The sequence below is a fragment of the Miscanthus floridulus genome, chromosome 12 (genome assembly GCF_019320115.1).
Source record: "Miscanthus floridulus cultivar M001 chromosome 12, ASM1932011v1, whole genome shotgun sequence".
NCBI classification, from domain to species: Eukaryota; Viridiplantae; Streptophyta; class Magnoliopsida; order Poales; family Poaceae; genus Miscanthus; species Miscanthus floridulus.
In genome coordinates this window covers 36735676-36807764 of record NC_089591.1, presented here as the reverse complement: position 1 = coordinate 36807764, position 72089 = coordinate 36735676, and the positions used below count along the sequence as shown (strand labels likewise).

The following is a 72089-nucleotide window of genomic DNA, read 5'->3' as shown; positions in this document are numbered from 1 at the left end:
CGAGAGAAACGGCGCCCGTTGATATGACATCGCGCATCTCGGAGGTTGTTGATGTGCGCTCGGACATCTTGTTCGACCTCTTGGTCGTGTTGGCGAGGGTAGTCAATGTGGTTCCCCTAGCTCCCCCCTAGAGGAGTTGTCCATCATCTAGCTATTGATCGGCGAAATGGCTTCTGCTGGGGCAGTGATTGGATCTTGGCATGGCGGATTGGTAAATCAAGCTTGTTGAGTAGGAAGGTCTCTAATCCTAGCGGATCTCGTTGACCTAGCAGTGTGCCGCTTAGCATTGCGGCGACCTTGGTGACTTCTGGCATTTGCTCGAGTCAAGCGAGCTCATTAGCGACCACGGCCAAGTTGGAGCTTGAGGTCTTGTATACGTCATGGCCATCGACACGGACTAATTTGTCATCGAGGTTGTGCTGGAGTGGGCGTGACCTCCCTTGTGAGTCGAGCTGTTTGTTGCGAGCAACCTTGGCTAGCACAATGGTAGCCTCATTTGCTCGGCTCTGCGCACGGTTGGCATTTATATTGACGTGAGCTGCATGGTCCTCGTTGGTTTCTCCATCCCGTGGAGGGCTATCGACGCTGGCATTAAATATCCTGCCCCCTCGGAAGGGTGGGAAAGGAGATTGAACGGCGGTGGTTTCGACGATAGTCTCCAAAGAGCCCCGGGACTCGGAGTCTGGATTTTCCTCTAGGACGGTGTGGATGGATGCTTCAGGGCGTCGGCCGATTTGTAGCATGTTGACAATCAGCGAGAGCTGGTCAGCGATCGGATCGGCGAGGGGATAGATGTCTCCCACCTGGTCGGCGAATTCACCCCTTAGGGCATCTTGATGGATGGCAGTCGTAACCACTGGAGTTTCCTGATCAGGCTCCAATAGATCTAAATTGGAGGGTGGTCGGTGTTGAACCAGAGTGGTCAGAGTCGATTCTGCGATGGAGAGGCAGTCGGCGAGCTTCTGGCCAACCTGATCGATGGATGTGATCAGATCGTCGTTGTCGATTTGCTTCCTTGGGTAGCGGGGAAGCGGGCGGCGAGCTGTTGGTGGAGACGACCTCGGAGGTGGTTCCGAGATTAGATTTGCTGTCGTAGGTGCTGGCGTGGTCGGCGCAGAATCAATCTGCACCGGCTCGATGATCTCTCTGTCTCCGTCAGCGTTGATGACCCAGGAGATCGATCCGACTGTAAAGATCTGGCCGGGCTGTGGGAAGGACGAAGAGCATGCAAAACATACCATCTTGTTCGTCATGGAAACAACACGCACACCCCTACCTGGCGCGTCAACTGTCGACAGAATATCGTCGGCATTCCTCCGAGGGGTATCCCACGAAGGTAGATTGATCGGCAAAGATGCGTGCAATCGAGAACAAGAAGGCAACAGAGATACAAGAGTTAGAGAGGTTCGGGCCGTCAGCGCGACGTAATACCCTACTCCTGTGGTCCGTTGGTTTGTATTGGCTTCGTATGATATTGCCTATGTTTTGAGGGGGTCCCTGCCCGCCTTATATAGTCTGGGGGGTAGGTTTCAAGTCGGTTAGATCTAGGAGATAACCGGAAAGTAATAACAGATTACAGGAATCATGGGATCGAACGTATCCTAACAGATCTCGTAGTATCTTTAGGATACCGCTCTTGATGTCTTGCGGTACACGCCGAGCAGTGCCGTGCACCGTAGGTCTTCATCTTATGGGCTGGACCGCCCCTGGGAGCGCAGCCCATATAGTCTGACGTGGGTATCCGGGGTCGTACCACCCACATTAACAATTTTGTTAGCGATTTTGAGTCATGACTAGCATCCATATCAAGGTGCTAACATCATGTGTCTAGTGTGAAGCTATTTAGACGTAAATAGGTGATTCACTTCCCTCAGGAATAATCTACTCCAACTCGTTGGGCTATCATGACATTTGAATTTGCATTAAGTGCTATAACATCGGGGCGATATATTTTCGATTTTCTATGGCAATAGAATTGTTATTCAAAGTGTTGTGCCAATAATCCATTTCTTTCTTTTTCATCTCTCTTTGCCTGTGCTTGTTCAGGTCTCGTATTTTGCACCTTTCAACGTTCATTTGTAGCTTTAGTGTGCTCTTGAGTCTGAGTGTTGCATCACCAAGCATTTTGCATATTTTGACGTGCACATCTCGCTTAGGTGTTATACTTGGATGGCGCTCTTATATGAGGGTATTGCGACATTCATCTATAATCAGCCCGAAATAGCTTTATATGGGAAATGCAGACTGTCAAATCACTTGGTATTGTCCATTACATGTCATTTACTTACCTTATTCAGAAATATTACAACATACATCCTCGTGATATAATATTGATGGCCTATCTTTGTGGCCTACAAATGTTCATTTTTCGATGGGAAATCATCTCATTGTTGGAGATAAAAAAAACACCTTGATGTATAATTATTTATAAAAATAATTCAATGCACAAGGTTCATCAGATCGAACTAAAGCTCTAAAAGAGCTACAAAGGTAAAAAAAAGAAAAACATAATGTTGCAGGCCCACAAGATTATGTAACTAATATATAGACTTCTAAATTGTAAACTTATTATAGTTAATTATTTTGAATTCCTTTATAATTAAATTAACACATGAAGCATTGGAGAGCCATCTCAAGAAAATTTTCAGGCTCCTCAAACCTCTCAATCAAATAGTAATTGGTCAAGCAATGAGCTTAAGAGCAAAGAAAATTGCCAAGCTCCTTTCACCTCGCAATTGGGCAATATCCGAAACAACAAGTTCAACAGTAATTTGCCCGTACACGGTAGGTAAAATGTTTCACATCCTTGTTGACATTGTTTAGGTTCATCATGATTCCATCCACTACTGTTACATATGGAGTGTATGAACTTACTTGATTTTTGTATGTGTGTTCACTTTTTTCGACAAATTTCATTGACTCATAAGTATTTTGGACATAAGACTAGTGTCGTTGGAAAGCTTGTCTCCTTAACATTCCATGAATACGTAGACGTCGTAAATGTAGTCCGTATGCCACTACACGTTGATTTTAATGCGGACTACTCTTAGAGCATCTCTACCGGATTGAGTACTCCTTTTCCCTAAAAATCTCCTATAGGGGATTGAAAAAACTGAACTGTAAGTTAAAGGGGAGGATTGTTGTAGTAGGTTGAGAATGCTTTGCCCCTTTATTACGTGGGACCCACATGTCAATGACAACAATATTTAGATATTGGAATCATATATATATACGATGTCGATATCATTCGTATTCTATCCGGCACATGTGACACCATCTATATTCGAATTCGAATCCAACAAACACTATAGCTATATGTTTTCTATCTGTAGATATCCATCCATTTGCATTTTCTACTATGAACCAAAGACACGCTAATGTTGTATTTGATTTCAGGGATTGAAGGATTCCAGGTGGGATGAGAATATTCCTTCAATATCCTGGGCAACGGCATCACCCAATTTGAGTGGATCTGTTCGTCCCACTTGAGACATGACGCCGTGAACACGAAGCAACGCGACACGAGGGAGGAGAAGAGGAGAGAGGGTGGCCCAGAAGGTTCGAGCCACGGGCAATCACGAAGGCAAGGTGGGCCCTAGAGCCTGCACTCGCCAAGGGAGGACGGCTATGAGCGCTGTCATGGTTGTGGAGGAGTGGGTCTGCAGTGCTAGGACGCTGACCGCGGGTGCTCGCAAAGGGAAGACAGCCATGAAGCTCATGATTATAGGGAGGACGGGCACAGGCGCTCGTTGAGGAAGTTCGCCCAACCACGAGGAGAGATGAGAAAAGAAGAAGGGAAAAAGAAAAAAAGAGACATTGGTTCCATATGTCATATAACTAATCCCATTTATGATGTATTTAAACAAAAGAGAAACAAAAATAGTTCCGTTTACACAACTAAATAATAAAAAGAATTATCTCGTATCTAGTTCTCTTCTACAAACCTATCCCATGATGAATCTTAACCTAACGCAATCTAAAGGAAATGAGCTTGGAATTTCGGACGATATAGAATTAACTACAAATATACCTGTTTTTAAACAATAAAAAGAATTGTCTCGTCTATGGCCTTGTTCGGCTGGCTTATAAGCCGCTTGTGCTGATTTATTGGGAGAGAAAAATATTATACCATGATTAATAAGCCGACAGCCAAACAAGGCCTATAGTTCTCTACAACCCTATCCCACAGTGGCTCCTAACCTAACGCAATCTAATGGAAATGAGTTCGGAATTTCGGATGACATAAAATTCTCTACAAATTAAAATAGAACTGATAAGGGCAGGTACATTGCTACACGTCAGCTATCTCGTAGGCCGTCTCATGCAGGGCCACGTAGAATTTTTGCTGATGTGGAGGAAAGAGAGTCGGGAGAGAGAAAGAGGTTGTTGTTTCATAAAACAACCACCTCATAAGCTAAAATTTACAACTATGAGACAACTATTCTACTATTATATGAGTTATTGTTGCCATGTAATTTAAAATTTTATTTTTATTCTATGCATAAGTTAAGTAATTATGAGCTACTACAAGATAATTTTAAAAGCAACCATTGTATATATTATCTATTGAGTCGTCTTAAAATTATACGGCACTATGTAAGACCGCCTACGAGACCAGACCAATGTAATTGCCCTAACGCAACCTTAACAAAGCGTGCTCCGAACTTCAGATAATTCTCTTGAAGTCTTAACGGAACCTGTTCACGTTCGACACGAACTCTCTCCCTCTCTCTTTAGGCTCGTAGCCACCTCCGTGCCGGTGCCTCGCTCCCACCGCACCGCCCTGCCCCTCCCCCGTCTCCCCTGCCCCCACCACGCCGGCATCATATCTAGGGCCTCCTCTCCTTTTCTAGGGCTCGGTCGCCGCGCCGTCGCAGAGTCTCACCGCAGCGTTGGCTCCGCTCGCTTCACGACTTCTTACTTCGCTCCGCCGCCGCTCGCAGCTCGCCGCTCGGTTAGTCTCCGCGCGTAATCTCTCTCTACCTCCGAACCAATCACGTTTTGTGCTTCATTTGTTCGTTGGTTTATCTGGGTTGCTATCATCATGCTGTGCGTCTGCGGATGAATCGCGGCTCGACTGAGCTCTGCTGATGTTTCTCCCAGCGGGTAGCGGCTGCGATAGCTCTACCGCAGCGTTTGATGTTCCGTAATGGATTGGATTTAGGCGGCGGCTAGTCAGTTGAATCGACAAGCACAAAAATGCGCCCATCTATTGAGGATAGAAACTGACAAGATATGTTCGAGTTGCTTTGTCTAAAGGAACTGCAATCTGTAATGGTTAATACTGATCCTTATCACAAATGTAAATTCATCTAGATTTGTCCAAAGTTAAACTTTTAAGCTTTGGCCATCAGTACTAAAAACTCACATATATCACAATATAAAGGTTCATCTCAATAGGTCGAGACACATTGGAGATCATGTTGATGTCTGATTTGCAATCAGAGGAAGTGATTGTTTTGTGCTTTTTTTTTTCTGGGTGCTTGTGCTAATTACCTTCTGTTTTATGTTCCTGTTGCATGGTACTTCTTTGATGTGCTCTCTCAGTCCCAAAATAAGTGTATTTTTGAGTGTGCACCTCGACAAGCACTTGTTAGATGATGAACCTGGTTGTAACGTTGGTTTAGTATTCAGAACCTCTATGGGAAACATTTATACTCAAAGAAATGAATAGAGTTGATTTTAGAGAATGCAATCTTTTCTCCTTTGTATGTGAGGCTTATATGCATTTTCTATTTGTATATTTTTAGGTGTGGTTGCTAACTTGCTTTGATTTTTAATGGTTTGTGAACTGCTGTTCCCGTGCCGTTATTATGTTTTCTGATACAATACACTATCTCTTGCAGGCTTCATTGATAACTGGCTCAGGATTATTTGGCTGATTTAATATGGAGAGGACTCTAGTTCAGTCTAGGATTGTTCCTGCCACATTACACAGGAGCGGATCTGGTCGATCTCGTGTGCGTGCGAGGGCCACAATGTTCAATAACATGCCGACACGGACCCTTACTCTTGGTGGCTTTCAAGGGCTGCGGCAGACAAACTTTTTGGACACCAGGTCTGTGATAAAGCGTGACTTTGTATCTACTGTAGCAAGTCAGATGTCGCGGCCACGGGGTTCAGCATCAAGAGGGGTGGTTCGGGTCATGTTCGAACGCTACACTGAGAAGGCCATCAAGGTAATTATGCTTGCGCAGGAGGAGGCCAGACGTCTTGGCCACAATTTTGTTGGGACAGAGCAGATGTTACTAGGGCTTATTGGTGAGGGGACTGGGATTGCAGCAAAGGTTTTGAAATCTGTGGGAATGAATCTTAGGGTTGCCCGAGTGGAAGTTGAGAAGATTATTGGACGAGGTAGTGGGTCGTCCGTGCCTCTTAACATCCCATTCACACCCCGTGCCAAGCGTGTATTGGAACTGACAGCTGAAGAAGCTCGCCAGCTAGGTAATCCTTCATCTATCCACAAATTCATTTAGTTTCATGTTGTAATCTCTTCTAAGTAGGCAATTTTGTCCTCAATTTTCTGATTGCTTGCTGTTGTTCATGGGCTCTGTAGACATGAGTCCAAATTTTAATCTGATCAGCCTAAACTGTAGTTTCTTTTTAGTTTAAAAATAATCCTGTTCTGACTTCCTCATATCTACTTGATGGACATGAAAACCTTTAGCTTACATTTGTGGTGATTGTTGCATGGATGCATGATTATGCAAAGTGGATTGTACTAGCATTTATAATTTTTGAATTTGTAGCTAAGTATTGATTCAGAAGTATACTTATTGTAAAAAAAGGCAATAATGTCATACAGTGTTTGTGCAAAAAGCTGGCACCCTTGACTGTACTACATCAGTGCTGGTAGCACATGGAAAGATTGTGAAATGATAACTATCACATTGTTCATTAAGGTGGTGTTGAAATTTTAGTATGTCTTGAGCTCAGGTCAAACCTTGAGGCATTATTTGTTGAATCTGTAGTACCAAAAACAGTCTTGCCACTTCTGGCTAGCCTTTACATCTGTTCATTTCCGAGTTTGGAAGACTAGTTTGTGGATGTTAAGAGAGGTATATTTCCTTTTTGCTAATATTCTTCAGTGCTACATATTCAGGGCACAACTATATAGGATCTGAGCACTTACTCCTGGGCCTACTTCGTGAGGGTCAAGGTGTGGCAGCCCGTGTGCTTGAAATCCTTGGTGCTGATCCAAATAACATTCGTACCCAGGCAATTATCATTTTCTGTTCTTGTTTGTGGTCAACTCTTTCGAAGTCAAAATTGTGCAGGCAATCATATTTAACATGATGTGCAGGTCATAAGAATGGTTGGTGAAAGCACAGAAGCTGTTGGTGCTGGTGTTGGAGGAGGAAGCAGTGGCCAGAAGATGCCAACACTTGAAGAATATGGTACTAATTTGACAAAATTGGCAGAAGAGGTATTTTTGTTTCTCCCCTTTGGTTTGCTCTATTGCATAAGTGAGTTAGTAAAGAAAACAAGTCTAAGCATCTTTTTTTTTTCTGCAGGGAAGACTCGACCCAGTTGTTGGCAGACAGGACCAGATTGAACGTGTAACCCAAATTTTGGGCAGGCGAACGAAAAACAACCCCTGCCTAATCGGAGAGCCTGGTGTTGGCAAGACTGCTGTTGCAGAGGGGCTTGCACAGCGTATCGCAAATGGGGATGTTCCAGAAACGATTGAAGGAAAGAAGGTTTGTTTGAATCAACATGGTTTTGTTCCATGCTGGTTAGGATGCAAGTTTGCTTTCTCTGGACCACTGGGTCAACCCAACACTCATTTTATTGAATTAATCTGGATTTCAAAGGAAAGAAAATGTGATAAAACAGATTAATTGACCTGGAAATACCCATTTGTGTCATAACTCATAATTGCATCCCTAATGCTAGTAATTGTCAATGGGTGGCTTCATTATGCGAGGTGCTACTACACGTGCCTTGTTTGGGAGAATTCAGCATTTTCAGTTGAAAATCATGTAGTTTCTAGTGACAAACATACTGGGTCTTTGTCCAGTATAAGTTCTTTATGTAACATGCCCAGGCTTTTGTTGTGAATATAATACTTAGACTAATGCCATTAGTGTGAAGTGTTATTCTGTTATTACCAGATGTAGATGGAATAGGAACAATCATTATTTGCAAACTGAACACTAGTGGGAGTAAAATACGTCTTCCTAATTGCCTCCATGTTGCTTCAGAAAACTGAACACCTTTTCTTTGGGCCAGGTTATTACTCTTGACATCTGGCTCCTTGTGGCTGGTACCAAGTACCGTGGAGAGTTCGAAGAAAGATTGAAGAAGCTTATGGAAGAAATCAAGCAAAATGAAGATATTATTCTCTTTATTGATGAAGTGCACACACTGATTGGAGCAGGTGCAGCTGACGGTGCAATTGATGCTGCTAACATCTTGAAACCAGCTCTTGCTAGAGGTGAACTGCAGGTATAGGTTGTTTATTTGACATTATGTTGTTTGTCTTATACGTCTTGTTATAAGTACTCATCTAGAAAAGAATGCAATTCTAGCATAGTACGAAGCCAAACTGTCTTGAGTTTGACCAAGTTTATACAAAAAAAAGTATCAATATTTGTAATACTAGATATTCGGTCAAAAAAAATATTTATAATACCATATTAGTACCATTAGATTCATTATGGAATATATTTTCATAATACACCTATTTGATGTCATAAATATTCATACTCTTGTACATTTGGCCAAACTTTAGATAGTTTGGCTAAAAATGAAGCTAGAATTGCATCCTTTTCTGGACGGAGGTAGTGCAAAGATGACCCCATAGCCCTTATCTAACTGACTCTAAGAATTGAGTAGTTCCTTCTACTTTATTAAGAACTCGACTAGGGGGAGAGACGTCCACCCTAGCATTTTTAATAGGTAGAGGATGCAAATTGAACCCTGATTGGCTACCCACACTAGGCAATTCGTCTCAGGGAGCAAACTGTGCCCGCAAATAACATATGAACTGCTCATGCATGATTTACAACTTTTATGATACTGTTGTTTCTTTAGTGTATTGGTGCCACAACTCTGGATGAGTATAGGAAGCACATTGAGAAAGATCCTGCATTGGAGAGAAGATTCCAGCCAGTTAAAGTTCCAGAGCCAACTGTTGATGAAACCATACAGATCTTAAGAGGACTTCGTGAGGGATATGAACTCCATCATAAGCTGCGATACACAGATGAAGGTCTAGTTGCTGCAGCACAGTTGTCCTATCAATATATCAGGTTTGCAATGCACTATACTTTTTATTAGCATGCACTTTTATAATTTTTTTTTGCTTATATCATGTTCGTACGAATCTGCATCATTGCAGGCAGTAGGTTTTCCTTAGTGGCTGCACTTTTACCTTTTTCAAAAGTTAGGTTGACTTGGCCGTGGTGTTGTTGACATATATTGCGCTTTCATCTGTGGGAATCACTTATTCGTAAAGTGGCAGTTTTGTTTCTTTTCCCTTGGATATTCTGAGGTTAATAAGAGAAAATGGCCTGCAGAGACTTATAGATTTTCCATCACCAGTAACAATACTTGATTGTAGTATCCATTATTGAATGATTAGTCTCATTACCGTCAGTTCTTACGAGTTCACATTGTATGCGAGGATTTAGCTGCCTGAAATTTGTTGTTTTCTCCTTCATCCATTGGACTTGATTGGTGTTTACTGTCTCTTCTGGAAGCAAAATGTCAAGTACAATCATCTATTTTATGGTGTGTCCAACTTCGGCTAACCAACTTCTTGGTTCCAAGAACATATGGTTATAGCTTAGTTTGTTGATTAAAAAAATCTCTGTTTTTGTACATGTTTGGGATTCGACTCTATAATTCAAGTTCACTTTTAACAAACTTCTGTGATTTTTTTATTTCTCCAGTGACCGCTTCCTGCCTGATAAAGCTATTGACTTGATTGATGAAGCTGGATCCCGTGTTAGGCTGAGGCATGCGCAGGTACTACCAGTGAATTGGTCAGATGGAACTGTACGGTTAGTTGCATTGTTCTTATCTGAACATTTCCTGTCTATGTTACAGTTGCCTGATGAAGCCAAAGAGCTGGACAAAGAGCTCAGGCAGATAACCAAGCAGAAGAATGAGGCTGTACGTGGCCAAGATTTCGAGAAGGTATATTAAGATTTCTGAAAATTGTCGCATACAAAGATTAAATGGATTGCTTAGTAAGAACTATGTTTTTTTGGGCAAAGATAGAAATTGATCTAGCCATTTTCGCTTTGCTTTGTGATTTTTTTGCTCTTGATGCTACAAAGGTTCTAATGCAATCAGAAATTTTTCCTCAAAAAAACAAATGCAATCAGAAATTGTCATTATCATGAAATAACTATACCTTCTCTAGAACTTGCCCATATTATCTCATAATTATTGTTGCTTGACAGGCAGGGGAACTAAGGGACCGTGAAATGGAGCTTAAGACCCAAATTACTGCTATTATTGACAAGAGTAAGGAAATGATTAAAGCAGAGACTGAATCTGGCGAAGTTGGCCCTCTTGTTACAGAGGCAGACATTCAACATATTGTCTCCTCTTGGACTGGAATACCAGTGGAGAAAGTCTCATCTGACGAGTCTGACCGTCTCCTTAAGATGGAAGAAACACTGCATACACGTATCATTGGCCAGGATGAAGCCGTCAAAGCCATTAGCCGTGCTATCCGCCGTGCTCGTGTTGGCCTCAGGAATCCAAATCGACCAATTGCTAGCTTCATATTCTCTGGACCGACTGGTGTTGGCAAGTCAGAATTAGCAAAAGCTCTAGCAGCCTACTACTTTGGCTCAGAGGAAGCCATGATCAGGCTTGACATGAGTGAGTTCATGGAGAGACATACTGTCTCCAAGCTCATCGGGTCACCTCCAGGTTATGTTGGCTACACTGAGGGTGGCCAACTTACTGAAGCTGTTCGTCGCCGTCCATACACGGTTGTTCTCTTTGATGAGATTGAAAAGGCACATCCAGATGTATTCAATATGATGCTTCAGATCTTGGAAGACGGCAGACTAACTGACAGTAAGGGGAGGACAGTTGATTTCAAGAACACCCTGCTGATTATGACATCGAATGTTGGAAGCAGTGTCATCGAGAACGGAGGCCACAAGATTGGGTTTGGCCTTGATTATGACGAGGACACAAGCTACAACAGGATCAAGAGCCTAGTGACTGAAGAGTTGAAGCAGTACTTCCGGCCAGAATTCCTTAACAGATTGGATGAGATGATTGTGTTCCGGCAACTGACAAAGTTGGAGGTGAAAGAGATTGCTGATATCATGCTGAAAGAAGTATTTGATAGGCTGAAGGCAAAGGGCATTGATCTCCAGGTCACGGAGAGGTTCCGGGATAGGGTTGTTGATGAAGGTTACAACCCGAGCTATGGTGCCAGGCCTCTGCGGCGTGCTATCATGAGGCTCTTGGAAGATAGTCTGGCGGAGAAGATGCTGGCTGGCGAGGTGAAAGAAGGTGACTCTGCCATTGTTGATGTGGATTCAGAAGGCAAGGTAGTAGTCCTGAACGGTGGTAGTGGTGTTGCTGAGCCACTCGTACCTGCTCTCCCAGTGTAGGTGAACCTGAACTACTCGGCCTGTGAGGTTTTCTTCACCTCTGCTGAGGTCGTTATGAAGATGGTAACACTAGATAGACACGGCTTGCCCTTCCATTAGGTTTCTCTTGTTTTTTTTTTTCCCTTTTAGTAGTGCGCCAGTTAGTCAGTAGAAATGATATGGAAATTAGTCAGTAGAAACGCCATGGAAATGAATAGAGGCAAAATGGATGCTAGATTTGAGTTATTGTTTTTAGGATACAGGATGTTTTTTTTTTGGAAGGATGTTGGAATTTTGGTCCCTTGCAGCTACCTGCATTACTAGGGCTTTGCTTGCAGTTACCAGTACGTAACCTTCCAGTTATGTACGAATAATATAACTTATCAAGCCTCCAATAACAGTCGTTTTATAATGATAATACTAAATACTTCCAGTTCGAGCAGCACATTCTACAAGACTGATACTAGAATTGATTATAGACTGTAAATTTACCTTTACCCCTAGATGCTATGATAATAATATAATATGTTTGTACTGGTTCAGGCGCTCCATTTCATACTCCATCCTTATTTCCATCCAGGTGTTTAGCACGGCTCCTCTTAAGGGCTCCTCCAGACGAGCAAGAGCTGCTTTGGACCTCCTCTAGACGAGCAAGAGCTGCTTTGGACCTCCAAAGCGGCTTCGGCTCCGGCTCCTCCGTTTTTTACTGAAAAACAGCTCCTTCAAAAAACGTTTAGCAGGGCTCCTCTGTAGGAGCTAGAGCCAGAGTTGAGGAGCCCTATCAAATAAACTCTAATTGTGCATCTCACACTTTGAGGAGTCAACCAATCTTAAGTTTGATCAAATATATATGAAAAATATATATTTTTATAGTAAACCTATTTAGAGATGTAAATGTTGATACTATATATAAATTTAGTTAAATTTAAAATTTATTGACTCCTCCAAGTGCGAGATATGTAATTATTTTGGAACAGAGTAAGTCTTAACACATCACGATAAGCATTTTCAGCTTTTCTACATGGCGAGAAGTGCTTTAGTTAGCAAATTCGTTCATCCCAGGGTCATCAACCAAGCAAAAAAAGAGACCTTTCTTAATTTCATTTTAGGCAGGAACTCAAATGTGACAAAGGCACCTTGGACGGCTTTACCCGGGAATCATTGGGTCCGAACGTTCGGACCCGATGCTCTGTCTGAACGGTGCCGCTTCCTTCCTCTCTCCCCTTCCTTCTTCTCCCGCTCCAGCTGGCTCGCGACCGCGCCTGTGCCCCCACCACACATGCGCCCCCAGCCGAGCTCGCCTGCACCGCCTTCGTCTCCATCTCCGACAGCTTTCTCCCTCCCTCGTCTCCAACTCCGACAGGCTTAGAAGGAAGGGAGTCGAGGGAGGCAAGGAAGACAGGCGGTGGAGATGGTAGCTGGGTGGTTAGGGGCCCTGGCAACGGTGACAGCAAGCATGGCCAAGGCAGCGCGCGGGAGTAGGGAGCGGGGAGGGAAAGAAGGAGGCCGCTGATGAGGACATCACTACTTCATCGCATACAAGCCAAGTAGAGGAGGAGGTCCAGCATGGGCGTCCAATTCATCTTTTTCGTGGTGGAAGCCGAGTCCAACTCAAGTTCGAGTCCGGAGTCCAACTCAAGTTCGAGTCCGGTTCGGGCTACAGGACCAGTCTGCCTTAAACTAGTCACCCAGGACGCATCCGGACTCTGTTTTCAACGATCCACATATGGATGGAAAGCTAATTGGATAAGGAAACCAACCCAATTGGTTTCACGTCAAAAGGCCTTTGTAATCAACGGGAATCGTCGAAACAAGTCAGCGTCCAGAATCTGTCAGGGTGCTGCGACACCGTCTTTTGGTCCGTTGGACCGTGTATCGTGTTTGGGCCCATTAGGGGCCGCGTCCAGGGGGTGACGCCTAAGACTCTATAAATACCAGTCGTCGCTCTCCTTAGGGTTTGGGTTTTGTTTAGTTCTTGATTTTCTCGTAAAACAGACATCGTTTTGCTGCAACTGTGCCGCCAAGGCTGCTTACTGTGAACCAGGGCTCCAGTTCTTGATCTTGTTCGTCTGTGGCGATTAGTCCTTTCGAATAAAGACTTGAACTCCATCTTATTTTCATAAGCCTCATATTTATTTGCAATTTCAGATTGCGTTCATCCCGTTCTTGCTTGTGTTCTCGATTCGCTTGCAGGAAAGCCTTCTTGGCGAGGTCAATCACGTTCGCGTGGTTGATAACCAACGGAGCAGTGGTGTAACGGTTGTGGGGGTCCGAATTAGTCTTAGTTCGAAGCCTAGATCGTGAATGTCAAGTCTCTACCAATCGACGCTATCATACCTTTCGTAAGATCGGGCCTAGTCTACATCAAGTGGTATCAGAGCCCCTGTTGTCCGTTAGGTATAACTTTATTTTCTCCTTTAGATTATTACTGTTTTTCATTACCTACAGTCCATAAAAAAGCCAAAAAAATACATCGTCATATATTCCCTGTCCTATAGCCTTATTGTGCCGTGCAAGTTAATCTCTGATTTGCGTTGTTGAGTTTGTGTCCTAGGTCTAGTTCTTTTTGCTGGTTTTAGATTATTTTTTAAGTCCAGTTTGTGTTTTTCCCTTTGTTTTTTATCATAATCCGTGAACACCTTCAAGTATTGCTGTGATTCCTTTGTATTCATCAAACCCTAGTCCACGCCATCTTACTTGTTACACTTGTCTTCACTGTTTTCATTAAATCCTTGCTGTCGTGACCAATTTTACGCACATTGTTCCCATTTTATCCTCTAATTCGGAGTCCGTTCTTAAAACTGGTCTAGTTTTCGCATACGAACTCCGTTTTCGACGTTCCATATATGCAAATCGATCAGAAAAAATTTCGGATCCGTCCATCCCCCATCTTGTTGGGGTTCGAAATTTTTAGATTGGTCAAAAAGTGGTCACAAGATCCTCGTTTCGTGGTCACAAGGTTTTTGTCGATTTTCATCCAGTTTTCTGAAAATTCCACAGGCCACGTCTTACACTTGTTTGAGCTCATATTTTCTATGGTTACTTCTTGAGACTTTTCCCTGTGTGCCCTTATAAAAGATCGTAATCCCCTGTGTGCCCCTGAAAAAATTCAGCGGTCTTCAGCGCCACTACTCCAACTTTTTCGTGTCATCCATGCCACTTCCGTCAGTTTGGGCTCTAACGCCGTTAAACTGCAGGTGTGAAAAGACGAAAATGCCCTTAAGTTCAAATATGTTATTAATTTTTTTTGAGCATCTTAACGACTTCAAATGAAAAAACTCAAAACTAGAAAGTTGTAGATCTCGTCGAGATCTATAATTTTCATATAAATTTTTTTTTCATTTAATTTCGCAAAAAAAATATGATTTGATATGATTAATATATCTTAGAAAAATCATATTATTTTTTTTGCGAAATTAAATGAAAAAAAAAATTTATATGAAAATTATAGATCTCAACGAGATCTACAACTTTCTAGTTTTGAGTTTTTTCATTGGAAGTCGTTAAGATGCTCAAAAAAAATTAATAACATATTTGAACTTAAGGGCATTTTCGTCTTTTTACACCTGCAGTTTAACGGCGTTAGAGCCCAAACTGACGGAAGTGGCATAGATGACACGAAAAAGTTGGAGTAGTGGCGCTGAAGACCGCTGAATTTTTTCAGGGGCACACAGGGGATTACGATCTTTTATAAGGGCACACAGGGAAAAGTCTCTTACTTCTTTGATGCTCCTAAGTAAAGGAAAAATATCAAAAAAAAATAAAATAAAAAAGTCAAAATTTCCCAAAAAACAACGACAGCCCAAAAAATAGAAAAAAAGATAAGGGCAAAAGAGGAACAATATCTAGATGAGCACATAGAGAGCGTCATTTGAGCTGTATTTACATGTGCTGATTTCTACCTTGTTCCTAATCGTATTCTTGCTGTCCACATCACTTGATATATCTGGTACTTAGAACATGAGTATGCCAGCAACTAAGACAAATACTTGGGATACTTATTCAGCTTTGTTATTCAGTTGCGAATTTTGTTATTCCTTGCTACTATATTGTGCCTGTCTAAGCTCCACTTTCTTCTAACCAAGTACAGGTTCGCTTTGCAACTGTTACACTCAAGCTATAACGGTATCACAGTCACCGACCGATTACACCGCCTGTTACTTTGGTAAGAACACTTATAAGACCGTGGTAAGATACTTGAGAGTTGAGTGCCTTATTTTTCCTTATTCACAACCTAAGTAGTTGGTAGGGATAATACTATTTATGTTGTCTTTTTCTTTCTACTAACCATGTCAGGAAAAGCCAGAGGCAGCGGCCAAGGAAACGAGAATGCACCTATAGATTTCAATGACTGTGTTTCTAAGAATGAGCTCCGTACCGTTCTTGATGACAAGTTCAATAAGATCCTTCAATAAATCACCAATTTGGCCAAGAGGATTAAAGATGTTGAACAACGACATCCGGAACCACATCCTAAAGATGATGATGATGATCTCTCTGAGGAGGACGATGGCGACGCGGAGGCTAAAGCTGAAGCTCAACGACGTGCTGAGGATGCACGTAACCGTAATCGGTTGAACTTTAACCGACGCGGTATGGGAGGTAACAACCAAGGTAATAATGATCTTTTCTCTAAAACCAAGTTTAAGATACCTCCTTTTTCTGGTTCTGCTGATCCTGAAGCATATTTAGATTGGGAGATGTCTGTAGATCAAAAATTTAGCTCCCATCAAGTACCTGAAGAATATAGAGTTAGACTTGCTACTAGTGAGTTTACTAGTTTTGCTCTTTTCTGGTGGAATGATATTTGCAAAAATGCTAATGCTAATGCTCAAATACCTCAAATCTGGATTATACTTAAACGACAAATGAAATCAAGATTTGTTCCTCCATACTATCAGCGTGATCTGCGATTAAAACTGCAACGTTTAAATCAAGGTAGTAAAACTATTGAGGAATATTATCAGGAGCTTTTAATTGGTCTAGCACGTAGTAACATACAAGAGGACGATATGGATAAGTGTTCTAGATTTTTTAGAGGTTTACGTCGTGAAATACAGGATGTTCTTGACTATAAAGAATAGATTAGATTTTCCCAATTATATCATTATGCTATTAAAGCTGAAAGAGAAGTATAGGGATGACAACCTGGGCGATCCACGACTCCATCCGCGACTCCATCCATTCCTTCACGTCCAATGAGGTGAGTAAATTTTCTAATGTGCAGACACCACCAGCGCCTGTAAAGAAGAATTCTCCTATCACATCTTCTTCTAGTGGATCTGCTACACCTTCCTCTAGCAGCTCTTCTAAAGTTGTGTGCCACCGCTGCAAGGGCATGGGACATATTGCTAAAGAATGCCCTAGCAAACACGCATATATTGCTACTGATGATGGTGGGTATGCTAGTGCTAGTGATAAAGAGAATGAATTTGCACTTGCAACTGATCTTTATGCAGATAAATTTACGGATAGTGCTGAAGATCCCGATGAGGTAATTGATAGTGTGGCATGCACTAAAGACTACAAATCAATCCTTGTTCAGCGTGTTTTGAGTACACAAGTTGAGCCAGTAGACAAGCTACAACGCCATAATTTGTTTCAAATATTCCTCATTGTCAATAATTTCCATGTTCATGCTATAATTAATGGAGGGAGCAACAATAATTTAGTAAGTTCTGAGCTTGTCAATACTCTTGATTTATCTACATGTGCTCTTCCACATTCATACCATGTTCAGTGGTTCAACAATAGTGGTAAGACAAAGGTAACACAATCTGCTCGTGTGCAATTTTCTATCGGGTCATACCATGATTATGTTGATTTTGATGTCGTGCCTATGCAAGCTTGTTCACTTTTGTTAGGCCGCCCTTGACAATATGATAATAATGTTGTACATCATAGTAGGCAAAATAGATATACTTTTATGTTTAAAGGAAAGACCATTGCTTTACTTCCTTTATCACCTACTGAAATTGTGCAATATGAAAAGGAACTTGCTAAAAAGAAAAAGAAAGGTCATGATAAAGACTTTAGCAAATCAACAAATGAACCATCAAGTAACATGAAAGAAGTTTTATTTGCTCTTAAATCTGTTCTTGTTGATCATGATGAACCATGTTATGCTCTAACTTGTACATCACCGATATGTCCACTTAGTCCTACTCCTAGTGCTATGCCTCTTGTTGGTACTAACCTTTTATAGGAGAAGGAGGACGAATTCCCAACAGGGAAGCCACCATGGCAGACGCCTTTGTGAAGGATGGGGTGCCAAGATGAACGTCTTCTTTCGGAACCATCGTTGCTGTCATCCAATGGAGGAGACGATCTACTTCAGTCAAGGACGACTTCAATTCAAGAAAGGGAGGATGATGAGGACATCACTACTTCATCGCATACAAGCCAAGTAGAGGAGGAGGTCTAGCATGGGCATCCAATTCATCTTTTTCATGGTGGAAGCCGAGTCCAACTCAAGTTCGAGTCCGGAGTCCAACTCAAGTTCGAGTCTGGTTCGAGCTCCAGGACCAGTCTGCCTTAAACTGGTCACCCAGGACACATCCAGACTCCGTTTTCGACGATCCACATATGGATGGAAAGCTAATTGGATAAGGAAACCAACCCAATTAGTTTCACGTCAAAAGGTCTTCGTAATCAACGGGAATCGTTGAAACAAGTTAACATCCAGAATCTATCAGGGTGCTGCGACACCGTCTTTTGGTCCGTTGGACCGTGTATCGTGTCTGGGCCCATTAGGGGCTGTGTCCAGGGGGTGACGCCCAAGACTCTATAAATACCAGCCGTCACTCTCCTTAGGGTTTGGGTTTTATTTAGTTCTTGATTTCCCCATGAAACAGACATCGTTTTGCTGCAACTGTGCCGCCAAGGCTGCTTGCTATGAACCAGGGCCCCAGTTCTTGATCTTGTTCACCTGTGGCGATTAGTCCTTTTCAATAAAGACTTGAACTCCATCTTATTTTCATAAGCCTCATATTTATTTGCAATTTCAGATTGCGTTCATCCCATTCTTGCTTGTGTTCTCGATTCGCTTACAGGAAAGCCTTCTCGGCGAGGTCAATCACGTTCGCGTGGTTGATAACCAACAGAGCAGTGGTGTAACAGTTGTGGGGGTCTGAATCAGTCTTGGTTCGAAGCCTAGATCGTGAACATCGAGTCTCTACCAATCGACACTATCATACCTTTCAGAAGATTGGGCCTAGTCTATATCAGCCGCCGTGGGAGCAATAGGGTCTCGCGGTTGCGGAGCTCCGCCGAGACCTTATCGCACCACGGTAGGGGTGAGGGAGAGGGAAGGAAGAAAAAATAGTACCTAAGACATGCGCGAGGTGGGCCGCGAAGGGAGGGGTGGGCCAAGTGGGAGAGGGCAAGGCGAGAAGAAAAATAGTGCTGGCACGCGGCTTCCGTCCGAACGAGCGGACTCAAGCCGCCCCCGGCTCTACCTCGTTTTTTAAAGCTTTACTACAGCCTTGTTTAGTTGACGAAATTTTTTGGAAAACAGTACTGTAGCACTTTCGTTGTTATTTGGCAATTAGTGTCCAATCATAGTCTAATTAGGCTTAAAAGATTCGTCTCGTGAATTTCGTCTAAACTGTGTAATTAGTTTTATTTTTTATTTATATTTAATGCTTCATGTGTATGCGTTCAAAGATTCGATGTGACGGGAAATCTTGAAAAATTTTGCAAAATTTTGGGAACTAAACAGGCACTATGTAGTGATTTTCTATTTGCTTAGCACCCTGAAAATTGGCATGCAGCACTAGGATTTTGTCAGCCTACGGTAGTTACCTGGGAGTAGTGATGAAAACGGTATGGATATTTTCCGACCGTATTCGAAACCGAATCCGTTTAGAGGGGTTGAGATATGTCCGTATCCGAGTCCGGATATCCAACATCCGATACCGTATCCGTATCCGAATACTCAAATCACATATTTATGATGTCGATATCCAATCGTATCCTATTCGACATAGTTGACACTATCCGTATTCGAATCCGAATCCGGACAGAAATATGAAAACAAATGTAATATCGGTGATATCCGTCCGTATCCGATCCATTTTCATCCCTACCTGGGAGGCAACATCCAATCTAGATAGGCGTAAGGCAAACTGCGGTCACGTCTTGGAGTCCACCCCTTCGTTGTTGTTGATAACGCGAAATTTAAGTTGTAAAGGGAAACTTATGCAGAGAGACATCCTCGTTGCTGTTGACAAGGAGCCGTTCGCTTGAACTTATCAGCCTAGCTTATTAGTCATAGAATAATATTTTTCTATCATAATAAATCAGCTTCAGCCGTAGAAACCATCAGCCGAACAGCCTCTAGGAAAGCTTATGCAAAGAGATATTAATGGATGATGATTGTATGCTCAATTTCTAGTCCAATTATAATTTTTTTTAAATAATATTGGGATACTTTTAAAAAAAAATATTTCTAGCCCAATTTACTACCATCAAAGGTAGTTTGATTATCCCTTCACGACTAATGTGGTGCCATATTAGAGTTTGTTTGGATTCACCCAACTAAAATTTAGCTAGCTAAACTTTAACTAGCTAAAAGTTTTCTACCTAAACTTTAGCTGGGGTGTTTGGATTCTCCAACTAATAGACTCAGCTAAAATTTAGCTGGGCTAAGGTAGCTAAACTCAGCTAAATTTTAGCTGGTATTTAGCTAAGCTGTTTGGATCCCTAATAGCTAAATTTAAACAACTAAAGTTTAGTTAGTGGATCGAAATAAGCCCTTTGAAAATGCCTATCGGGGACCAATACTAGGGTACTCAAAGAGGAGGAGCTAATGGTCATCAATATTGATTCATCCGAGCAGCCAAAAGCGTGACTACAGCTCCAACCGACCCCAGGTGTGCAGGCTCTGCCTTGCCCAACCTCTGAGGGAGGGCTCCACCTCACCCGACCTCGAGGCCACGGGCTCTACCTCGTCTGGCCTCTAGGGGCGGGCTCCGCCTCGCCCGACCTCAAGGTCACGATCTCTGCCTCGCACGACCCTCTAGGGGCGGGCTCCGCCTCGCTCGACCTCTGGGACGAGCTTTGCCTCGCCCGACCCTGTGGGAGCAGGCTCCGTCTCACCTGACCCCTTGGATTCACACTCCATCTCGCCCAACGGAGACTCATATCGCCGTCAACGACTTCAGGTCCAAGCGTATGGGCTCGGGTCAAGACTATGACATCAGGGAATAGACTGGCACACCTCGATATAACTCGTGGCCATAACGGGCCATACCAGAGGGTTCACATCAAGAACAGTATCAGGCGTGTCGGTGTTGTTCCGCCTAACCCTTGTACGAACGGTGACAGGCGCGTCAGTTCACCACAACTTCCGCCAGGACGGGATAGAACGCCATGATCGGTAGATGATGCCTGCGTGTGGCGCCAGTGACGAACAGGGCCACGATGTGGAGCTGTCCCTGTTGACATCTACAGGGTCATGCGGGACCCGCATGAAGGAGAAGAAGAACCCGGTGATCCTAGAAGCTTTCCTCTCTCTCTCGTTCTTCTCCTTTTCCTCTATTGTACCCGTGCTTTTCCTTGGCCTATAAAAGGGAAAGCAGGGCGTCCCCTAAAGGGGGGCCGATCTGATTAAAAACCGATCAATCGAGATCGACACAAGAAGCACGACATGAGCACTCGGTTGAGCAGCAATCGAGCTCTCAGTACCCGTTCACTCCTTTCACTAGAGACTTGGGACCATTTTCCTCTCTCACCCATTTGTACCCTCTACTATAAACTTTTAGTGCTAGTAACACGAGGAGCAGCGATGAACTGGACGTAGGGACTTTCTGCCTGAACCAGTATAAACCTCATGTCCTCTAAGCACACCATCTGAGCTAGACACACAATATTAGAAATTTACTCATCAGTGGTAACTCGAAACATCGACAATTGGTGCGCCAGGTAGGGGCCTTTTGCGCGTCTCAACATCCACATCAGTCCTCGGATGGTTAGTCACGGCATTAGCTGGGTCCTAAGCGCGCACGTGCGCTTCGGGAACCTAGACTTCATCGTCATGACATAGGGAGGGTTGGTCCAGGCTCCCGCTGCCGTCCAACCTCTCCACTTCACCGGCCTCGACGTAATCGTTGAGGCGCTTGAGGAGCTGTAGCTACACACACCAGAGGCCCGCACCCCCAAGAGCGACCAGCTCCTTAGCTTCGATTACGGGAGGCTAGAGCGCTAGCTTGACGCCTTCCTAGGACCTCAACTGTCCTGGGAGGGTCTACGCCACCTCACCTTCTCGTTCGCCAACGTCATGACATAGCTCGCTGGAGGAGAGCCACTCTTCCCGGAATACCTCATCCGGAGCGCCCCGACAGCGCTCCTGTCCAGTCTCCACAACGCCATAGAGACCGTTGGCCACCTTGTGGCATAATGCATGCCTCCATCCCTCATGAACGACGAGTTCGTGGGAATGACTGAATACGTCATGGAATCTTTCCACGACCTCCTCGCGGGAGAGTTGGGTCGCCCTCCGACTCTAACTCCAACGGGAGGAGCCATCACCCTTCTCATGAATGTTTCATGGCAGGTACCCCTGAGGGACACGTCGAAAGCATCCATGAGGGAGAGGCTACCCCAACGAACGACCTCGATGATGAGGTCGAGGGGGATGCAGGGGCCCACCTCACCTACGGGTGGAGCAGCTGAAGGCCTAGCACCAAGAGCTCAAGAAAGCATGACTCTAGCTCGAGTAGGAATGCGCGGAGCTCGAGCAAGAGATCGAGCACCACGGAGACGGTGGGCATGCATGTGCCATGGCTCGTGACGTGAACTGGAGGATCATCAACGATGGGGCCCTCCCACACTTCACCCGGGCAAGCCAGAACATCGTCACCACAGCAACCTTTCTCCAGGGGCTTCCGGGGCCCACGACACCCGAGGATCATCGGACCCATCGTGAGATTCGCACGCTACTCGAGCGTGCGGCGATGTAGTAGGCCAAGCACTCGCTGTCCCGATGACGTGAGCTCGACACCAGCCAGTGCGCCCCCTCAGAGTGGCCCAACATGGACATGTCAGTTCACTAGGCATGCCAAGGCGGCAAGCTACGTGCCGCAGTCCCGGTGCATGAGCATCTCGGCCACAACCGTGATGCGCGCAAGACCCTCGATGCCCATAGGCATGCCCGTGGCGACGCGGGGGAGGGGGCTAGCCGTGGCTACCACCCTCGTCGTGGCAGATGCTATGACAGTGGCGAGGACCGAAGCTTGAGCCCTGACTTCCCGAGATCTCAGGCCTTTGGCCAATACATCCTCAACGCCGTCTTTCCACCGTGGTATAGACCGCCAATGAACATCCCAAAATACTCTAGGGAAATGAATCCCAGACTGTGGCTTAAGGATTATCAGCTTGCTTGCTAAGCTAGTGGAGCGGATAATGACAATTTCATTATCCCCAGCCTTCCATTATTCCTAGCCGATTTGGCACAAACGTGGTTGGAACACCTTTCGCCCAACAGAATCCAAAGTTGGGTGGACCTGAAAGAGATCTTTGTGGAAAACTTTCAGGGCACATACGCGCAATCTAGGAACCTATGAGATCTCAAAAACTACCGACAGAAGGCCGAGGAAACTTTTTGTGGGTACATCTGGTGCTTCTCCCAGCAGTGCAATGAGACGCCTAACGTCACCGACATCGATGTCATAGGAGCCTTCCTGTCTGGGACCACCTGTGAGTCCCTGGTTCACAAGCTAGGACATAAGGGCTCACGAACCACCAAGGAGCTCCTCGACATCACCACCAGCCATGCCTCAGGTGAGGAAGTAGTCAGGGCAATTTTTGACCACCTCAAAGGCAAGGCGAAAGGGGACGAGGACGCCAGTGAAGGCGCCTCCAACCATCCTAGCAAGAAGAAGAACAAGCAACGGCACAAGAGCTCACTCATGGCCACCGCCAACCATAAGGGGGGTCAAAAGCCCACCAAGAGTACCCTAGACCACTTTGAGAAGCTGCTCGAAGGGACATGCTCGAACCATGCTTTCCCCATCAAGCATCTATACAAGGACTATGGCTTCATAAAGTGGTTCTTGTCTGGGGCTCCAACAAGGGGGAGCATAGGAAAAACCCCAAGCCGACCCTAGATGACGTCGAGGGGAAGGATGGTGGCTTTTCGATGCTAGATGGCTGCCTCATGATCTTTGGAGGGATGGCAGCCTATGACTCCAAGCACTGTCAGAAGCTTGCGCACCATGAGGTCTATACAGCCGAGCTGGCCATGCTTGCTTCCTCCGATAGTCAGAGTCTGCCATAACCTTTGATCGGACCGACCACCCAGAAAGTGTCCCATAGCCAGGAAGATATCTGCTCGTGGTCGACCCGATCATCGGCATGAAGCAGCTCACCAAGGTGCTGATGGATGGAGGCAGTGGCCTCAACATCATGTACGCCGATATGCTTGATGCCATGGGCATCGACCGATTGCGCATCCAACCGACTGGAGCACCTTTCCATGGTATCATGCCTAGAAAGCAGGTCATGCCACTTAGGTAGATCGATCTATCCATCACCTTTGGGGATCCAACCAATTACAGTATGGAGACCCTTAGCTTCAAGGTGGTTAGGTTCCACAGAACCTACCATGCCATCCTTGGGCATCCATGCTATGCGAAGTTCATGGCCATCCCTAGCTACACCTATCTGAAGCTAAAGATGCCGGGACCATATGGGGTCATCACCATTAGCACCTCCTTCTAGCGTGCCTATGAGTGTGAGGTCGAGTGCTATGAACACACCGCAGCAATCGTCACCTCCAAGGAGCTTGCGGCCATCAGGAAGGAGGTCACCGAAGAATCACCCAACCCTAAGCGATCGGTAGGGTCTTTTGAGCCTATATAGGGTGCTAAGGAGGTCCTCATAGACCTTAGTGGTTCCAAGGGCAAAGTAGTGCACATTGGCACCATGCTTTCCTCAGAATAGGAAAGCACACTCATTGATTTCCTCTGCGCCAACATAGATGACATCATGGTCAAGTCCAAATGGGCTGACCAGGTCATAGTCGACCTAGAGCAGACCTTCATGAAACTCTGAGCAAATGGCATTAAGCTCAACCCTAAGAAGTGCATTTTTTGGGTCCTAAGAGGTATGTTGCTGAGTTTTATCATCTCCGAGCATGGCATCGAAGCCAACCTGTAGAAGATCTTGGCCATCATGAGGATGGGCCTGATTCAGAGCGTAAAGGGGCTACAACAAGTTATAGGGTGCCTCGCCGCACTCAGCCGCTTTATTTCGCACCTCGATGAACGAGGACTCCCCCTCTATCGGCTCCTAAAAAAAGGCCAACCGTTTCGAATGGATGCCCGAGGCCCAGGAGGCACTAGACAAGGTCAAGCAGCTCCTGACGAAGGCCTCAATCCTAGTCCCTCTGACCGATGGGGAACCGCTTCTGCTCTACATCACATCCATCATGCAAGTGGTAAGTGCCGCCCTGGTGGTAGAGCAGGAAGAAGAGGGACACACCCTCAAAGTGCAGTGTCCCGCGTACTCCATTCGTGAGGTCTTGTCTGATTCCAAGACCCACTACCCCCAAATCTAGAAGCTCCTGTACGCTGTCCTTATCACCAAGTGGAAGCTGCGCCACTACATCGAGTCATATCCGGTGACAGTCATGACGTCCTTCCCCCTCGGTGAGGTCATCCAAAACCAGGATGCCACAGGAAGAATCGCGAAGTGGGCACTCGAGCTGATGGGTCAAGGCATTTCATATGCCCCTCGGACGACCATCAAGTCCCAAGTGCTGGCTAGTTTCATTGTAGAGTGGACCGAGGTCCAAATGCCACCAGCAGTTGTCGACCAAGAGTACTGGATGATGTACTTCGATGGATCGCTGATGACAAAAGGTGCATGAGGTGGTCGATGCACTAGCGAAAATGACATCTGGCCAAGAGCTGGTGCCAATGGGCGTCTTCGCTAGTAATCAGTACAAGCCCTCAGTCTGCTACGAGGAGCTGGAACAAGCTGGTGATGGGCTACCTACCCTGGGCTCAGGGGCTAACTAGCCGACGGCTCCATCCAATCCCGAAGTCATAGAGCTTGAGGAGGATCCAACGACAAAGCCTGACACTCTAGCTGACTAGAGGACTTGTTACCTCAACTACCTCCTCCGTCAGGCCCTACCGATAGATAAAATGGAGGCTCGGTGGCTCACATGTTGCGCCAAGTCTTTTGTCCTTATTGAGGGCAAGCTCTACAAGTGAAGCCACACTAGGATCCTACAGCGCTGCATCCCCATCGAACGAGGGAAGCATTTGTTGTGTGATATCCATGGTGGGGTCTAGGGGCACCATGCCGCGCCTAGGGCCCTAGTCAGAAACACAGTCCAATAGGGCTTCTACTGGCCGCCCATAGTAGCTGATGTTGAACAGATTGTGCGCACCTACAAAGGGTGTCAATACTACACTCGGCAGACCCACCTATCGGCCCAAGCACTCCAAACGATCCCCATCACGTGGCCATTCGTGGTCTAGGGGCTCAATATGGTCGAACCTCTCAAGAGGGCGCCCGGGGGCTATACGGACTTGCTTGTCGCCGTAGACAAGTTTACAAAGTGGATAGAGGTTCGACCGATTTCCGCGATCAAGTCTGAGCAAGCCATGTTGTTCTTCCTTGACATTGTCCATTGCTTTGGGGTCCCAAACTCCATCATCACGGACAACATCACGCAGTTCACCAGAAAGAAGTTCCTCCAAATCTGCGATGAATACCACATTAGCATCGATTGGGCCACTGTGGCGCACCCCCGCATGAACGGGTAGGTCGAACGCCCAAATGGCATGGTACTACATGGCCTCAAGCCTAGGATCTTCAACTAGTTGAACAAGTTTGGCAGACAATGGGTCACAGAGCTTCCCGCGGTGCTCTGGAGCCTGAGGACGACCCCCAACTGGGCCACCGGCTACACACCATTCTTCATGGTCTACGGTTCCGAGGTATCCTCTCGACCAACCTCGATTATGGAGCACCAAGGGTCAGGGCGTACGACAAACAGGGAGCCGAGGCATCCCTCGAGGATGCCATGGACCAGCTAGATGAAGCATGCGATGTTGCCCTCCTCCACTCGACCAAGTACCAGCAAGCATTACACCGGTACCATAGCCGTCGAGTGCAGGGATGGGCCTTCAATGTCGGAGACCTGGTGCTCCGCCTTGTCCAGAGCAACAAGAACCACTACAAGCTCTCTCCGCCATGAGAGGGACCGTACGTCATCATGGAGGTGCTTCAACTAGGCACCTACAAGCTCAAGACCATCGATGGTGAAGTCTTTATTAATGCCTGGAACATCAAGCAGCTATGTCGCTTTTACCCTTAATATATGCATACTTTCTCTTATCAGTTTCACTATCAACTCCCCGATCTTTAAGTAACGCCTGACCCCAGCAATGGCAAAGGGTCGGGCCTCACTTGGGGGCTAATAAGAGCATATCTATCCGGTAGACATTCTCTACGACAACCCTTTCTCATGTTAAGACCCAGGAGCGAGGATTGCAAAAACAGACGCTGAGTAAAACTGGTCAAACTGCAAGAAACCTATTTCCTAGTGGCTACGACATTTTTGCTCACCAGCATGATCATAATTTTTTCTGCACCCTAAGCTTTTCTAGCCTTAACTATGGAAAGAGTCAGTACGCGTTTAAGAGTATATCCACCTAGCAAACATTCTCTATGCCTGACCCTCTCTCACATTAAGATCTAGAAGCAAGGGTTGCAGAAACAAACACTGAGTAAGGATGGTTAGACTACCTATGCCCCAGCGGCAATATTTTTGCTCACCAGTGTGATTAGAGTTTGTTCTCCCGCACACTGTGCTTTATAGCCTTAACAACGGAAAGGGTCAGAACGCATTAACCTTTTTATACAAAAAGGGGATAAGGGCTAAAAATCTGTTTGGCCATAACAAAATTCAAGAGCTTGTCCATTTATTACAAGTTCACCGCCTGGCTTATCTACCTAACTAATTTCTTGGGCAGGATGATCTCATCCTCTATCTTCATGGGTAAGTCCTATGCCAACGGGTCACACAAGTCGATCGAATGGCTTGGTCACTGTCGAGAGATGGGTAAGGAGCAGTAGGATGCCCCATGCAGGTTATGTTGACCCCGTCATGAACGACGAACCCAGATTCCACTCTGACATATCCAGTAAGAGCTCTCCAAACCCCTCACTCAAGCCAGCAAGGTAAGTCTTGTGCTAGCAGGTCACCCAAGTCGATCGGATGGCTCAGGCTGCTATCGAGAGATAGGTCATCTCTAAGTGACACCCAACCCTAGCAACGATAATGGGTCGGGCCTCACTCAGGGGCTGGCAAGAGTGTCTATTCGGTAGAAATTCTTTATGTTTGACCCCTTTCTCACTCTAAAACCTAAAGGCAAGGTGCACAAAAACAAACACTGAGTAAAGCTGGTCGGACTGCAAGAAACCTACGCCCTAGTGGCTATGACATTTTTGCTCACCAGCATGATCAGAGTTTATTGCCCGTACCCCAAGCTTTAGCCTCCGCCTTCCTAGGAAGGGTTTGGAGGGGCCCACCTATGGAATCTCCATTGAGGAGAGGCCAGCAAGTTGCCCAAGTAGATCGGACAGCTCGGGCCACTGCTAAGGGATGGGTAGGGAGTAGCAAGATGCCCCACGTGGGTTAGGCCGACTCCATCATGAACGATGATCCAGATTTCACTCGAACATATCCAGTAAGAGCTCCCCAAACCCATCACTCGAGCCATTGAGGTAACTTTACCAACCCCCACTTTACTTTTCTAGTGCATGATCATCCATTCATCCATTCTCATGCATGCATTCATATATTCATTCATACATTCATCCATATATTTATCCCATACATCCAAGCATCGCATATGTAATTATTGCATCACAACGCTTCGCGTCGCGTCACAAAACAGTAGTCGTCTCATTCGATATGAGCGGTGACCGATCGAGGTTCAAAGGCCAGTGTATGAAGGGCTCGAGGCTGCCTCATGTCAAATAGAGCTAGGGAGAAAACATAGATGAGGCCCAGCGGCCTTTGCCTGACCCGCTCAGAAATAGAAAGGGTCATCTCGACCTTCTCGTTCGATCCTAACCTTGAGCTAAGCCCACATAATCTTCATTGAGGGAAGGCTAGCGTGCCACCTGAGTTAGTCTTTGGAACGACTTGGGCATCTATCGGGAGGTGGGTTAAGGGGCAGTGGAATGCCACATGAGGGCTATGCTAAACCCGTCATGAACGACAGACCTAGATTCCACTTGGACATGCCCATTAGCAAGCTCACCGAGTGCGACACTCGAGCAATTGAGGCAAGTGTCGTTAGCTCAACCCCTCCAGTTGTGGAAACTATGGACAGGGTGATGCATAAAACATGGCTGACCCCTACCGAGCCCAATGGGGCTCAGGGGCTTGAGCCGCCCAACCCCAACTTAGGAATTCGACCGACTGAGATTTGAAGGCCAGCCCACAAAGGGCTCGAGGCCACCTCACGTCAAATAGAGCCAGGGTAGAAAACATAGATGAGCCCAAGCGGCCTTTGCCCTACCCACTTAGAAGTGGACATGGTCATCTTGACCTTCTCGTTCGATCCTAACCTTGAGCCAAGCCCATAAAATCTCCATCGAAGGGAGGCCCAGCAGGCCAGCTGAGTCGGTCTCCAGAATGACAAGGGCATCTATCGGGAGGCGGGTTAAGGAGCAGTGGAATGCCATATGAGAGCTATGCCGACCCCATCATGAACGATGGACCTAGATTCCACTCGAACATGCCTGTTAGTGAGCTCACCGAGCGTGTCACTCGAGCCATTGAGGCAAGTGACGTTAGCTCAACCCCTCTAATTCTTCTTGACCCTAGCGGCTTCTTCGTCATCCTTCCGCAACCTCGCCAATAGGGCCTCGAACGCCTTCTTGGCCTCATCAGCATCCCGACGGGCCTTAGCCACCCACGACTAAAGATTGGCTGCCTCCTCGGCGAGGGGAGTCAGCTCAGCCACCCTCTGCTAGGTGGCAACAAGTTGAGCTATCACCTCCCCTACATAGCCATGCCTCCTTGAGAGGCGGTCCCAAGTTTCCTTCTGTTGACAAAGGAACCGAGATTTCTCCTAGCTACGAGTTATAAAGGACTACAAAAAGACGATGGTCAGGATACAAAAAGTATATAAAGGAAGATAAGGGCAAGAAGCAGGACCTAGCAATACCTGGTCAGAGGGAACACCGACATTGTGCAATGTGCCAGCGGTATGGTCTAGGGCCTCGAGCATGGACGTGATCCCTACATCGAGGCTCTCCCGCTCCATGCTCTCTATGGTGGCGACCAGGGTAAAAAGCGTCGACACCGAATCCCGCCCACTGGAGCAGGGGCTCACCCCGCGTGGGTGAACTATTGCCCACTGACATCAGGGCTAGGGATGACTCCTCGCCAGCTCCAAGCACCACCGACCCCTCTCGCCATGACATCCCCGCCGGGACGCCCCCTTCGATGATGAAAAGGGTTAGCGGTGTGGATGCTAACCTCTCTCCCAGCACTATGACTCCCAAGGATGCCTTAGACGCATCCCCCTCCATTCGGCCCATGCCAGGCACTGTCACCTAGGCCACCGATGGCACGGGTCGCACTGGTGCCTCAGGCGCCGTTGCAGTTGCACCTAGCTATGACCCATCTGTCATGGCTACCGCCACCTCCACCTGCGTCGGTGGGGTCACGCCCGGCTACATCACGCCCGCCATGGTATCACGGCCATCACCGGCTGCTCCATGACCTCCAAAAGCACCCCTTGAATGCCCGCATCTGCCTATCCTACCAAGGGCACAGGCACCACCATGGGCAGCGCCTGACCGGCCAGCGACACGGTCACACTAGCGCCGTTCCCGCTCGAAATGGGCACAACACCAGCCGATGGCTACCACCTCGATTGGAGGGCGATGCTCTTCTTCGGCGCCAGCGCCAAAGGATTCCGCTGCCTGCCGACGCTGCAAGTGATGAAAAACATAAGTCACAATGAAATCCAACTAAAATAGGAAAAAATAGAGGAATTGATAACTCACCTCAGTGCCGTCGGGCAGCAGATGCATTTAGGGCGCGAACCCCTTGACCTTTGCTCCGCCTCATCGGAACGAGGCCATTTCAAGCCCCCTCCCTGCTCCTGGGCAGAGGGGCTCACCCCTAGTAGCTCCTAGGGCACACTAGTGGAATGCCTCGCTCCCCTTGGCTCTTCGAGCGCGACGACAGAGCCGCCCGCCTCTATTGGCTCCTTTGGCAGGCCAACGGTACGTCCCGCCCCCGTCGTCTCCCCTAACGTGCCATCCCCTCCATGGAACGGGAAGAGTCCTGACACCTGCAAGGATGAACCGACGCCTGTCAGCACATCCTCGTTCTCTGGGTTGTCCCACTCGATATCGTCGGCTACCTATTTTCCTTCCTCCATCACCTCATCGTCATTACCATCGTCATGATCATCATCGTCGTCGGTGTCCTCCCCTCGTTCCTACACCTACAGGTTCCACTACTTCTTCCTCTTCTTGTCCTCCTTCGCCTTCCTCAGCTGCTCGCCCTCGGCACGATTCATTGTCCTCATGGTCGAATCCCTCAGCAATGGTGCCAGGTGATCTATGAGGATGAGGTCCCTTGGCTGGTCCTGCCCCTCTCAAAATTAGTATCATGAGGTCAGAAAATCAATTGAAGAGAAGGCAAGAGAAAGGGAAACTTACAAAGACGACATAGCCTGGCTTCGACCGTATTAGAGGATGCCCTAGCACCAGGTAAACAAAGTCAAGGGTGGCACCCATGTCATCCTACAAAGGCTCCATCGCTTCCTTGATGCGTTGCGTGATCTCGAAGTTGGGGAGCATTTCCTCGACGAGCGTCGTTCTATCAAACGACGCCTTGGGCGCCAAGCGGGAGCATGCGCGTCATCAACGGCGCCACCCTCCTTGCATGGTAAGCCTCGATGACGCCTGACCCCTTCAGGCATTCTCCTTTAGGATGTGGATGACAGCGATGTGGTCTCGGATCTTCTTCTTATCCTTCTCCGTGATGCCCCACTTCCTCCACTGCTCCGGGGCCTCTTCGATCAGGCGCTCAGTGAACTCTAGCAGAGGGGCGGTGATGTTATTCTTGAGGTAGAGCCACTACGAGTGCCACCCATTGTTGGACGTCGAGAGCCATATGGAGGAGTACTCGCCGACCCAATTGTTCTAAAGTTGGATGCCGGTGCACCCCATCGGCATGTGTAGCTCCTGCCTGCCGCTTTTCTCCCTCTTCTTCTAGAGGTTGACGGTGAAGAAATGCCTCCACAAGTCGAAGTGGGGGCTGATCCCCTAGAATCCCTCGCACAACGCGACAAACTCTAACATGTGCTAGGGATTAAGATATTGTAGCTCAGTCTTGAAGTAGTGCAGCAGCCCCTGAAGGAATTTGTGGATGTGGGTCACAAGCCCAAGCTCGTGGAAGTGGGCGAACGACACCATGTAGCCATCGGGTGACGATGGCAAATCCTTGTTGCTGGGAAGCAACCACTCCTTGGTTGAGGTCCGTGCGTGGAGAAGACCACGACGGACGAGTCCCTCCATGCGCTAGAAGGTGATGTTGGAATGGCACCACAGATCCATTGGAGGTGGGGGTGGATGGATGTGGGCTCAACAGCGATGGAGATGCGGAGGTAGGAAACCTAAGCGTTGGCGGTGGTGGCATAGCTGCGGAGGTAGGGATGTAGGCATGCGTATGAAACACGAAGGGCTAGCCCTTTGGTTTTATAGGAGCGACGGGTGCGAGAAAACCAACCGTCCGCCTAGATCTCTGCTCCTACCATGACCTGCCACCACGACTCATCGTGGGGCGTACGCACGCAACCTATGGCCGTCCCCTCGGAAAATGCACTGGATGTTTCGCCTCCCCGAACGGGCCACGACCCATCACAGGTAAAAAGGGATACAGAGCTGAAAATGCTCCTATGGCCCATCTAGGCCCAGGAGTTCGAAGGTTGGCCCACCAACGGGTTCGACAACCGCTCCAGGCACCTTTAGAGTGAGGCATGGAAAGGGATGGGCCCACTATCAGCCAGAACCTGGGCGCACAAGCACCGTGGGCATCCTGGCCCACGTTTGAGTCTTGGCTAGATATGATCCATGGTTTTTCCTTGAAGAAAGGCAGAGAGCCCTTGGGACTGGTCGAACGGACCCAAGAACTATATGGATTGACCACTGAGAATCTGGAGTCGGTCACCAAGCTAACCCAAGCCGAATCCCTGTGAACGGGATGCCGGGGCCCCACTCGAACTAGCCCATTAATAGCTCACCGAGCACCATGATTCATCTATAGAGAAAAATTATGACACGGCTCGACCCCTCCGTTTTTATAAAAAAACGCTTGAGGGAAGACAATCGCAAAGATGAGCCAATCATCGATCGGACCCTTGCTATGGGTGGAGGCTCGAGGAAAGTTAGACTCGCACGAAGACTGAACGCACGGTCGTAGAATGATAGACCCCCATATGGGTCAAAATCAGGAAAGACATTTTCCGACCTATCAAATCTCATAGCTATACCCCCGAGGGGTTCGATCTCGATGAAAGGGAATCACCGTCCCTAGGTCACACCGTAGGCGACAAAAGAAGGCCAAGGCCCTCAGGGTCCTCCAGTCCGGAAAAGCCTCTAAACGAGTATTCTACTCCTCCGCAGGCTCGGGGGCTACTGTCGTAGACCAATACTAGGGTACTCAAAGATGAGGAGCTAATGGTCATCAATATTGATTCATCCGAGCAGCCAAGAGCATGACTACAGCTCTAACCAACCCCTAGGCATGCAGGCTCCGCCTCACCTGACCTCTGAGGAAGGACTCCGCCTCACCCGACCTCTAAGGGAGGGCTCCGCCTCGTCGACCCTAAGGCCGTGGGCTCCACCTCGCCTGACCTCTAGGGGCAGGCTCCGCCTCGCTCGACCTCGAGGCCGCGATCTCCGCCTCGCCCGACCCCGAGGCCACGATCTTCGCCTAACCCGCCCCTATGGGTGTGGGCTCTGTCTCGTCCGACCCCGTGGGTGCGGGCTCCGTCTCGCCCGATCCCTTGGGTTCGCACTTCGTCTCGCCCGATGGAGACCCATACCGCCGCCAACGACTCCAGGTCTAGGCGTATGGGCCCGGGTCAAGACTATGACATCAGAGAAGAGACTGGCACACCTCGATATAACCCGTGGCCATGACGGGCCATACCAGAGGGTTCACATCAAGAACAGCATCGGGTGTGTCGGCGCTGTTTCGCCTAACCCTTGTACGAACGGTGACAGGCATGTTAGTTCAACACGACATCCGCCAGGACGGGATGGAACGCCATGACCAGCAGACGACGCCTGCGCGTGGCGCTAGTGATGGACAAGGCTGCGATATGGAGCTATCCCTGTTGACATCTACAGGGTCAGCGGGACCCGTATGAAAGAGAAGGACTCGGCAATCCTGAAGCTTTCCTCTCTCTCGTTTTTCTTATTTTCCTCCGTTGTAACCCGTGCTTTTCCTTAGCCTATAAAAGGGAAAGCAGGGCGTCCCCTGAAGGGGGCCGATCCGATTAAAAACCGATCAATCGAGATCGACACAAGAAGCATGACATGAATACTCGGCTGAGCAGTAATCGAGCTCTCTGCACCCGTTCACTGCTTTCACCCGAGACTTGGGATCCTTTCCCTCTCTCGCCCATTTGTACCCCTACTACAAACTTTCAGTGCTAGTAACACGAGCAATAGCGACGAACTGGATGTAGGGACTTTCTGCCTGAACCAGTATAAACCTCGTGTCATCTAAGCACACCATCCGAACCAGACGCGCAATATTAGAAATTTACTCGTCGGTGGTAAGTCGAAACACCGACAATGCCATTGTCTAAATTACACGGAGTGCAATAATAAATGATTCCAAAAGTTGAGTGAACGAAAACCCGAATCTTATATACGATTGAGTAAAATTGGACTTTGTTTTTTTTTTAGCAAAGTAAAATTGGACTTTGTGAATAACTGCGGAGGTTAAAATGACTTCTTTCGCAAATTTTCGCCTAACCAGGCTTGGGATGCGAAGGTGGCCCGCTGGACAAACTAGGGCCGTCGTTGGGCTAAGTGGGATGCATAGCGGGCAAATACGAGAAAGAGAAGAAGCCCGTGTTGGGATGGGGGTGACGTACGACCCACTCCACCAACGCAGCGCAAGCTCTCGCCGCCTTCCTCCTCTCCTTATCTTCTGACCTCTCCCCTCCCTTCTCCATTCCCATTTCCCACTACCGCGGCACGCAGACGCAGCTACCCCCCTCCCTCTCGTCTCCTCCGCCACCTCCTCCCCTCCCCTGCCTAGGGCGCGCCCGCCTCGCCGGCGCAGGGTCGCGACGCTTCCGCCGGCGCGCGCTCCACGACCCCTGTCTGGGAGACCGAACTCGGCGCGGTAATAATCTCCCCGTTCCCATTTCCCCGTCTGAATATGTGAAGGGTGTCTGTCGGCGCGTCGGGGTTGGGGGCGAGGACTTGTTGGATGGAATTAGTTCCCGCCGGATCATCCCCTGGCTCACCTGCACGGCGCATCCGCGGGTGCTTTCCTAGTGGGTAGCGCGGATGGCTCCGGCGGCGTCGCTTTTGATGTGCGTCGCCTAGGCTAGATGTTGCCCACTTGAGGTTCTGCTGATACGATTTAGAGGGCGTCTTGTTGCCTCAACCAGCAACCATATTTCTCGATTCTGTTTCGTTGAAGTTAGCAACGCAGAACGGCGGCTGGAGGGGTAAATCGATGTGGGATTCTAAAGTGTGCGCTCCTGTGCCGTCGGCACAGAAAGGCTGTAGAGTCGATTCGAGGAAATATAATCTAGTCGACACCTGCAATCGTTTCAGTATGGTGGTTGCTATTGTATTTGATACTTCCGTGAATCCTTGCCACCTTCAGATTTATGTAGTTGCAAACTCTTTTCTTCCATGTGAATTAGTTTGGTTAGCTGCATCTGCACAAACATTTTGTGATAGTTACAGTTTTACTTAGTTCGTGTTACAAATTTGCAGGGCTTGGTACATACAGGCCTGGGATTGCCTTCTGCTAGTTCAACATGGAGGGCGCTCTAGTTCAGTCTGCGATTGTTCCAACCGTTTACAGAAGCAGCTTAGGTCGGTTCCGCGCGCGTGCAAGGGCCAGAACAAATGCTACAATGGTGCGGAATATGCCAACAAGGACTCTTACTCTTGGTGGCTTCCAAGGGCTGCGTCAGACAAATTTTTTGGATACAAGGTCCGTGATTAAGCGTGACTTTGGATCGATCGTGGCAAGTCAGATTGCAAGGCCGCGCGGGTCGGCCTCGAGAGGGGTGGTTCGTGCCATGTTTGAACGCTTCACTGAGAAAGCAATCAAGGTGATTATGCTCGCGCAGGAGGAGGCAAGGCGCCTTGGTCACAACTTTGTTGGGACAGAGCAGATTTTGCTGGGGCTTATTGGTGAGGGCACGGGAATTGCGGCGAAGGTTCTGAAGTCTATGGGAATCAATCTTAAGGATGCCCGAGTGGAAGTCGAAAAGATAATTGGACGTGGCAGTGGTTTTGTGGCTGTTGAAATCCCATTCACGCCTCGTGCAAAACGTGTATTGGAATTGTCCCTTGAAGAAGCTCGTCAGCTTGGTATTATCTTCACCTATCTACACAGTTAGCTCATTTAGTGTTATTAGGTTTGGTTGGTTAATGTCTTCACCTATAATTTTATCTGACTACTTTCTGTGGGCTTTGTTAACGCACATTGAAAATTTTAATCAAACCAGTGTAAATTCTAGTATTTTTAAGTCCTGGTATGGCATTGTATTCTTCTTCCCCATTTTTTTACCGGACATGCAAAATGCTAGTGTATGTTTGTTTGCTGATTGCTTATTAAGAAATATGAATGAAAAGGGTGGCTGTTGTTGTGATTTGAGTAGAAAGAAAACAGTACCATAATAGCTTATTATAGTACACATTCTGATGTCCTTTTATATAGCATTGCACTATAAGTTGCGAAGAAGCATGGAATGTTAATTATTGTACTGTTCTTGAAGATGATGCTGATTTATATTTGTTTTAGTTCAGTTGAAACCAAGCGATACCAAATGGGCTTGTCTGCTCCTTAAACAACGCTTGCTACTTGTCTATAGTTCATTTTTGAGTCTATGAGACCAGGGTGTTTGTCGTAAGAAACACATGAATTTTCTGTGGACTTTGTTGCCTCTAAATTTTTAATTTAGTAAGTGTGAATTAAACTCTTGTTTTTCTGTTCCCGGTATGGTATCCTGTTCTGACTTTCTCATACTAGACATGCAAGACACTCAGTGTATGTTTGTTGATACATGATAGTGACACGTTGTAGATTGATCACTAACATGTGCAGATATGCGTGAATCCGTGACTAATTATTGATTCAGAATGATGCCAAGTTAGTATGGGGACCATTAAATCATGTGGGCTTTGAGTAGAAATCAGGCACTATCATACTAAATTATTGATACATACTGGATCTTTTGATACATACTGTCATTACATGATTAAAACAAGCATTGCAAGTTGGTTAGCTATTTACCATTTTTTAGTTCAAAATTTACCACCCGTGAGAGGGATTAATTGTTTGTTATAAAATAATATGTGCATAATTGTCTCACGTATGTTCTTCTATGTTGGTTTCTCAGGGCATAACTACATAGGATCTGAACACTTACTCCTTGGGCTACTTCGTGAGGGTGAAGGTGTTGCTGCTCGTGTGCTTGAAAGCCTTGGTGCTGATCCAAACAACATCCGTACCCAGGAAATTCTCTTTTATTGATGTTTTTGTTATCCATTTTTTTTGAACCAAAATTTTGTAGGGACTGATGTTTGATAATGATTTTCAGGTCATAAGAATGGTTGGGGAAAGCACAGAAGCTGTTGGGGCTGGAGTTGGTGGAGGAAGCAGTGGCCAGAAGATGCCCACACTTGAAGAATACGGTACTAATTTGACAAAATTAGCAGAAGAGGTATTTCCACTTTCCCCAGCTTACTTGTTCTTTTGTGCAAGTAACTAGTGAAGACAAATAATTATCACTGTCTTCTTCTGCAGGGCAAATTGGACCCAGTTGTTGGTAGACGAGATCAGATTGAGCGTGTTACTCAGATTTTGGGCAGGCGGACAAAGAACAACCCCTGCCTAATTGGAGAGCCTGGTGTTGGAAAGACTGCTATTGCTGAGGGGCTTGCTCAACGTATTGCCAATGGGGATGTTCCTGAAACAATTGAAGGAAAGAAGGTTAGTTTGGACCATCTGTGGTGCTTCAAATGTCCTTTTTGTCTATTCTTGTGTAGATAAGTAGCAGTACTATCCCTTGGGGCTGAATTCATTGTATTCATTTACAGTAATAGTAGATAGTGTTGTAGTATTAATTTACAAAAGTAGTTAATAATGTATAAAGAAGTTCCCTTTGCTGGGCTCCTACATATGTGACATGCCCTGATTGTTTTGTGAATTTACTTTGCTGGGTTGGCTGCCATTAGTGGGATTGCTTGGATCTGTATTGATTTCTGATATCAGATGTTAGCGAAAAGAAAATAAACCTTTTTTGCAACTTATAATCAGGTGTTCCTGTTCATCCTTTTATTGTTTGAAGGACTAATCAGTATTTATTCTTTTTTCTGGTTAGGTTATTACTCTTGACATGGGGCTTCTTGTTGCTGGAACTAAATACCGTGGAGAGTTTGAAGAGAGACTAAAGAAACTTATGGAGGAAATTAAGCAAAATGAAGACATTATTCTCTTTATTGATGAAGTGCACACACTGATTGGAGCAGGTGCAGCAGAAGGTGCGATTGATGCTGCTAATATTTTGAAGCCAGCTCTTGCAAGAGGTGAACTGCAGGTATAGTTCCTGATTCTGAATTCTGGTGCTTCTACCATTATATTATATCTTATTAGCTCGTATGTGACCGGAAGGTCCCGGGTTCGAGTCGCGGTCTCCTCGCATTGCACAGGCGAGGGTAAGGCTTGCCACTGACACCGTTCCCCAGACCCCGCACAGAGCGGGAGCTCTCTGCACTGGGTACGCCCTTTTTTTTATTAACTCGTATGTTTGGTTTATTTCGGAGAAGGATAAGGTCCCAAATCCCTCATGTAGACTGACTCCAGAATTTTGTAATTTTCCCAAAATAACCACATTCCTGATGATTTTATCTGTGTAGTGCATTGGTGCCACAACGCTGGATGAGTATAGGAAGCATATAGAGAGAGATCCTGCCTTGGAAAGAAGGTTTCAACCAGTTAAGGTTCCGGAGCCTACTGTCGATGAAACAATACAGATCTTAAGAGGACTTTGTGAGAGATATGAACTCCATCACAAACTGCGATACACAGATGATGCTTTAATTGCTGCTGCACAGCTGTCTTATCAGTATATCAGGTTTGCAAAATCACCAAATTTTTTAAGTAGTGTGTTATATATCCACTTGAATTTTACCTTTTTAAGAAGTCACATGGACTCGGCAATGGTATTATATATTTTTGATTGATAATTTGTTAAAATGCTAATTTGAATTATCAGTTTGGATTTTGAGCAACTTATATTTGCCACCTTCAAGGATCCATGTACATTTTCTGGGCCAATGAAATATTATGATTAATTGATTATAGCTGAACAAAAACAGAGGGATGGATGGAGGGTAGTTTTTTGAGAAAATAGTGTATCCTTTGTTCCTTTCTAGAGAAACGACATTTGTTTTTTTTATCAAGCAGGTCAATCATTTGATTGTGATTTAAACGGAAATTTATATTGCTTTTGTTTCATTCAGTGATCGTTTCCTGCCTGACAAGGCCATTGACTTGATTGATGAAGCTGGATCCCGTGTTAGGCTGAGGCATGCCCAGGTATTGAACGATGATTTTTTCAGACTACAAACAATGTTTGCTGCATTGTTCTTGCTGATTGTGAGCTTTGGTGTTACAGGTCCCTGATGAAGCCAAAGAGCTGGACAAAGAGTTGCGGCAGATAACCAAGCAGAAAAATGAGGCTGTACGCGGCCAAGATTTTGAGAAGGTATACTATTGTTTGAGATTTTTCGTCCGTGGGTTCCAACATCCTCATTAGCAAACATGGCATGTTGCAATGTTACAAAAATTCATAAAAACATCATGTTGTACAAAAAGATAAGTACACTTGAAATTTTAATTTCGAATTCTCTCAAGATGTCAATAAACAAAATAGACAAGCAGTCAATCTGGCATTGCTTGTCATGTGCTAACAGTACGACTTGTGATTTTTCAATCTTGATTTGTCAGGTGAATTTGAATTTGAAATTTTTACAGGTCCACTTAACTTTTACAGCACACATGATTTTTTATGAAAATTTTGAAACATTGCAACATGTTGGGTTAAAAGTATTTTTTTGCTAAAAGGTATATTGGATCTCCTGGTCACAAACCAATTGCCCTTAATTGATTACTTAAACTAATCGAGCAATCGTACTATTTTCACTTTGCAACGGAAAATGCTGAGTTCTATAGAAAGGTTTATAAGGCAAACATGCACTGTGAACCAATTCTAGTGTCTCCAATTATTCATACTATCTTACCATTATTGTTTCAGTGAGTTGAACTAATCATTTTGACTATGCATGGGCCATGGGGAAAAAAAGCTCTGAATGCTGCACTAAGGCTCTAGTGCAATCAGATTTTTACCTGAATTCTCAACTAGCTGTACTACCTCTAAATGTTATCCCTGTTATCTTATCATAATTGTTTCTTGATAGGCTGGTGAATTAAGGGACCGAGAAATGGAGCTTAAGGCTCAAATTACAGCCATTATTGACAAGAGCAAGGAAATGATTAAAGCAGAGACTGAATCTGGTGAAGTCGGTCCTCTTGTTACTGAGGCGGACATTCAACATATTGTCTCCTCTTGGACTGGAATTCCTGTGGAGAAAGTATCATCTGATGAGTCTGACCGCCTCCTAAAGATGGAAGAGACGCTGCATACACGTATCATTGGACAGGATGAGGCTGTCAAAGCTATTAGTCGTGCTATCCGCCGTGCTCGTGTTGGCCTCAAAAATCCAAATAGGCCAATTGCCAGCTTCATATTCTCTGGACCAACTGGAGTTGGCAAATCAGAGCTAGCAAAGGCTCTGGCGGCCTACTACTTTGGCTCAGAGGAGGCTATGATCAGGCTTGACATGAGTGAGTTCATGGAGAGACATACTGTCTCCAAACTCATTGGATCACCTCCAGGTTATGTTGGGTACACTGAGGGAGGCCAACTAACTGAAGCAGTCCGTCGCCGCCCGTACACAGTTGTTCTCTTTGATGAGATTGAGAAGGCACATCCAGATGTTTTCAACATGATGCTTCAGATCTTAGAAGATGGGCGGTTAACTGATAGCAAGGGGCGCACAGTTGACTTCAAGAACACACTATTGATCATGACATCTAATGTTGGGAGCAGTGTCATTGAGAAGGGAGGCCGTAAGATTGGGTTCGACCTTGACTATGATGAGAAAGACACAAGCTATAACAGGATCAAGAGCCTTGTGACTGAGGAGTTGAAGCAGTACTTCCGGCCAGAGTTCTTGAACAGATTGGATGAGATGATTGTATTCCGGCAGCTGACTAAATTGGAGGTGAAGGACATTGCAGACATTATGCTGAAAGAAGTGTTTGACAGGCTGAAGGCCAAGGACATTAATCTCCAGGTTACGGAGAAGTTCCGAGATAGAGTTGTTGACGAAGGTTATAACCCGAGCTATGGTGCCAGACCTTTGCGGCGTGCTATCATGAGGCTTCTGGAGGATAGTCTGGCAGAAAAGATGCTGGCTGGTGAGGTGAAAGAAGGTGACTCTGCCATCGTTGATGTGGATTCAGATGGCAAGGTAATAGTCCTGAATGGTGGCAGCGGTGTTGCTGAGCCACTGGAACCTGCCCTCAGTACCTAAGCGAGGTCAAAAAATCTTTGGTCCGAAATATGGCATTCTTTACAAGTCAGCTGGGCTCCTCGTGATGGTAAAATTAGACTGACATTACTTGGCGGCCGCCCCATAGTCTTTCATGATTTTCCTTTTTGTTGGAAGTGAGGCAGTTGGGTTGCTATGGAAATGGATAGATGGAGAGGCATTTAGCGAATGAAATATGACTTTGAGTTGCCTTGTTTTTGGAAGAAACTTGGAGTTTTCAGTTTGATGCACTTGTATTATTAGGCCTTGCTAGCAATGAGATACGGATGTCTGTACGTTTGATGTTGTACTTTAGTAACTTATATCCTGTATGTATGGATATCACTTATCCAAGTTTCGAATAACAGTGGTGGATTGCTACATTCTGCCTTTTGGTCTGCGGATCTAAAATTTGGAATCAATTATTTGCCACGGGGGTTATAAATTTTAAACTTCAGTAACAATATTAGTCTTTGTGCTGCAGCTGTTCTGTTGTCTGCACTGTATTTTGTTGTCGAAATACACTGTTTGTCCTGTTCGTCATCATGTGTAATAAAATCTAAAATCTACTGGAGATTAATAACTCACAAAGTCTAGTACGTATCCATTAGTCTTTGGATGAGGTGTAGACCAGCCTTTAGGCAAATCTCAGTGGGTTGTTTCTTTCATCTCGTGGTTTGAGTGCTAATGAATGAAACAACCACCCTCAGCAAGGTGTTTCATCTCGTAGTTTCAGGGCATATTTAGATTGAAGGAATGTCATAGGACGGAGGGAAGAAAACTGCATTCCTCTGAAATACTTTAGCTGGCAAGCAATTTCATAGGAAAGAAATCCGCTCCGCCCATCCCTCTGGAACACTGTAGCTGCTAGCAATTTCATATAAGAAAAAAGAATCCACTCCGATCCATGGTTTTGTTTCCCTTCGCGGAAGCTCGAGGCAGCGCGTGACGAGGGGAAAACGAGTGGCTAACGCAATAAGCTGAGTAGCTGACCTGGATTCATTATCTACTAATAGTTAGCTGGCTAATAGCTCAGCCTGTTCGCTTATTGGTTTCAGCTAGCCCAAATCAGTCAGCCAACAGTGTTTTTCTCTCACAATAAACCAGCACCAGCCAGCCCAAACCAGCACAGAAACCAACCAGCGAACATGGCGGTTATTTACAGGTTCAACTAACAATTAGCTAGTCTATTATCTATACCTATTTGGACCAAAAGAGATAATTATTAGCAGATAACTACTATCTATAGGGATCTAAACGGGGCGTAACAACATTTGAGTTACTGCAACAATTATGGGACGCATAGCTTGTGGGGTCATATAAGTATATGAGAGGTACTACTTCTATCTAGAAAAAAAATGTAATTATCATTTATCAAGAAGTCAAATACTTTCGAGTGTCACTAAAGTTATATGAAAAAATACTAATATTTACTCCCTCCGTCCCAGAATTGTAGTCGTTCTAGCATGCGACACGGCTACCAAGACTCAAGCGAAAATACCAATGCACCCTTATGCCAGTAATGTCTGTTCTCCTGCTCTCCTTGTCCGTAGTCATTGAATGAGCTCACTGTAGGCTACTATGAGTAGCTGCGGGCTACAAAGCTGCAGTCTGGTGATGCTCAGGTGTAAGACTGACATCTAAAACGTCATTCTTACTGGGACATCCTCTAAACACTAAAACGACTTGTATACTGGGACAGAGGGAATAGAATACAAAATAAGTATCATTAAATCAGTTATGGAATATATTTTCGTAATAAATCAATTTTGAAACATAAATGTGAATAATAGTCAATTTAAACTTAGTCAAACTAAAACTATTTTGACAAACACGACCATAGTTGCATTCTTTTATGGGTGGAGATAGTAGCAAAAATATACATGCCGAATGGATGAGGGCTGTAGTGACCGGAATGTTGTCGCGCCGCCACGATCTGCCCCGCCATGCCGCCATGGCCGCGGGCAAGCTCGCGCAAACCTGTAATTCGTTCAACCGTCACCGTTAATAGTTGCGCTAGGTCAAGGGGAAGCCCTTGGTGCCGCTTCCTCTGCCGGAGATCACCTAGTTCAATCACTTCATTAGTCATCTCATCTCATATCCATAACTAACCATGTTTCATTGATTAACTACAATGCAGTTTAGTTGATCAAGTCTTCTTCACCGAGAGTGAGAAGGTTCGTGGTGATCAAGTTTCGGAGGAGGTTCATCGACCAGTGGTTTTGGTGCCAAGTCTAACCCCTGTGATCCACCGTGGAAACTAACCTTCTCTGCAACGCAGGCAAGCCCCGGAGCATAAACCCTTCTCCCACACGACATAGGCAGGTCCTTGACCTACATATATCAACCTTCACTCGGATCCTCCAAAACATGAATGGGTCCAGTGCTACACGAGAGCACAGTACTCATCCTCTCTGCATCGTTCGTCCGTGACGTAAAGTGTATTAAAGATTTGTAAATACTAGAGAATGGTTTATGCTCCAGGGCTTGCCTGCGTTGCAGAGAAGGTTAGTTTCCACTGTGGATCATAGGGGTTAGACTTGGCACCAACACCACTGGTGGATGTACATCATTCGAAACTTGATCACCACGAACCTTCTCACTCTCGTAAGCACTACACGTAATAAATGATGCTTGCTCAACATGATGGAAAAAATGCCATGGTGCATGATGAGACACAGTGTCTAACAGAACTTAAACTAATCTAAGAAAGTTGAGTACAACTTTCCTTCGTGGTACATCTAAGGTTATTACTTGCAAAGCCTTTTAATTATTTGATTAACAAGTCAATCATGTGCTCATTAAGAAGACAACACAGAACACATTACAAAAGTCAAGCAAGACAAGGCAAGACCACATCATATTGACTTAAGCACTAGAAAGCAAGTTATTTAATTAAGCATTACACCAACCTACCTTGATAAGATAGCAACGCATATCATGCTTAACACACAAGCTATTGGTTCACTTAGCATACACAACTATCAACTCAGGCACACTCAGATTCAGCACAGCAGCACAACAGTCACTTGATTTTATCATAACTGAAGATCTAGACATCCAGCAAAGGTGATCCTAGACTTTCTAGAAAGCTCATGAACTCTTCTACAACTTTGTTATTTTTACCTAAAGGTGATTCAACAAATATCATGGTCATATAGCACAAAGAAACAATTTTGTTCAGACTTGGACAAAATCTGGCATTAAACTTTAAACAACTATAACTAAAGTTCTAGATCACCAAAAGTTGTGCCCCTTAACATTTTGGAAATCTTATGAAAAGTACTACAACTTTTTAGTTTTTACTAAAATGTGACTCAGAGGTTAATTAAGTCAAAAAGCATCATCTATCAGATCTGTTCAGAAAACAAACAAAAACTAACAGGGAACTTGCAAAATCTATAACTCCTAAACCAGCAGGCCTAAAATCATGAAATTCTAGGACAAGCAAGATATGGAAGTTAACACATTTATAGAAAACATGATTAGTATCATGGAATCAATCACTTAACAGGAACTGCTCCTGCAGCTATTTCAGCACACAAGTGATGCCAAGTGCTTCACTTAATCTACTAACAAGATTATGCATGAGCAACAAATTATAAAGATTATAAACCACTACTAACTCATCTACTTATTATTAGAGTAAGCAAAGAAACATCACATGACCTAATTATATTATTCACTAATTGTCTTGCATAAACAACACACTTTTTAGTCATTATATTAATAATAGATCATATTCATATGTCACTCAAAGACTCCAACAAACCTCCACATAGCTCAACCATGAGTGCAAGCAAAGGATCATTACATGACTTAACCACTTGCATCTACTTACAAACTTGTGTCATCCAACATTTATTTAGACCACTCTAATTATTATTTGGAATAAGTTAATTATGAGCATATCAAGAAATTATTCAAGTTGCCAAGGAACAAAAGGGGTTTGGGTGTTCCCAGGTCGACAAACAATGTTCAAAATACACCAAAGCCGTTTGAGTATTTTCCTAATTCATTTTAGCATTTATTAATCATGGAAAAGGCATTTAAACACACTTAAATTAATTAACCAAGTCAACTAATTCAAAACAGTGCCAAACTTTTTGTGAAGGCAGGCATGAACATGATAAACTTACACAAAAAATTTAAGCATGACAGGATTAATATTTTTATCTATAAAAATCATACAACAAGCATTTTTCTATTAAAAGATGGGATTTTTAAGCATACCAAAACTACTGATAATGGCTAACTAATACTTTTCTTAGATAGAGCATGTCATACAAGGCTACATAACAAATTTTACATTTTTAGCATGCTTCTAGAATTAGTTATGAAATTCACAAGTTTCAGTTGAAAACACAAAAAGAAGAAAAAAAACATGTGGGTCATATGAGTCACTATTTTTGTAGAAAACCCCCCTAGAAAAGCTTCTATTGCTGCGCGAGGTCTCTGGTCGCGATTTGAGCAAAGGAGGTGCACGGGAAGACTAGATTTCCGACCGGTTGATGCTCGTCGGCAGTGAGGGAGAGGTGCTGTGGCATCTCCATGCCTAACCACACCAGTGGAAGGTCATTCACATTTTTAGCATGCATCTAGACTTAGTTATGAAATTCACAAGTTTCAGTTGGAAACACAAAAAGGAAAAAACCCTGTAGCGCACTGTTTATATGAGTTATGGTTTTTTAAGAAAACCCCCTGGAAAAGCTTCTATTGCTGCGTGAGGTCCCTGGTCGCTATTTGAGCAGAGGAGGCGCACGGGAAGACTCGATTTCCGGCCGGTTGATGCTCATCGGCAGCGAGGGAGAGGTGCTGTGGCATCTCCATGCGTAACCGCACCCGTGGAAGGTCGAAATGCGGCCGAATATGGTCAGTGAAGGGCCGGCCATGCAAGAGGGGCACGACGGCCATGGTGGCACAGTAGCGTGAACCGGTGGCGAGCACACGTTCTGGCGCGTCCTGCACGGTAGCGATCAAAAGAAGGAGACAATCTCCATGTCATCAAGGTAAGGCTAAATCAAAAGACGGGATGGAGAGAGATATGCCACAGAGGGCTGGCCACGGTGAGCAGCCCATGGTGGCCATGGTGGACCACCACGACTAGAACAGCGTGTGCAGCCAACTCCGGCAGAGAGAGATGGCACGAGCGGCTCAGAGAGGAGCGCAAGGGCAAGGCGAAGTTGCGCGCAAGAGGAATTGGGCAGGGATGGAGTGGCTGTGGCGAACTTCACCGACAAGCGAAGCTATGCAGGCGACGGCAGAGAGGAGAAAAAGGAAGAGACGGCGGCGGCTCTGGCTCTTATCGGCAAGGGCGAGGCGTCCGTGCATGACAACAGCTGCTTGAATCGCGCCACCGAAGCATCTACGTGCTAGGCGCACATGAAACGGCAAGCGAGGGCAGCGGCTGGCGGCATGCAGGCTGCTCCCATGCTACTGTTCATCACTGACATCTCCCATTTCTCTATCATTTTCTCCTGTTTCTGTTAAGCAACGCTGTGATCCACCTTAAGCAACGCTGTTCACTGATATCTGATCTACAACTTTTATCAAAGGTGCAACACCAAAAACTCAAAAGTTAAAGAGATTTCAAGATTTGAAGATGGTCACTTTGAAACTGAAACTAAATTCAGTTAGGGTTAGGGGAAAAACAGTTTTGACAAAGCATTTTTGGGTAATTAATTAGAGGTGAAACAGTGATCAAGAATCACAAACATGGGCACATTATCAAAGTTCAAAAATTATACTAATGCATAGAACCAAAGTTGCACAAACTTTATTCATGAAATTTGATTCAATAATCCACCAAAAATTGAACTTAATAGCTGCATTTCAGGGACTTGACCAAAATTGCAAAGTGTGGAAAACAACATTGAATTCAATCTTTGAAGCTTAATTTGCACATGTTCAAGTTGAAAATATTTCAAACTTTGGATTCTGCATTATAGAGCACACTTTATATTACAAAGTTTATTTTAGCATATTCTCAAGTGTTTAAGAAAATTATTAAACTAAAATCACAAAGAACCTTAAACATTATTATTGACATTATTTCATGTAATATGCGAAACACCATATGTCGGTGTTTCGAGTTGCCACCAACAAGTAAATTTCTAATATTGCACGTCTAGCTCGGATGGTGTGCTAAGAGGACACGAGGTTTATACTGATTTGGGCAGAATGTCCCTACATTCAGTTCATCGTTGATGCTCATGTTACTAGCACTAAAAGTCCATAGTAGGGGTTACAAACGGTTGAGAGATGGACATGTCCCAAGTCTGTGGTGAGAGAAATGAATGGGTGCCGAGAGCTCGGTTACTTCTCGGCCGTGTGCTTGTGCGTTCTAATCGGTTCGAGGTTCGAGTCTGAATCGGTGTGATGTCTTGCGATGCGATCGATTCGAGTCGAGTTGAGTCCCCTTTATGGGACGCCCTGCTTTCCCTTTTATAGGCCAAGAGAAAGCATGGGTTACAATCGAGGGAAAAGGGGAGAACGAGAAGGAGAAGAAGTCCTCTAGGATCGTCGGGCTCTTCTTTTCCTTCATGTGGGTCCCGCCGACCCTATAGACGTCAACAGGGATAGCTCCACGTTGTGGCCCTATCCGTCAATGGCTCCATGCATAGGCGTCGTCTCCTGGTCATGGCATTCTACTCTATTCTGGTGGACATCGTGGTGAACTGATGCGCCTGTCGGTGCCTGTACAAGGGTTAGGTAGAACAGTACCGGTATGCCCGACGTTGTTCCTGATGTGAATCCCTAGGTATGGCCTATCATGGCCATAGGTTATATCGGGGCATGCCAGTCACCTCCCTAGTGTTAAAGCTTTGACCTAGGCCTATTTGCTTGGACCTAGAGTGGTTGGCGGTGGTATGGGTCTCCGTTGGGCAAGATGGATCCCCCAACCTTGAGGTCGGGCAAGGCGAAGTCCTCCCCCAGAGGCCGGGTGAGGAGGAACCAGCCCTCAGAGGTCAGGCAAGGCAAAGCATAGACCCAAGGGTCGAGTGAGGCAGAACCCACGACTTTAGGGTCACGCGAGGCGGAGTCCTCCCCCAGAGGCCGGGCGAGGTGGAACCAGCCCTCAGAGGTCGGGGAAGGCGGAGCCCGCAGCCTTAGAGGTCAGGTGAGGCAGAGCGCAGACCCAAGGGTCAGGCAAGGTGGAGCGTAGACCCAAGGGTCGGGCTAGGTAGAGTCCTCCTCTAGGGGCCGGGCGAGGTGGAACTAGCCCTTAGAGGCCGGGCAAGGCGGAGCCCACAACCTCAGAAGTTGGGCGAGGCGGAGCTTGCGCACCTAGGGGTCAGTTGGAGCTATAGTCACGCCCTTGACTACTCTGATGTATCAATGTTAATGGTTATTAGCTCCTATTCGGGTACTGAAAGGTCCTAATGGCTAGAGGGGGGTGAATAGCCTAATAAAATTTCTACAACAACACTTAGCAAAGTAGTTAGACAATTATGAGGCGAAGCAAGTGTTACGCTAGCCTACTCAAGAAGCAAGCCACCTACCACAATTCTAGGTTGGATGGTATCTACACACACAATAGCTATGATGCTACTCTATGTTAGTGTGCTCTCAAAAGCTAACTAAAGAGCCACACCAAGCAAGCAAGCAAGCTCTCACAACTAGGTACACTAAAGAGCTTGACAACTAGTTTGCGGTAATGTAATGAGAGTGATCAAGAAGGTTATACCACCGTGTAGATGAAGAAATCAATCAATCACAAGGATGAATAACAATGAAGACCAATCACCTCGGAATCAAAGATGAACACAATGATTTTTATCGAGGTTCACTTGCTTGCCGGCGAGCTAGTCCTCGTTGTGGCGATTCACTCACTTGGAGGTTCACGCGCTAATTGGCTTCACATGCCAAACCCTTAATAGGGTGCCGCGCAACCAACACAAGATGAGGATCACACAAGCCACGGGCAATCCACTAGAGTACCTTTTGGCTCTTCGCTGGGGAAAGGTCAAGAACCCCTCACAATCACCATGATCAGAGCCAGAGACAATCACCACCCTCCGTTCAACGATCCTCACTGCTCCAAGCTATCTAGGTGGCGGCAACCACCAAGAGTAACAAGCAAAATCCACAGTGAAACACGAACACTAAGTGCCTCTAGATGCAATCACTCAAGCAATGCACTTGGATTCACTCCCAATCTCACAGAGATGATGAATCAATGATGGAGATGAGTGGGAGGATTTGGCTAAGCTCACAAGGTTGCTATGTCAATGAAAATGGCCAAAGATGTGAGCTATAGCCGGCCATGGGGCTTAAATAGAAGCCCCCACAAAATAGAGCCGTTATACCCCTTCACTGCGCATAACGCGGGCTAACCGGACACTCCGATCAGTTGATTGGACGCTGAGCCCCCAGCGTTCGGTCGCTCATAGTGAGCCACATGTCCTGATTTCAATGGTCATCAGTCTTGACCGGACACTGCACCTGAGTTGACTAGACGCTGAACACCAGCGTCTGGTCGTTTACAGTAAGGTTCCAAAACCGACTTTTGCCGACCGAACACGTCCGGTCATGCTCGACCGGACCCTACTAGCATCCGGTCACACTGTGACTACTTACTGTGCTGACCGACAACATGACCAGACATAGCCTTTCAGCGTCCGGTCGCTGAGCGACCCAACATCCAGTCCGTTGACCAATGCCAGCATCTTTGCGACTAACTCCATTTCACCTCTAACTTCTTCACCCTTGTTCAAATGTGCCAACCACCAAGTGTATCACCTTGTGCACATGTGTTAGCATATTTTCACAAACATTTTCAAGGGTGTTAGTTTTCCACTAGATCCTAAATGCATATGCAATGAGTTAGAGCATCTAGTGGCACTTTGATAACCGCATTCCGATATGAGTTTTGCCCCTCTTAATAGTACATCTATCAAACCTAAATGTGATCACACTCTCTAAGTGTCTTGATCACTAAAACAAAATAGCTCCTATGGTTTGTACCTTTGCCTTGAGCTTTTTGTTTTTCTCTTTCTTCATTCCAAGTCCAAGTACTTGATCATTACCATGGCATGATCTTCATCATGCTATGATCTTTGTTTGCTTCGCAACTTGGAGTGTGCTACCTATCTCATGATCACTTGATAAACTAGGTTAGCACTTAGGGTTTCATCAATTCACCAAAACCAAACTAGAGCTTTCAATCTCCCCCTTTTTGGTAATTGATGACAACCCTTATACAAAGATATAAAATAAAATTCAATTGAACTTATGTTGCTTGTCCAAGCATATTTACCATGTGTAAAGAATATGGACAAGTTTCATGAACCCTAAATGGTAGCAATTGCTCCCCCTACATATGTGCTATGAGTTTGGATAATAGCTTGCACATATGCTTAGATAGGAAATATAGGAGTCATTGTCTACCAAATGATGCTAAGGTATAAAAGATGGACCTTTGAAGCGTGATACCAATTCAGAGTGCACCATTATACCTTCCTTAGCACCATGATTAGCTTGATATCATTTGAAAATATACCACATGGAAATATTTGGAATAGATACCACTTGATAATACTAGAGAATGAAATCACTAGATAATCTATTCATGCTAGTTTTTCATATTATCATTCAAACTTGCAACTAGCATACATCACACATTTAAATTTTATACTTGTGCCATGCAAGCAAACATATGAAATGCACATTCAAATGCATCATCCAAGTTCATGAGCTTGCTCCCCCTACTTGTGTGCTCAAAATTTTAATTGATCCCTTTCCTTTTTCACTTCTCTCCCCCTATGTCATATATATCAAGTATATCTTTATGTTTCTCTCCCTTTATGATATTTCTCCCCCTTTTTCACTATATCTTTGTTTCTCTCCCCCTTTGTCATCAATGACCACAAAGGTTCAAAAAATAGATAGTATTACTTGTAGGGTCGAGATTATCAATGTCAATCAATGGGGTGATGAACAAAGTTCCAAATTTGGTTCAAACTAGAATTTATGCCAAAGATATTTAACTCAGTTTGATCCAAGGACAAGCTTCTTCACACCTCAAAATAAGGGTTATCTTGTACCATGTTGAGTTAAACACTTAGAGCTCATTTTCTAGATCAAACACTAGGTTTACAAGCTCACAAACATGTCATATGTTATCACTAGATCAAGTCAAGCATAGAAGTAATAGTGATACCATATAAACATCAAAACCATTTCATTTTCATGAATGATCCTAATAACATTGAACCACTTGAAGGGTCCTAATGAAATTGAAAATGTGACTAGATGCACTAATCATGTCCTTAGCAAAGATGTATGTCATGCCAATCAACTTTTACCTTGGATTGCTCGAAGGAGAGGCATGTCATATGAGTGGGGGTGCATCAACACATATTTGAGAAATCCAATATGTTCAACTCATTCCTTAGCTTGCAAAACCTTTTCTCATCCAATGGCTTGGTGAATATGTCGGCAAGTTGATCTTCGGTGCCCACACTATCAATGCAAATGTCCCCTTTTTGTTGGTGATCTCTTATGAAATGGTGGTGGACATCAATGTGCTTTGTTCTTGCATGTTGAACCGGATTGTTGGTTAGCTTGATTGCACTCTCATTGTCACATAGCAATGGCACTTTCTTGAACTTGATTCCAAAGTCACTCAAAGTGGCCTTCATCCAAAGTACTTGTGCACAACAACTACCGGCGGATATGTATTCGGCTTCGGCGGTTGATAATGCAACACTATTTTTCTTCTTTGATGACCATGAGACAAGTGATCTTCCCAACAATTGATATGTGCCCGATGTGCTCTTTCTTTCGACCTTGCATCCCGCATAATCCGAGTCATAGTAACCAACTGGCTCAAACTTTGCTCCTTTAGGATACCACAAACCAACATTTGGTGTATGCTTCAAGTACCTCAAAATTCTCTTTGTAGCCTTCAAATGACTTTCTCTTGGTGAGGCTTGAAATCTTGTACACATGCACACACTAAACATGACATCCGGCCTTGATGCGGTCACATAGAGTAGGCTTTCAATCATAGACCGATACAACTTTTGATCCACCATATTTTCACTTGCATCACTATCTAAGTTCCTATTGGTGTGCTAATGACTTTGCTATCAATCATTCCAAACTTCTTGATCATGTCCTTGATGTACTTGCCTTGACTCACAAATGTACTATTCTTCAATTGCTTGATTTGAAGACCAAGGAAGTAACTCAATTCTCCAATCATTGACATCTCAAATTCATTAGCCGTCATCTTTCCAAACTCATCACAAAAATCTTGATCGGTTGATCCAAATATGATATCATCAACCTAGATTTGCAATACAAATAAATCTTTTCCAATCTTCTTGATGAAAAGAGTGGTGTCAACCTTGCCCATTGTGAACCCTTTAGAGAGTAGGAAGTCCCTCAATCTCTCCTACCATGCTCTAGGTGCTTGCTTCAAGCCATACAATGCCTTCTTCAACTTGTACACATGGTTGGGCTTCTTGTCATCTTCAAAACCGGGAGGATGCTCAACATATACTTCTTCATTGATGTAGCCATTGAGAAATGCACTCTTAACATCCATTTGATAGAGCTTGATGTTGTGGGCACAAGCATAGGCTAGCAAGATTCTAATTGCTTCCAATCTAGAAACCGGGGCATATGTTTCTCCAAAGTCAAGACCTTCAACTTGTGTATAGCCTTGTGCTACCAATCTTGCTTTGTTCCTTACTACTATCCCATCTTGATCTTGCTTGTTTCTAAAGACCCATTTGGTTCCAATCACATTGTGTCCCTTTGGTCTTTCTACTAATTCCCATACTTGATTTCTTATGAAATTATTCAACTCTTCATGCATAGCATTCACCCAATCAACATCCTTCAATGCTTCATCTATCTTCTTTGGTTCAATGGATGACATAAATGAGAAATGCTCACAAAATGAAGCCAATCTTGATCTAGTTTGCACACCTCTTGAAATATCACCATGATAGTGTCCAATGGATGATCCCTTGCAACATTTGTTGGTTGGAGGATTGGTACTTGATTGCTTGCACTTGCTTGATCATTGGGTTGAGATGATGTACTAGACACTTGATCTTGTTCATTATCATGAGATCCACTTGCACTAACTTGATTTATATCATCTTGCACATTTGAGTTGGAGAGCACTTGCACTTGATCATCTTCATCATCATTCACTTGTCTAGGCCTCAATTCACCAATATCCATGTTCTTCATGGCATTTGAAAGTTGAATGCCTCTAACGTCTTCTACGTTCTTATTCTCTACTTGTGAACCCTTGGTTTCATCAAATTCAACATCATGAACTTCTTCAAGAGTACCATTATCCAAATTCATCACACAATTCATCAATTCTAGTGTTCTTGAACTCACTACCATTGTCACTTCTAACTCTCTTGATGGTTGTTTCAAATTCATTGTGAATGCCTTTGACAAATGATTTGAATGTTGCAAATACATCACTTTTGTCCACTAGAAAGAATACCCATGTGTATCTAGTGTAGTCATCCACTATCACAAATCCATATTTGTTTCCACCGATACTAGTGTATTGAGTTGGCCCAAACAAATCCATGTGCAATAACTCAAATACTTTACTAGTGCTCATCATGCTTTTCTTAGGATGGGTGTTTCCAACTTGTTTGCCAGCTTGACAAGAGCTACAAAGCTTATCCTTTTCAAACATAATATCTTTCAAGCCTCTAACTAAGTCATGCTTAACCAATCTATTCTATTATTTCATTCCAACATGACCAAGCCTTCTATGCCATAACCAACCCATGCTAGACTTAGTGAACAAGCATGTAGATAATCTAGCTTCACTAGCATTGAAATCAACCAAGTATAGATTTTCATATCTAAAGCCTTTGAAGATCAAGTTAGATCCATCTACACTTATGATCTCTACATCATCTACCCCAAATATGTATTTGAATCCAAGATCACATAATTGAGCCACGGATAGCAAATTGAAAATCAAGCTCTCAACTAGCAACACATTGTATATGCTCATGTCATTGGATATTGCAATCTTACCAAGCCCTTTAACCTTACCTTTGCCATTATCACCAAATGTGATACTATCATAACCATCATTGCCATCGGTGTTGATTGAGTTAAACATTCTTGCATCACCAGTCATGTGTTGAGTGCACCCACTATCAAGAACCCAATGCCTTCCTTCGGCTTTGTAATTGACCTACAAAAGAAGATCAATTCTTTTTAGGTACCCAAACTTGCTTGGGTCCTTTAAGGTTAGTCACTAAGCTCTTTGGTACCCAAATGGCTTTCTTCTTTGAGCCCATCCATGGTTTACTAATGAACTTAGCCTTCACACCATTTGTACCCTTAGTAAGCATATAGCATGAATCAAGCTTTATGAAGGATACATTAGCTTGTGATTTCTTGTTCATGCATTTTTGCTCTACATGACCAACTTGCTTGCAACTAGTGCAAAACTGACTATTGTTCTTCACAAAACTAGTCTTGTGAGGAGCAAAGGCTGTTTTGCCTTTCTTGGGGGTATAGCCCAATCCCTCTTTGTAGAGAGAAGCTCTTTGGCTACCCAAGCACATAAGCAAGCGGTCCTCCCCACCATAAGCTTTAGCTAAGGTGTGAGTGAGCTTATTGACCTCCTTCTTGAGGTTCTCATTCTCAACCACTAGTGAGGTGTCACAAGTGAGACCAACACTGCTAGATGAGGTAGAAGTGGAAGTGCTACAAGAAGGGTTAGTGGGAGCAACAATAATAGGCATAGATAGTGATTCATCAATTATATCACAAGTTAAACCTACATTACAAGTTTCAACATGCTTCTTTTTATTTTGGTCATCAAGCAAAGATGAATGAGCCTTTTCAAGCTTTTTGTGAGCTTTGCCAAGCTTCTCATGGGCTTCCTCTAGCCTCTCATGAGATGCATTAAGCTCATCAAGGGCTTGCTTAAGGTCTTTTAGTTCCTTACGCAAGCTTTTGCATTCCCTTCTCTTGATGTCAAAGTGTTCTCTAGCATCCTCTAGCATTTCAAATAGTTCATCTTTAGTGGGTTCATCATTATCACTATCACTATCATTTTCATTTTCATGTTCATTTTCATTATCATGTTCTTCATCACTTTCATCATCACAAGATTGTACCTTAGTGGCCTTAGCCATGAAGCATGATGAAGATTCAAAGAGAGAAGGCTTCTCATTAATAGCAATGCTTGCAAGAACCTTCTTCTTGGTGGTCTTGTGATCATCACTATCATCATCATCATCATCACTTGAGGAAGCATCACTATCCCAAGTGACTACATATGAACCACCCTTCTTTTTCTTGAAGGCCATCTTGTCCTTTTTCTCTTTCTTTTCCTTCTTGTCCTTCTTCTTGTTCTTCTTGTTGTCATCATCATTGTCGCTATTGTATGGACATTGAGCAACAAGATGATCTTTGCTTCCACACTTGAAGCACCTTCTTGACTCTTCTTTGTTCTTGGATGAATACTTCTTTCTTCTAGCATGGTAGCCCTTCTTCACCATGAACTTGCCAAATCTCTTAACAAATAGAGCCATCTTCTCAGCATCATCATCCCAAGATTCATCTTCTTCACTTGATGTTTCTTGCTTAGCTTTGCCCTTGGATGATGTGGCCTTGAATGCCACACTCTTCTTCTTCTCATCTTTCTTCTCCTTCTTTTCTTCCTTCTCATCTTCATCTCTATATGTATCATTGGTCATGATGTCTCCCAACACTTGGTTTGGTGTCATGGTGTCCAAACCACTCCTTACTAGAATAGTGACCAATGTGCCAAATCTTGAAGGTAAGCATCTCAAGAACTTGTGGGAGAAGTCCTTATCCTTCACCTCTTCTCCAAGTGCTTTGAGATCATTGATAAGCACTTGAAGCCTATGAAACATCTCCAGCACACTCTCATCCTCCTTCATCTTGAAGCTTGCAAACTTCTCTTTGAGAATGTAAGCCTTTGCACCCTTCACGGCTTGAGTGCCCTCGAATGATTCTTCCAACTTCTTCCATGCCTCATGAGCCATCTCGATATTCTTGATTTGCTCAAATGTTCTTTCATCAATTGCATCATGAATAGCACTTAGAGCAATGTCATTGTTTTGGAGAAGCACTTCTTTGGCCGTAGTGGGATTCTCCGGATCTTCAATCTCAATTTTGGTTTCTACCACCTTCCACACTATTCTATTGATTGACTTAAAATGTGTGGTCATCTTTAACTTCCAATATGGATAATTTGATCCATCAAATTGGGGTGGCTTCTTGGTATTGTTGATTTGAGCCATTTTTACACCGAAGGTTGTTAAGCCTCAAATCACGATGACCTCGGCTCTGATACCACTTGAAATGTCCTAATGGCTAGAGGAGGGGGGGTGAATAGCCTAATAAAATTTCTACAACAACACTTAACAAAGTAGTTAGACAATTATGAGGTGAAGCATGTGTTGCACTAGCTTACTCAAGAAGCAAGCCACCTACCACAATTCTAGGTTGGATGGTATCTACACACAAAATAGCTATGATGCTACTCTATGTTAGTGTGCTCTCAAAAGCTAACTAAAGAGCCACACCAACCAAGCAAGCAAGCTCTCACAACTAGGTACACTAAAGAGCTTGACAACTAGTTTGCGATAATGTAATGAGAGTGATCAAGAAGGTTATACCGCCATGTAGATGAAGAAATCAATCAATCACAAGGATGAATAATAATGAAGACCAATCACCTCGGAATCAAAGATGAACACAATGATTTTTACTGAGGTTCACTTGCTTGCCGGCAAGCTAGTCCTCGTTGTGGCGATTCACTCACTTGGAGGTTCACGTGCTAATTGGCTTCACACACCAAACCCTCAATAGGGTGCCGCACAACTAACACAAGATGAGGATCACACAAGCCACGAGCAATTCACTAGAGTACCTTTTGGCTCTCCACCAGGGAAAGGTCAAGAACCCCTCACAATCACCACGATCGGAGCTGAAGACAATCACCACCCTCCACTCAACGATCCTCGCTGCTCCAAGCCATCTAGGTGGCGGCAACCACCAAGAGTAACAAGTGAAATCTGCAGCAAAACATGAAAACACCAAGTGCCTCTAGATGCAATCACTCAAGGCAATGCATTTGGATTCACTCCCAATCTCACAAAGATGATGAATCAATGATGGAGATGAGTGGGAGGACTTTGGCTAAGCTCACAAGGTTGCTATGTCAATGAAAATGGCCAAAGATGTGAGCTATAGCCAGCCATGGGGCTTAAATAGAAGCCCCCATGAAATAGAGCCATTATACCCCTTCACTGCGCATAACGCGGGCTGACCGGATGCTCCGATCAGTTGATCGAACGCTTTCGCTCACAGTCAGCCACGTGTCCTGATTTCAACGGTCATCAGTCTTGACCGGACACTGCGCCTGAGTTGATCGAATGCTGAACACCAGCGTCTGGTCGTTTACAGTAAGGTTCCAAAACTAACTTTTGCCGACTGGACGCGTTCGGTCATGCTCGACCGGACCCTGCCAGCGTCCGGTCACACTGTGACTACTTACTGTGCTGACCGACAACATGACCGGATGCAGCCTTTTAGCGTTCGGTCGTTGAGCGACCCATCGTTCGGTCCTTTGACCGACGCCAGCATCTTTGCGACTAACTCTATTTCACCTCTAACTTCTTCACCCTTGTTCAAATGTGCCAACCACCAAGTGTATCACCTTGTGCACATGTGTTAGCATATTTTCACAAACATTTTCAAGGGTGTTAGTTTTCCACTAGATCCTAAATGCATATGTAATGAGTTAGAGCATCTAGTGGCACTTTGATAACTGCATTCCGATATGACTTTCGCCCCTCTTAATAGTACGACTATCAGACCTAAATGTGATCACACTCTCTAAGTGTCTTGATCACTAAAACAAAATAGCTCCTATGGTTTGTACCTTTGCCTTGAGCTTTTTGTTTTTCTCTTTCTTCATTCCAAGTCCAAGTACTTGATCATTACCATGGCATCATCTTCATCATGCTATGATCTTTGTTTGCTTCGCAACTTGGAGTGTGCTACCTATCTCATGATCACTTGATAAACTAGGTTAGCACTTAGGGTTTCATCAATTCACCAAAACCAAACTAGAGCTTTTAGGTACCCTAGTATTGGTCCCCGACACCATATATGCAACAAACACATGCTATAACTGAAACATGGAATGGATTTATGCCACAATGCTTGATGATTATGCATGATGGTTATCATGATCAAGTTTTAATTGATTCTAAACATCTAGGATGTTACAATCAGCCCCCTTAAAGAAATCTCATCCCAAGATTATGAAGTGACAAAAGTTTGGTTTTTAGTAATGGAAAAGAAAATGTGGCAAACACATTAACTTACAAGAAGTTCACAAAGCAACAAGGATTGGTTTGAGAATTACAACTAATATCAAAGGAAGGTTGTAATTAACAAGGTATTTATGAAATTTAGGAGAAGCATAGATATGAATTTCCCAAAAGAGATTCCAAGGAGAGCGAAAGCAAGTTAATCGTGGACTATAATGGATCATGATCATAGACCCTGATAACAGCGAGTGCCCTGTATTTCCTTATGGTAGTGATCCACTGGAGATTCTAGGATGCGATGCTTTACCATTATCACTGATCTTCATACCATCATAGGGCATAGTTGCAGTAACTTTCAACCAACATATGTCGTCTATCAAAATCAAGGGAGTAGCATGTGCTAGGATAGAGGAAACCAAGACATGACACATGCGTATGTTCAGAAGTCAAGGAGTAGTCCTAGGTTTTCGTTTTGAGTCAGTGGAATAAACTCAAGTGCATCCAAAATCTCCCAAGGATTAGGAACTTATGGAGCGAGGATCATCACAGGCTAGTTACACTACTACAGATTGACTTATCACTATCGTCACTTTTACTGCCATAGCGATAAAAGCGTAAGTGTGATACTTCTACCGTTGGTTGGACCGATAGGGATGCCTCCTAAGGAAGGAAACCGATAGTTGAAAACCATCAATGCGGCGGTGGTAGTGGGGTTGAATTCCATCGTCATTTGGAACACTAAGCTGACTAGGAATTCAGCGTGATTTATTTCCTACATGACCGTTTGGTGTACCAGCAGTAGTAAATTCAGCGTGATTTATTTCCCCATTTCCCAACTACCCACAACACAGTTGCATCACCATTACTTTCCTACAGAGAATGCCTCATCTTCCTTGATGCTTATATTAACTGCTCCTCTCTGCTCCTCCATCTTCAAGGTTGGCCTATTTAAGCCAGGGTTGGATGCGCTTCTTGGCAATCCACACACTCCTTCCTCCTTAGATATAGATAGATACAAACAAAGCTCTTGAGCCAACCATCTATATTTTCTTCATCGCCATGGCGCTCCTTCTCCAACTCCTCTAGCGGCAGCAGCGACAGTGGGAGAAGGCCTTCAAGATTGGGTACTACTGGCATCTAGGCGCAGTGGGGGCTACTTGATCTAGGTGCTAGTGGAAGTTTTGCGATTAAGGGGGTTCTCTTATTTGGGCAAGCCAAGGGGTACTCAATGCACTTTGGTATCCCTGGTTTGCCTTGCGCATTTCTTGTGCTGATTCACCATCCCGGTGCCCTGGCGATCCTCCTTCCTCTGGAGCAGCAGTGACAACGACGACGCTTCTCTTCCACGCCCTCCTCGCAACCATGGGACGTGAGCACCACCATATCCTAATCGACAAGGAAGTTACTACACAAGAAAGGTGGACAAAAAATGGTTTCCTTCATTTCTTTCTACCGCTAAACTTACATGTTACCAATTAGTCATCCTATGCAGGAATGCACATGCTCATTACCATGAGAGGTGGAGATGCTCCTCTTGCTCTCTATCTCAACCATGAGAGGTGTAGTAGGGAAGGTAAAGCACCTCACTGAGATGCTGCTCTTCTTGCTCTCTCTCTCTCTTGACCGTGAGAGGTGTAGATGCTAGTGAAAGTTTTGCGAGGTGCTGCCTCATCCTTAGCTTGCACTGGCTATCTCTAGACTCGACTATGGGATGTACCAGTACTTGACAGGTCTTTGTTACTGTACACCCAGTAGTCTTCGATAGGTCTTTGTTATTGTACAACTATGGAATGTAACTGAAGTTGTGAATGAAGTAGCTATGATGATTGTTACTGTGTCATTTATATATAGTTTTTGCCTTAAAAACAATTAATAACTGAATGGCGATGCTTGTTACTCTATTTTTTAAGTGTCATAGTATTTTCCTTGGCTACACTAACGTGAGATAAAGCACCTCACTGAGATGGTGCTGGGGTGGAAGTATTTACCTTGGTTAATTTGCAAATTGGTTTGCTATGTTTGCAAATTGTCATTATTGCAGCTCTCGTCGCCGTTTCATATGGTGATTCGGCGTTAGTGTTAGATCACATAGTGTAGGGGATCAAATGGCCCATGTTGTCTTCCCTGCTCCATCGCCCATGACTCGCATGGGTGGCCATGGATGTCATGGACCTTGACTATTGCCTTCCTCGCTCGTGGTTATTAGTGGAGATGACTTGAATAACTTGTATTAAGAAATTGGAAACATGTGCAAGGGAATCTGAACCACATCATATGGGAAGGAAGGTAACTATAATGAGTTTAAAAAGGAATCATACTTGCATATCATTGTATTAAGGAGAATAAAGAGTTTATCATACAAATCCCCATCATCCAGATATATACATATTAACATTGATCTGCATAGAATCTACCACATTGATTTGAAGGACCTATCACACTCATTATGGATCCTACACTCCTTGCTGCAGAACATAGCCCACTCCTCCCAACCTTCCCATCCTGTGTGGACACCATAGCCTCCGTCTCTGCACTGATGTCCGTCTTGGTGACGCACCGACATGGCTAGAGGAGGTAGAGGACTAGACTCACTAGCACCAGCCGCCTAGCCAAGTCCTATAACATGAACATGCCCTATTGGAGGCGTCGTGTACATATCTCATTCTTCCACATCACATTCATCGCTGGGCCTGCTTCATCACTTTTGTCCTTCCTCAACCACCGCCAGACAATGTTGTTGTTGCTGGCACCACTATTGGACCTATGGAGCATAAGGGAGAGAACAAATGTAGCAACATCATGGCCTACCATGGTGGAGTGCTCAAGCATGTCAAGCCATGGCATGAGCGCACTATGGCCTTCCATGAAGATGGCATGCATCCCAGCGTAGAAGCAGGCCTCTGGGTCACCGACGCTAGCAATCCTGGCGATAAGCTTGGCATAGTACTCATGGTCATAGAACCGGGTCTAGGTCCCAAGGTGTATCCCACGCAGCAACACCCATCGTAGTGGTATGCTCCATCCCACTATGGCGTCGTCGCACACCCTACGCATCTATGAACAGGTTGCCCATAGGCTACCAAGATCTTCCATGGGATCCACTGCAACCGCAGTGACGTAGCTAGTAATCTCAATAGCCACATCTATCGAGAGCTTCTCCATGGAACAAGGACACGCACGGTAGGTGCAAAAGATGGATCCTTGGGTTGGGGAGCAATGTCATGACAGAGCGGAGCACTGGGGAGGGGGATCAGAGCAGAGCATGGTGAGTTCCAAAAAACCTCTTTGGATTTTATGATCGCTCTGTTCTTGAAGGTTCCGTGGCGTGGGGATGTCGAACGTCTCAGGGAAGTCAATCATCATCCTCCATGTGAATCATGTAAACCGTGTATGAAAATGTGAAAAAAATTCAGAATGAAAGAATCTTTTATCTTACGACTACTAATTAGAGGCCCCAACAGTGTAAACCGTGTGAACCACATAAACTGTGTATGTAAACCATGTGAACCCCCTAATTTTGCATGTAAATTACCCACCTCTACAATTACAAAAGATAATTCAAAGCAGTCGATAAGAATAAAATAGGCTAGCGGTTTGTCACTTCATCTCTCTTAAGATCGTGTTAGCGCTCGAGGGGCCAAGCTATGTGGTCGAGTCAATTTTCTCTGTCCAACTTCCAACACCATTCCATCACCATTACTTTCACCGAGAGAAGCATGCAGTCCTCCCTTATAGGCCCGAACATTCCACCCTTATGCTGATACTAGTCATTAGTGTTGATGCAAAAGTGGATCTGCAAACACAAAGGGCTAATACCCGAATTGATATCCAAAGCGTGCCAGTCGATTTGACCTGTTAATCGACAAAGATGAAGATACGAGCACTTTGGTCCTAACAACAGCGATACGCCCGGAAGTCACGGCCAAGAGGTACTCACACGGAACTCGAGAATCGCCGAAGGTCGCACTGAAGCTATGCAACTCGCCGAATCAATGAGAACTCATAAAAAGGAAAAATATGCAAATTGATGAAGTCGTCGAAAAGTAAGTAGATGCAAATAGGAGTAAAAATTGGTTTTGATATTGATTGATTCTTTATTACATTGCCCCTCAATCTATATTTATACCCTGATCTAAAGAGACATAACCAAATACAACTAGGACACCAAGTCCATATCTAAGGAAACATGTGACTCTTACATAAATCATACTCTAACAAATATAGAAAATGAAATCAACTCCTATCTATTTCCCTGTCCACCTCAATTATGATGGAAATCTCACCGACCTCCTTTCCATCGGCATACTTCCTGTTTTATCAGCAGTAGTCTTCAAGCCTTCCTTTATCGGCATCGACAATAACATCTCCAACCTTATCGGCAACGCCCGAGTCTAAATCAACCTTTCCATCGATCACCACCATTCATCAGCAACCATCTTTACAAGCTGATTTTCATCGGCTGTCAGCATATACAGTAACTTTCCTCCTGCCGATTAGCCCACTCTGATCATTTTGACACGTGCAAAAAACAGTGTCAACACATGCCCCCCAATTTTGAAGTATAAAACCATTAATGCTCCGAAATTTACTCCAGATAACGTTTGCCTTCGCCCAATTACCGTAACTCATCCTTCAAGCCAAAACTTGATCTGTTATCAAATCTAATCAAATCTAATCCTGATTCACACACCTCAGTAAATATCGCACAATTGCGAACCACTCTTGCCCTGATTATGGTTAAGATACCGAAACAATAATCCATCGGCAAGATCCTAACATAATAGTGCTGCCATTTTCAGAATTAAAATATCCTATACCAAGATCTCTTCCAAGTCATGATTACTTGCCATCAAATCATCTGTACAATCCCTTGATTATCGTGTGAATAGTTACCATATCCATCTGAACCACCTCGACCTACATGCGCGTGGCATAGAGATAAGTCCAGAATACCCCTACTCCAAGCGGCTTATAAATAGATTTCCCCGGAATGCTCGTCTTCTACCCTCAGACTCCAATCTTTGACATTCTCTCTTTCCGGCGGCGACTCCGACGAACAACTGCGTGACCTCAACCAACAAAAACTTTTCTCCAGCGTCAACCTCGAGTCTCTGGCTCGTGCCCCCATCTACCTCAAGATAATGGCAATCAACTTCGACGTCCCTATGGTTCGTTCCACTTCCGTTACCTTTTACCTCGATTCCTCTGGTCTTTGCGAGTTCATACAGTTGATAATTTTTTCTCTTTTCTTTTGTTCTTTGGATCCTCTAAACTTAGGAACTGCGCAACAATTTAGTTATTCCAACCGATCAGCCGCATGTCCAATGCCTAGGACCAATGGGCAACCCAGATCCAACTGATCTGATTAATGCAGAGGTTAACAGAATCCCTTTTAGAGCCCAAAATTTCTCTCTGAATTTATGGAAAGATACATTCCGATCTTGGCCCAAAACCACCAAAGGGTGGAAAGATTGGTACTTAAGGGTCAATAGGTCGATGCAAGTACACTGGGCAGAACAGAAGCTAGACCAATGCATTAGGCTATCCATTGCCGATATGCAAAAGAACGAGTCAATGATGATTGCAGCTGCTTACTTCTGGTCAGACACAACAAACACTTTTATGTTTGGACATGGCCCAGCTACTCCCACACTTGCCGATGTCTACATGCTCACTGGCTTGGATATTTCAACTGCCGATGAAGGCTCCATCTATGGCAGAAAATCTGAATATAAGGGTGAATACCCGCAACATCGGCGGTTGGACGGGATACATTCAAGAATGCTAGAGAACCAGGACAGTTAACCAGAGGGAACATGCCACATTCTTGAATATGTGGCTAGAAAAATTTATCTTCTGTGGTCGATCAGTAGGACAAACCAACGCCTTCCTCCCTGCGGCTGAACTCTTGGCTAATGGTATAAGGTTCCCTCTTGGCCGATACCTTCTGAGCTCCACTTATCATCTTCTTCATCAAGTGTCTCAGAAACTTTTGCTTGGCGAACCCATCGGCAACTTAGGAGGCCTGTGGTGGTTTATCAACATGTGGCTAAATGCCCATATGCACAAATGTTTGCAATGGGACTTCTTTGCCCAACAATTCCCATGAGAAATTGCTGAAGACCACGTGCTTGGGGACGAGGAATCGGCAACACGCTCACCCCTCAATTTTGGTGAAGCCATAATTGTCCTCCCTGGAACAGAGGCCAATGAAGACCAGATCGGCAGATTCTTCCAAAGCTTCTACAATGGTCTTTCTCGTGATCATAGGCCTAGGTACCTTATATTGACGAAGAAAACAGATTCCCCCTTCTTTTCAACTTTGCCGATGACACTCTGAATCAGGATAATGAACTCATGATGGCCATCATTACTCCCAGGGCAATCCCAGTAAACACATTCGGTAGCGGGAAAAACACCAATATCACATATGAATTTTACAACCCATCAGCAGTATCCTGTCAATTGGCTTTTGGGCAACTGCCAATCAAACTTTGTTTTGTCGATGTGATCAAACCTAGAGAAACAATCACCTGCGGAATAGATTGGAGCAGGGTAGTGCGACTCTCCCCCGATGCCGATACTACAGATGTCGATATATCCATCTGGACGCTAGTATCTTTCATCACCGAATCATATAAGCAATGGTGGCGAGAGTGGAGGGAACAACTGTTTGCAACATCTGCTCACACATATCGGCACATGATCGACCCTGAATACGCCATTCCTGATAATGCAGTAAGTTTCTTTTAACTCCCTTCTACTTTTTCCTTTCATATATCGGTAACTAACTTTCTCGTGATAGGTTAACAACCCAGCACCATCTATGAGCAAAAGTGGAAAACCCTTCGATCTTCGGCCTGTTTCCTCGATATCACCGATCGGCTACAATGCCCCCACCTTAGCTGCTTTGACTCACCAGAAGACCCGTGCCAAGACCATCACCTCCAAGTCCAAATTGGCTATAGCTAGGGCCACTCCATTGGCTGCTGCTACAACCCTGATCAAGGCATTCAAGGTAACAACCCTGTTTATTTCTACTCATGCCGATCACAAACTGTATTAACATTAATCATCAAGGTGTAAGAGCCGCTACTGGATCGTCATCGGCAATTCCTCCGACATCAAGCACCACTACTTCTGACAAACCTTTAGAGGTATTCCTTTGATTTTACATTTTATCTGTTAAATATCATACCTTACACTTGTTTTGCAGCAACAAATGGGTACATCGGCAAGCGTACCAGATGTCCAAGCTCCACAACCAACAAGTGCCGATGCCCCCCAGCCAACCGTTGTTGAGGCCCAAGCAAAGCGCAAAGCCTTAACAGATGCCGAGGCACAGCCAAAACGATAGAAGTCCATGCCGATCCCCACATCTGCCCCAATGTCTGCAATCCGGCCAGAATCAGTCAATGCAACTAAGCAAGCAGTTAATCCTCCTATACAGGACATACCATCGGTCATCATACCCCAAGAGCCAACCACCGATGAGGCCACAGAGGATATCCCATCGGCAAGCTCAGCCGATCCTCCACACGGCATACTTCAGGCTGCTTCCTCTAGCCAAGTACAGGAAATTGCCTTGAAACAGGTAAGCCGATTGACCTAGTCGATTTATAATATTCATACTTATCCTTAACTGGCCTCTTTTTCTTTTTCTCAGGAACAAGACTCCCCAAACAGCCTATTTTCCTTTGCCATTGATGTTTCTGACGATGATGGAGAGGAAACAAGTTCTTCCCTTGCACTAGGAACAATATCGGTAGAAATTAAGTCCAAGTTGGAAGCTCTCCTGAACTTGTTACAGCAGGATACCGCCCAACTGGTAGATGACTCAGACCCCGCAAAGGCAATTTTCAAAACAATCTGTGGCCAGGTCCCTACCGATGTTGAAGAAGTACTCTTCCCAGCACCCCATTTAGAAAGTCGTCAACTACAATATCAACGGGCTGCTCAACGCATTGCTGATAGAGCAGCTCAGGCTCAACTCAAAGAAGAGATGCTACAATTGAAACAGATTGCCGATGAGAAGCACAAGGGCATCGGCAACTTGCAAACTTCGGGCGCTGAACTTAAGCAGAAAATCTTAGACTTATCGGCAAAGAAGATGGCTCTATTAGCTGAATTGAAAGAAGTCGAGGCAGCCTTAACTCATGCCCAACAAGAAGAAAGTCGGCTACCTGTAACATCCTAAAATTTGCCTCTTTTGAAAATAGGATTAAAATGATTTATTTGTGAATTTTTGTGCTCATGAAAACATAGGAAAATAAAATTTTTCATTAATTTAAAATCTATCATAAGGTAGAAACGTGTTTGTTGCATTCATACCGGTCGCATATCATGTTTCTATGTGCAAAATATGTGTTTTTATACGTTTAGGAGACAAATATCCATCTCTAGGAATTTTCCAGCTTCTTTCTGGAATTTAATTCCTACCTCCTTCACCTTAATCTTTATGTTTCATGTTCCCAACAATCTCTTTATGAGCCTCAAATACTTTATTTGGGTTCATCATGTTCCAAAGTGTCTCTGAGAATTTTCCCCAAATTTTTGGAGGTCTCGGAGTATTTTTCGTGTCTTAAATATCAATTCTGGACTTTTCTAGAATTATTTTATCTACGAAATTAATTAATTCCGAAAATAATAAATCTCTAATTTTTTCCAACGCTCAAAGCCCATGTACAATAATCCTAATAAATCCTAAAGGTCCATGCATTTATTTACTAATGGGCTTTAATGTTTATTTAGGCCCATTAGTAAATGTGGAGGGTGCAACATCAGTTAGTACCATATTGCTAGTTGATGTAGATGTGGGGAGTTTTTCTCTCTATATATATCTACCAACTCCTTGGGCAAAGCACACCAAAACTACCGTATGGAGAGCCCCTAGTTTAGGAAATCCCTCATGTAGTAAATCATATTTTTCTCATCCTTCTCTCGCCGTCGTCATTGCCGTCGCCGTTGTCCTCGTGCTGCCCAGCCCGGCGCTGCGCCGCTGCCATCCAGCCAGCTACACAGCCAAACTGGCTCCGCGTCTTGCTGCATGGCTGCCTGCTGGTCCAACGGGCAGACCATGTCTAACTTTCATCATCTTCCGCCTACAGTAGCCGAGCTGCTGCTGTCTCTTCTGGTCTTGAGGACATGCGTTCCTTTATCCAAGGTAAAGGTGACTAATGTAATTATTTAATTACTTAATTACTTTTTATCCTTGTCGTTCTCCAACTCATGGCTACATCCTGTCGTCGCTCCGTGGCCATGCGATCTGCTACTCGTTGCCGACTGTGAACCATGTTTCAGCAACGCCAAAACCAAGGTCTGAGAAAACCATCTTGAGAAGAAGCTTTGTCAAGCTGTCGTGTCAGCGTTCTCGTCTCCTCGGCACCGGTTCGTTGCCAGCTTGGAATCGTCGTGCCGCCCGCCAGTTAGAGCCCTTATGGTCACCATTGTTCATCTGCCGCACATCTGCCTCCAGTGAGAATGCCTCTTGTTGACCCTTTCCTTTTTCTATCAGGTCTTTGTGTTCTCTGCAATCTGCACTCGCTTATTTCATCATGGTGTATGTGTCTGCTTGCAAGGAAATCAGCTTCTGCATGTCGCCGTTGCATGCTGTTCTGCACGCCGGCCATCCACCTCCGGGCACAAGCGTCCTTGCCAGCTGATGCCCAAGCCAGGCTCATGCCTCTGTCCTCGCCATAGCAAGCAGCTCCTGCACGTTAATTTCTTCACTGCCAGAGAGAAATCAAAGCCACGACTCCTATTCAACGTGCATGGAATCTGCGGCAAATTCACCAAGTGCATATGTGTGCATCTGTATGTATCTCCTGCCACCTGTACCTTTCAAGAGCACACTCATCATCTAGAGAACACATCTCGTCATGCAATGCAGAAGCAAGCAAGGCAACCCACACTCGTGCACTTGTCCAATTCACATCTTATTTATTTTAGCTCTGTTTCAATTCATTTGTTGCGTTAGTTTCATATCGCTATGATCTATGGCCTGTCAACGGCGCTTATCATGTCACATGTCTATATGTTCATAATTAGATATTAATTTTATTAATGTTCAAATAAACTAGTTTTACAATTAAAATCAATATAGGTTTTATTTTTGGAATTTTATACATAAATATTAATGTGACTAGTTACTAACATTAATATGCTTTTAATTTATAATTTACTTTGTTTAAACATGCTACATATAATAGACACGTATAGATGCCCTCATATGTTACTTTGCTTTTGCAAGCTAAAGTTTAATTGGCATAAATGATATCGGGGTATTTGTAAATAAAATATGACTAGCTTAAACTCCATTTCTAAACTAAATTCTGATTTGTCTAAACTGAACTAATAACTTCTCCATGACTTTGTTTAATTGAAATAAATCAAGCTCGTAGTTGTCTCTTTTATAATAAAGTAAAACTCCCGGTAGTTGTTTCTTTTTAACGATAGTTTCGTTATCAGCGTTTCTTGCGTTCTCTCGATCGTAGTAATGAGTTCTCTTTAGTACATTGTTTTGTCTTATGTGGTGTAATGTTCTTAGTTGATTTTATTTGTTTGCTTGTATGTTTGCCTATGCGTGGTGCTTGCTATGAGTAGAACGAGAACCGTTTGTGAGCGCTGAAGATCAGAAGGTGGTGATGACCAGAAGCAACGTATGAGGAAGTTTGAGCAAGTGTTAAGGCAAGTATAGCATGGGACTATCCTTGTTACCTATTCACATTTAAACACTTAATTCATATTGCATGTGTCTACCTTGGCAACTATAGTAAATTCCCTAGCTAATTGATATCCTGGATTCCTTGACACCTTGGGTAATTGTATTGGGATAGTTTTTGCTAGTGCTTAATCAAAACCATGATCTTGTAACTTGACTAATGATATATGCAATAAACATTAAAATATGACTTTTTAGTAACATGGAACCAGGGGGCTGAAGTGTTTATATGCTTCAGATTCCTCTCCCTAAGGACTTATCTGTAAGCGATCATCCGGGACTTACAGTACAGCTGTGAGGGCCATATGGCTCTGGCTTTAGCTCAGTATGAGGATCTTTTCTAGCTTGTTAGTGGTTACCTTTGAGGCGCAGGGTATGTTTCCTTTGCTGCTGGGAAGTGTGTACCGTGCTGCGATGCCCACGCATGCCACTCCTAGAGACGGGCCACATACGCCTGGCGGCCCTAACATGTTAGACGAATTCTTTGAAAGGCTTTATAGTGAACCCTGCCGACCTTCCTTGGAAGTGGGTCAAGAGAATAGCTACCTCGGGCGAAAGGGTAAATCACAACTCACAGTGAACGTGTACGAACTCTGCAGAGTATAAAACTGTTATAACAGCCGTGCTCACGGATACGAGCGGCCTTGGACCCTTATGGAATAGAGATGATCACTAATGGATAATGATGATGTTAATAATTGATTGTTTATGCTATACATTAATCATGTTTACCTGATCATGTGTTTATGGGAATGATAAATTCTTTGCTACCCAACTGCTTAAAAAGATGATATATTAAAGCTAATCGCAGTAAACCTGTGTCAGCCATTTTGAGCCTCATGAACCCCATAATATAATTGTTAAGTACGACATGTACTTACACTTGCTTTATTTTTCTATACATTGGATAAAAATCCCGGATGGGTACCAGATTGCTGGTTTGGAGGAGTTAGGCTTGTGGTCAACCAGTCAGTCGTCCCTGTGAATTCGGAGTCTTCGCCAGAAGATCAGAGTCAACTTTCCGCTGTCTTTACTCTGAGGTTATTTTCCTTTTTACTAATATGTTATGTAATAAGTATTGTCTTTTGATATTACCTTATTTGTGGCTATATGTGAGATTTGACTTACTGGGCTCACATATAGTGTGTATCTGGTTTTGTCTTTAAAACCGGGTGCTACAAAGTGGTATCAGAGAAATGCTGACTGTAGGACGCAAGCCTAGTTAGCACTGGTCGTTTCTAAAAACCTATTTTACTATAAAACTATTTCTCCACCTCCTTGACTCATTGAATTGAATATTTCCAATCCTTGTCCTATTGTCTCCTCTCCTTGATAGCTCCCTTTGAGCTATACTTTCTTATCTCCTTGAGTTGTTGTTCTTGATCTCTTGCAAAACTTTCTAGTCTCACCTCTATTCAAATTACGAAAGCTCTGATAAGGAAGTTTTCCCTTAAGAATGCCTACCAAGTAGCTAGAAGGAACGATTAGCAACGAGCTTGCATTTTGTGTTTGAGTGGTTTGTCCTAATGATCATGGTTGAGTTGGATCTTTGTAATGAGTGCACTGAATTTGTGGGTTATGCTCACAATTTCATTTATATTAAAGGTTTAAGGTATAAGGATCAATGGAATAAATAGTCTGGGTTCTCTTTCTCTTGTTCCCTGCTTTCTGTCTTCTGGAGCAGTCTGACTTCTATGGCCTGTCTCCAACCTCTGTGCAACCAAAAATTCTGGGTGAAAGTAGACTTCAAGATCTTTCTTTTCCCACAAGAGTCACCTTGATAGCATTTCTGGTTTGGGAGATATGAAAATCACAAGGCGATACATCTGTGCTGTCTGGAATCTGGAATAGTTTCTGTTGAGCAAAGATTTCGACCAAGTTAACTGCAAAATCTGAAGAAGTGGTCTAAAAGAAAGTTGTGGGGAATTTTATAATCTTTCCAACGGTTCAAGATGCAACTTTATTGGATAAATGTAACTCAAGATATGGATGTTTTTCTGCGCTGTTGTTTTCTATCTACGGGAAGGATCGATTTTTCTTATTCTTATCTATGTCCACAAGCTCTCTAGGATGTCAGAGGATGATAATACACCTTGAAGAAAGTTACATGTTGGATGTTGGTGCCCCTATCTCATCTCTTCTTAAGGGGGGTAGCCAAGCTAAGAGTGTTGTGAGTTGGTGAACCACAAGGAGTTCGGATCTACGTCTAGATTGATCTTCGAGCTAGCTATGGTTGGGAGTTCGATCTTCACGTACCTAGGATATAGATGTATACAAAGAGTTGCAAGAATGCTCAAGACTAAGATTAACTCTTGAAAAGAATTGGATTGGTTTTGATTTCTATTTAAAGCTCTTTCCTTGAAATAAAATCTTCAAAAGATGTTGGAAAATGAATTAACAACCTTTGGATTCAAGAACTTTGAAAAACTTCTTCAAAAGTTGATTTGAACTAAGTTCAAAAAGGGTTTAAGTTTGTTTTCTCATTTTCAAGAGTTGGTATTCGAAACTCAATTTCAAAAGTATTTCACCAAAGAATAAGAGTTGATTTGAAAAGAGTATTAAAGTTTAAAA

The 72089-nt window shown here is 44.5% G+C and overlaps 2 protein-coding genes across 3 annotated transcripts; both read left to right on the top strand.

The window, feature by feature from the left end:
• The first annotated feature begins 4814 nt into the window (after positions 1-4814).
• Positions 4815-12000, top strand: LOC136496879 (chaperone protein ClpC1, chloroplastic-like). Of its 2 annotated transcripts, XM_066492652.1 has the most exons (10): positions 4815-4954; positions 5847-6444; positions 7103-7218; positions 7304-7426; positions 7515-7700; positions 8233-8448; positions 9037-9254; positions 9897-9972; positions 10054-10143; positions 10413-12000. In XM_066492652.1, the coding sequence occupies exons 2-10, from the start codon at positions 5889-5891 to the stop codon at positions 11586-11588; spliced, it is 2757 nt and encodes a 918-aa protein (XP_066348749.1). In that variant the 5' UTR covers positions 4815-4954; positions 5847-5888; the 3' UTR covers positions 11589-12000. The 2 variants fall into 2 exon arrangements, with proteins under 2 accessions (XP_066348749.1, XP_066348748.1); XM_066492651.1 differs by having other exon boundaries at positions 9897-10143.
• Positions 12001-34794: 22794 nt separating this feature from the next.
• On the top strand, positions 34795-41861 carry LOC136497334 (chaperone protein ClpC1, chloroplastic). Its single transcript, XM_066493124.1, has 10 exons — positions 34795-34980; positions 35586-36191; positions 37223-37339; positions 37425-37546; positions 37630-37815; positions 38207-38422; positions 38742-38959; positions 39348-39423; positions 39503-39592; positions 40305-41861. Exons 2-10 carry the CDS (start codon positions 35630-35632, stop codon positions 41481-41483), a joined length of 2766 nt encoding a protein of 921 aa, XP_066349221.1. The 5' UTR covers positions 34795-34980; positions 35586-35629; the 3' UTR covers positions 41484-41861.
• The last annotated feature ends 30228 nt before the right edge of the window (positions 41862-72089 follow it).

Coding starts and splice junctions, on each gene's coding strand:
- LOC136496879 (XM_066492651.1), top strand. CDS start 5,889: ATGGAGAGGACTCTAGTTCAGTCTAGGATTGTTCCTGCCACATTACAC. Junction 7,219..7,303: donor CAAATAACATTCGTACCCAG/GCAATTATCATT, acceptor CATGATGTGCAG/GTCATAAGAATGGTTGGTGA. Junction 8,449..9,036: donor TTGCTAGAGGTGAACTGCAG/GTATAGGTTGTT, acceptor TTGTTTCTTTAG/TGTATTGGTGCCACAACTCT.
- LOC136497334 (XM_066493124.1), top strand. CDS start 35,630: ATGGAGGGCGCTCTAGTTCAGTCTGCGATTGTTCCAACCGTTTACAGA. Junction 37,340..37,424: donor AAACAACATCCGTACCCAGG/AAATTCTCTTTT, acceptor ATGATTTTCAGG/TCATAAGAATGGTTGGGGAA. Junction 37,547..37,629: donor TGACAAAATTAGCAGAAGAG/GTATTTCCACTT, acceptor CTTCTTCTGCAG/GGCAAATTGGACCCAGTTGT.